General features: G+C 43.3%; 1 protein-coding gene, 1 long non-coding RNA gene and 1 pseudogene across 4 annotated transcripts; 1 reads left to right on the forward strand and 2 right to left on the reverse strand.

The window, feature by feature from the left end:
- LOC105478264 (argininosuccinate synthase pseudogene) overlaps positions 1 to 388 on the reverse strand; it is a 1292-nt pseudogene extending 904 nt beyond the window's left edge.
- Positions 389 to 8735: 8347 nt separating this feature from the next.
- On the reverse strand, positions 8736 to 21561 carry LOC105478072 (uncharacterized). Of its 3 annotated transcripts, none has more exons than XR_985140.2 (4): positions 21136 to 21561; positions 19801 to 19947; positions 13252 to 13446; positions 8736 to 8873 (listed from the first exon to the last, which is right to left on the reverse strand). It is a non-coding gene; the product is annotated as an uncharacterized lncRNA (long non-coding RNA). The 3 variants fall into 3 exon arrangements; XR_985139.2 differs by lacking the exon at positions 8736 to 8873 and adding an exon at positions 8894 to 10482; XR_985138.2 differs by lacking the exon at positions 8736 to 8873 and adding an exon at positions 8896 to 9351.
- Positions 21562 to 21731: 170 nt separating this feature from the next.
- LOC105478073 (matrix remodeling associated 5) lies at positions 21732 to 56641 on the forward strand. The gene is made up of 7 exons (XM_011735045.3): positions 21732 to 22289; positions 24972 to 25187; positions 38617 to 38746; positions 38980 to 39370; positions 43917 to 48887; positions 50979 to 51879; positions 53005 to 56641. Exons 1-7 carry the CDS (start codon positions 22243 to 22245, stop codon positions 54911 to 54913), a joined length of 8565 nt encoding a protein of 2854 aa, XP_011733347.2. The 5' UTR covers positions 21732 to 22242; the 3' UTR covers positions 54914 to 56641.
- The last annotated feature ends 12430 nt before the right edge of the window (positions 56642 to 69071 follow it).

Raw genomic sequence — 69071 nt, forward strand, 5'->3', positions numbered from 1 at the left:
GCTCAAACCGGACCTGATCATTCCCCTTTCCCATGATGCCATAGGATACATACTTGGCCCCCTCCTGCTGGGTGATTTCCGCTTGTTTGTGGGTGATGCAGAGCCTAGCCAGAGAGGTGCGCAGGAGGTAGTGGTCCTCATACAGGGTGCTGGACTGGATGGCCGGCCACATGAACTCCTCCACAAACTCTCTGCTGACATCATTAATGAACACCTTTATGGCCCCAAGCTTCCATGCCTTCTTCCTGTCTTCCTCGAAGTCTTCCTTCTGGCCGATGCTGGCCAGGTAGGCAATGACGTCATGGCCTTGTTCCTTCACCCATACGAGGATGCAGGAGGTGTCCAGGGCACCACGGTGGGCCAGAACCATGGAGCCGTTGCTGGACATAGCGTCTGGAATTGGAAGTGCGAGTTCCCTGCATCTGGAATCTGTCTTCACGGTGCAGTGAACCACTAGGACCCCAGGCAGTTGAGGCAGGTGACAGAGCAAGAGGAGGTAATTTTTTATAGCAACTGTACAAAACTAATACCATTCAGGTTAGAGGCAACACCAAAATCAATGAGAAATGTCAGGTGGGTTAGCACACTGACCAGGAGTTTGGGTCAACACGGGCCCCAGGCCCATGAGCCATGCTCAGACACTGGGTGGAGACTGTTGTGGTATATACTGAAGGAGCTTTGAACTCTCCTTTGGAGCACCAGCCTTGGTTTGGCTGTCAGATGTGTTTGGATTCAGTGCCTATCAACTGAGGAGCTGAGCCTATTGAGAACTCTGTGTGTCAAAATTGGTCAGCATTTGGGGCAGTTCTGGGCTATCAGGTGGAGACAAGATTCCATGGCAGATATGAACCAGAGTCGGAAAGAGAAAGGCATAGGAGGCAAGATAATGCCAATCTCCTGTGAATATGATACCCTGCAATGGAGAAAGGGAATAAAGGTTGCAGATGGAATTAAGGTGGCTAACTCACTCGACCTTAAAACTGGGAGATTGTTTTTGATTATTCAATCTAATTGCAAGAAGTCACGCTGGATTCAGGACCCTAAATGCAATGACAGGAGTCCTTGTAAGAGACAGAAGAGGAGACACAAACACAGAGGAGAAGGCCACGTGGAGACAGAGGCAGAGACTAGAGTGATATGGCCACAAGCCCAGGGATGCCTGGAGCCCCCAGGAGCTGGGAGAGGCAGGAAGGATCCTCCCCTAGAGCCTCCAGAGAGAACTAAGTACACCTGTAGTGGTTTAAACTGTCCTTAGAGTCCTTAAAAATAGACAAAATTCAAGGCCAGCCTGGGCATCATAGCAAGACATTGTCTCCACTTAAAAAAAAAAAAAAAAAAAAGCCAGATATGGAGACATGCACCTGTAACATGAGCTACTCTGGAGGCTGAGAAGAAAGAAATGCTTGATCCTAGGTGTTGGAGGCTGTAGTGAGCTATGACCGTGGCACTGCACTCCAGCCTGGGTGATACAGCGAGACCTTATCTCAAAAAAATTAAAAGGCTGGGTGCAGTGGCTCATGTCTGTAATCCCAGCACTTTGGGAGGCTGAGGCAGGAGGATCACTTGATCCCAGGAGGTCGAGGCTGCAGTAAGCTGTAAGGATACCACTGCACTCCAGCCTGAGGAACAGAGCAAGATCCTGTCTCAAAAACAAAACAGAACAGAACAAAACAAAACAAACAAACAAACAAAAAACAGCAGAAGACTCAGAGATGAGTATGGTGGTCTCTGGAAGCTGGAAATGATGTTCATTTTATAGCCAGCCAGAAAGGGAGACCTCAATTCTGCAATCACAAGAAACAATTCTGCCACCATCCCTGAAAAGCAAGGAAATGAATTCTGCACAACATCTTCTCTAATAGAATGCAGCCCTACTGACACCTTTTTGTTATTTTTTTTCACTTTTATAATTATAACCACTTTAATGAATGATTTAATGTAAAAATTAGGAAAAAAATCAACATTCGTATCAGATCAAAGATCAGGTTTAAGAAATGAATACACCATATATCTGTTCAAAAGAGATTCCAGAAGGAAATTCACAAGGATTTTTCATTCTTGGTGAATGAAAAATAAGGATTTTTCATTCTTATTTTATTTTTTAAAATAACATCAACTTGTACTTGTGATTAAGGACTACATGTACAGGTTTATGATGTTGTTACATTGCATGACGCTGAGCCTACCGACATCTTGATTTTAGCCCAATGAGGCTCTTGTTGAACTTCTCACTTCCAGAATTGCTGAACTGTAGAAGTGTAAGAAAATAAATTTGCATCATTTAAGCAACTAAGTTTATAGCAATTCGTGACAACAGCCATAGAAAATTAATAAGTTGGCGAATGGGTGAGGGCCTGTAAATTCTGTATCTTCCCAGGAGGCAGCCATTTACCCAGTAATAATGCACTATACACCAGGAATTATTGGGCCACAATGTGAGTCATTTCTAGTGGTGGGAATTGACTGCCGATCCCCTGTGCTGTACCTTGGTCTTCTCACCTGTGAGCCATTGGGCACCCTTGTGAGTAACTAGGAAGGTTAACATAAGAGCCAGTGTCCCTGAACTACTCTTTCTCAAGGTGAAATTGACCTGTCATGGGCCCAGTCAGGGTTATCACTCAAAAAGCCAATGAGCCAGTGTAAACAGGAGATTCCTTTGAACCAGAGTATCCTCCAGGAGATTCACGATCCACATTCTACTTGCTTCAGAAACAACTTGGGTGTTTGCCAAAAATGCGCAGTCCCAGGTCAAACACTCAGATTAGTTCAATGAAGGTTTCTGCAATGGGGCCTCGACTATCTCATTTTCTGGTTTTCCAATGGGTCCTTCCTGGTATCACCTCCCATAAACACCTTACCCTCAAATCCTGGTCTCTGCTTGTGCTTCTAGGGGGAACTCAGTTTCCTACATTTAATTCTGTTTAAACCTCTACCGCAATAACCCTGCCATAACCCTACCATTAACTCTTTCAAGCAATCCATGTAAGTCGTATGAGCCGTAGACAGATAAACTAAGTGTAAGAAATGTTGGAATAAACAGATCAAACATTTAGATTTCAACTCAAGTTTATTTATGTTTTTTCCAGTTGAAAAAGAAGGACAGCTTACACAGAATAATGAATTCCCTAAAGGCAAAGGGAAATTATGTTTGCATGCTTATCTAATTAATATTGAAATCTGCATAAGATATTCATACATATTTAAGTGCATAACTTAAATTTATACATGTTTGAGAAAATGTGAATTTATTGTATTGTAATACATAAATATTTCATAATACACAATATATTGATGTTGATACATTTACATGTATTGATATAATACTATAAAACATAAATATATAATTTATATAAATATAAATTTTATTTAGATGTTATAAGTTAGATAATTAGATAACTTGATTAGGTAAACATTAGATATTTTTAAATGAATTTACGATGTATAATATACAAATATATAAATACAATATATATGAATATATTATATAATAGAATGAATATATCATAATAACATAAATATTACATATTATAGAAAGATATTTATGTTATGATACAAGTTATATATTCATACGTAACTTTTTTTTTTTGAGATGGAGTCTCACTGTGTCACCCAGGCTGGAGTGCAGTGGCGAGATCTCAGCTCACTGCAACCTCCGCCTCCTGAGTTCAAGCGATTCTCTTGCCTCAGGCTCCTGAGTAGCCCCACCACGCCCGGCTAATTTTTGTATTTTTAGTAGAGATGGGGTTTCACCATGTTGGCCAGGATGGTTTCGATCTCCTGACCTTACGATCCACCTGCATTGGCCTCCCAAAGTGCTGGGATTACAGGCATGAGCTACCACGTGTAATTTATATGCAATATATTATATATAATATAATATAGTGTGTATTTTATGAATGTGATATAATTTTGTAATATATCTTATACAGCCATATAACTTGTAAAATATACCTAAAGACACATATTATATAATATATATTTGCATTATTAACAATAAATATTATAATAATTACTACATTAAATCATTTGTGATACAATTATTAACAAATATACACAAGGTAAAGTTGTTCTAATAAATTTTGAAGAAACCAATGATAGAACACGATGTGCCTGGAAATCAAGTGATCTCTTATAGGTGTTATGTTAAAAATGAAGGCTAGGCATGATGGCTCATGCCTGTAATCCCAGCACTTTATTAGGCTAATGCAGGAGGATCGCTTGAGTCCAGGAGTTTGAGACCAGCTTGGGCAATATAATGAGACCTTATCTCTACAAAAAATATAAATGTTAGCTGGGCATGGTGGTGCACACCTGTAGTCCCAGCTACTCAGGAGGCTGAGACAGGAAGATTACCTGAGCCCAGGAGGTCAAGGCTACAGTGAGTCATAATTTCACCACTGCACTCCAGCCTGGGTGACAGATTGAGACCCTGTCTCAAAAACAAAACAAAAACAAAACAAAATAACAACAAAAAGACTCTCACTTTCCTTCAAAGTTTCCATATTGCATAATTAGGAGATATTTACAAACAAATCTACTAGCTTTGTTTCAGCAAATAAACTGATGTAAATCTTTTTTTTCCCCAAAAAAACTGTTAGAAAAATCTTTAAAAATTGAACTAAGATATTCTGTGTTGGCCGGGCGCGGTGGCTCAAGCCTGTAATCCCAGCACTTTGGGAAGCCGAGACGGGCGGATCACGAGGTCAGAAGATCGAGACCATCCTGGCTAACACGGTGAAACCCCGTCTCTACTAAAAAATACAAAAAACTAGCCGGGCTCGGTGGCGGGCGCCTGTAGTCCCAGCTACTCGGGAGGCTGAGGCAGGAGAATGGCGTGAACCCCGGAGGAGGAGCTTGCAGTGAGCTGAGATCACGCCACTGCACTCCAGCCTGGGCGACAGCGCGAGACACCGTCTCAAAAAAAAAAAAAAAAAAAAAAAAAGATATCCTGTGTTAAAATTAGGTTTTAGTAGGCTGGAGAAGCACATTCCTAAAACTACACAGGCAAGTATGTTACCAATGTGATATGGTCTGGCTGTATCCCCACCCAAACCTCATCTTGAATGAATTCCCATGTGTTGTGGGAGGGACCCAGTGGGAGATAATTTGAATCACTGGGGCGGTTTCCCCCATACTATTCTCATGGTAGTGGGTGGGTCTCATGAGATCTGATGGTTTTATGAGGGGTTTCCGCTTTTGCATCTTCCTCATTTTCTCTTGCTGCCACCATGTAAGAAGTGCCTTTCACCTCCCACCATAATTCTGAGGCCTCCCCAGCAACGTGGAACTGTAAGTCCAGTGAAACCTCTTTTTCTTCCCAGTCTCAGGTATGTCTTTATCAGCAGCGTGAAACGGACTAAAACACAATGCAATAAAAGTTTGCACTGAAGTAGCATTTGGACTGATGAAGGCAGGTGTGCTAATTGAATGCCCCTGTGTCCTCCTTTCTCCCAGCCCTTGGCCGACATCAGTGATTTCTCGAAGTGATTTTCTCTGCTCAGCCCAGACACATCCCCAGACTGGTTCTCTATTTGCACTAGACAGGTTGCTACTGATCTGCAGGAGCAGACAGGCAAGACAGCACACGCTGCTCCCTGCTGAGATGTGGAGCGTAGCCACGAGTTCACATTCTAACCTCCCTGCCTGAGTAAAGAATTCAGCAAGTGGGATTAACACAGTTTAGGCCCGTGTGGAGTTCAATCTACATCAATACACTCGATATTGTGTGATTCATTAATTAGACAAATGATTAAATCAACAAATGCATTTTTTAATCACTTGACTTTTTAAATTATGACTGTTAGAAGCAGTGTAATTGGGTTTTTAAAAAATTTGTATTAATTTATGAGGCACAAGTGTGATTTTGTAACCTAGATTGTGCAGTGGTGAAGTCTTGGCTTCTGTAACCATCACTGGCATAATGAATATTGTGTCCATTAAGTAATTTCTTATCCCTCAGCCCCTCCTACCCTTCCCAGTCAGCAATGTCTGTTTTTCCACACTCTATGCCTATTTGGAAACATAATTGAGCTCCCACTTATTAGTGAGAACACGTAGTATTTGTCTTTTTGTTTCTGAGTTGTTTTACTTAAGAAAATGGCCACCGCTTCCATCCATGTTACTGCAAAAGACATGAGTGCATTCCTTTTTGTGGCTGAATAGTGTTCCCCTGTGTGCGTGTGCCACATTTTCTTCATCCCGTCATCCACTGATGGACACTTCGGTTGATTCCATATCTTTGCTATTGTAAACAGGGCTTCCAGCACAGGTATCTTTTCTTTTGATGTTGAGATGGAGTCTCCCTCTGTCTCCCAGGCCGCAGTGCAGAGGCACCATCTCGGCTCACTGCAACCTCTGCCTCCCGGGTTCAAGCAATTCTCCTGCCTCAGTCTCCCGAGTAGCTGGGGATACAGGCGTGCACCATCACAACTGGCTAATTTTTGTATTTTTATTAGAGACGGTGTTTCACCATGTTGACCAGGCTGGTCTCAAACTCCTGACCTCTAGTGATCCACCCGCCTCAGCCTCCCAAAGTGCTGGGATTACAGGCATGGGCCACCACGTCCAGCCAGTGCAAGTATCTTTTTGATATAATGATTTCTTTTTTTCTTTTCCTTTGGGTAGATTTCCAGTAGTGGGTTGCTGGATTGAATGATAGTTCTATTTTTGGTTCTTTGAGAAATCTCCACACCCTTTTTCATAGAGATTGCACTAATCTACATTCCCATGAACAGTGTATAAGTGTTCCATTTTCTCTGCATCTTCACCAACATCTGTTTTTTTCTTTCTTTTTTTTTTTAGTAATAGCCATTCTGAGTGGTGTAGGATGAAATCTCACGATATGTGAATAGCTTGCTAAAGGGTGTTTGAATGTACTTTGCTGTGTGGCTCACTTTACCATGAAACAAAATCACAGCCCATCATATCTTTTAGTGGCAATTAAAACGCTCACATGAGGCCAGGCGGGGTGGCTCACACCTGTAATCCCAGCACTTTGGGAGGCTGAGGCAGGCGGATCACTTGAGGTCAGGAGTTCAAGACCAGCCTGGTCAACATGGCAAAACCCCATAGCCAGGTGTGGTGGTGCACGCCTGTAATCCCAGGTACTTGGGAGCCTGAGGCAGAAGAACCACTTGAACCTGGGAGGCGGAGGTTGCTGTGAGCCGACATCATGCCACTGCACTCCAGCCTGGGCAACAGAGCAAGACTCTGTCTCAAAAACAAGCCAACAAAAAGTGCTTACATGTTAAGGATCCACCAGAAAATTTGGTATGCATACAGAGGTTACAGATAGGTCTAGGCTGAGTGTACTTGTGGCTCCATGAATCTACATAAAAATCAATCATCTACTTTGTCATTTACAGCACTGTTCATATGGAAGGGGGGCAGGGAAGTGCTGCGTAGAAGAAGGTGTGGTCCCTGGCTAGGGCTCCACCTGTGGGCCTGTGCCCATGGACCTAAGTGAGGACAGGCACTCCTGTTTTCCTGCCCAAATGTTGCATTTCCCAAGAGCACTCTGGCCTGCTATACTCCCAATCTGTGCTTATAAAAACCTCGAGACCGTAGCAGGCAGACACGCAAGGGCCTGGACATTGAGAGGAACACATCAGCGGAAGAAGATATAGCAGCCAGACCTCGAGGGGAGCACGTCAGCGGAAGAGTGCACTGGCAGACGCCGGCAGGCCGGCAGGCCATTGACCGGCAGAACCACACGGAGTTTCACGGGGAAGGTCAGAGGAAAGCCGGGGCTGCTGAGCGGCCGGCAACTCCGGGCGAAAACCATCTCCCTTCTGGCTCCCGCATCTGCTGAGAGCTACTTCTACTCAATAAAACCTTGCACTCATTCTCCAAGCCCACGTGTGGATCTGATGCTTCTGGTACACAAAGACAGGAACCCGGGGTACAGAAAGCCCTCTGTCCTTGTGATAAGGCAGGGGGTCTAACTGAGCTGAGTAACACAAGCTGCCTATGAACGGCTAAGCTAAAAGAGCACCCTGTAACACATGCCCACTGGGGCTTCAGGAGCTGTAAACATTCACCCGCAGATGCTGCCGAGGGCAGGAGCCCCGCAACCTCCCCAGCTGCCTGCACCTCCAAGCGGTTTGCGCAGCGGGGCACTGAAGAAGTGAGCCGCACCCCCATTGCACGCCCTGTGAGGGAGATGGGGGAACTTTCCCCATTTCGCGGTGGTTGAGATAGTCAGATTCCTACGTGATAGTCATTTTCCCTTACTTCTTTACTGAGTGTACCATGCTGCATACAGGTGCCCAAAGATGTCCACATCCTAATCCCTGGAACCCATGAATATGTTACTTTGTCTGGCAAAAACGACTTTGCAGATGTATGAGGTTGGTGCAAAGATAATGGCAAAAACCGCAATTACTTTTGCAGCAACCTTATAATTAAGTGAAACGTCCTGAGATGGGGAGATGAGCCTGGGTTGTCCAGGGGCACCCTGATGTAATCACAGGGTCCGTAGAAGAGGGAGCGAGGAGGGTCAGAAAGAGAAAGACTGGAAGACACTAGGCAGCTGGCTTTGAACATACAGAAAGGGACCACTAATTTCCCCACAAGAGCCTCCAGAAGGAACACAGTCCTGCCAGCACCTTAATTTTAGACTTCTGAGCTCCAGAACTATAAGATAATACATTTGTCTTGTTATAATCCACTAAATGCGTGGCAATTGGTTACAGCAGCTATAGGGAGAACCACTCACATACCCACACACTATGCAATATGCTCAACAGAAAAATTTATTCTTTTCTAAACACTCTTCCAGTTGACGCTGTGAAAGTTCAGTGGTGCTGGGAGCTCCTGGAGGGGGTCTTGTTTTGTTTGCTTTTCTTCCTTCCTCCTGTTCTCCTGATTTATGTCTGGAATACAGATGGGGTGGCTGAAGAGTCAGCAGCTTTTGTCTTTTTTTTTTTTTTTTTTTTTTGAGGTGGAGTCTGGCTCTGTCCAGGCTGGAGGCACGACCTAGGCTCACTGCAACCTCCGCCTCCTGGGTTCAAGCAATTCTCCCGCCTCAGCCTCCTGAGTAGCTGGGATTACAGGCGTGTGCCACCATGCCTGGTTAATTTTTGTATTTTTAGTAGACATGGAATTTCGCCATGTTGGCCAGGCTGGTCTTGAACTCCTGACCTCAAGTGATCTGCCTGCATTGGCCTCCTGAAGTGCTGGGATGACAGGTGGGAGCCACCACGCCTGGGCAACAGCTTTTGTTAAATGTGGGAGTTCACATGCTAAGGGAAGAGGGTGCTGGTATCCCAGAACTCCAGCCTTGGGTTTTCCATCTCCAGAATTCTTATCAGTGAGGCAGAAACAAATGGTACTCTTGTTAAAACACTATTTCTGCCAAACAAACACAGTATTTAAATTGTACAAGCATTTTCAAGTCAAGTTTTTTATTTTTCTTAACACCCTGACCCCTTAGGAAACAGAAGAATGTACGGACTTTGAAGGATTGACTAAAAGAAAGAACTAGAAATCACCCTTTTTTTTAGACACCTCCGATACATCACTCATCAATTAAGTCCCAAGAATTATATAAAGCCTGGATGATGAGAATAAAACAAATATTTTTGTTATTTGATTACCCACACTGTAGCACAAACAACAACAATAACAAAAACCAGACATACATACATGCAAAAAGTTTATATAGTGTTTTAGGAAAGTCTCACACATTTGCCAAGAGAAAAAAAGTAAATGAAAGTATTACAATAAAGTCACTTTCTAAAGAATTTAGACTGTATTTTATTACAACTGCATTTTATTCTATTGAAGAAAAAAATAATCACACATGATTCTAGCTAACCTTTGAAGAAGGCTATTTTTTATGAAATTAATAAAAAATGAATGTTCAAACTTATCTCAAGTATGGGTAGGTGGATATAAAGACAGATAGAAAATAGATAGAAAGATAGACCATAGAGATGATAGATGATGGATAGACCAGCAGTCCTCAACCTTTTTGGCATGAGGAACCGGTCTTATGGAAGACAATTTTTCCATGGACTTGATGGAGAGGTGGTTTTAGGATGACTCAAGGGCATTGCATTTATTGTATACTTTATTTGTATTGTGATTACATTATAATATATAATGAAATAATTCTACAACTCACCATCATGTAGAATCAGTGGAGCCCTGAGCTTGCTTTCCTGCAACTAGATGGTCCCATCTGGGGGTGGTGGGAGACAGTGACTGATCATCAGGCATTAGATTCTCATAAGGAGCATGTGGCAAACTCTAGATCCCTCACATGCACAGTTCACAATAGGGTTCTTGCTCCTGTGAGAATCTAATGCGGCCGCTAATCTGACAGGAAGTGGAGTTCAAGCAGTAATGCAAGCGATGGGGAGCAACTGTCAATACAGATGCAGCTTCACTCTCTCACCTGCTGCTCACTTCCTGCTGTGTGTGCCAGTTCCTATCAGGCCACCGACTGGTACCAGTCCATGGCCTGGGGGTTGGGGACCCCTGTGATAGAGGAGAAACAATCAGTAGGTGATAAATTAGACAACTGATAGAGATCAGATACATAGATATATATATAAGACAATTTATAGATTGATAGAAATATAGATGGATACATGGAGGATGGATAGATAAGTTTACCTGTTAAGAAAAAAATAGAGTATGCTGAGAGTTCGTAAATAAGAAGTCTGTGCTTGCTGTGCAAATATTGTTTATATTAAGGGTTCTATTATAACGCTCCTGGAGAAACATGGGAAGTGTGGTTTCACAGTGGCTTTCAGATGTTCTGTGCATCATATCCATGGGTGCTCATTTCATGATGTGCAGATTCTGTGCCTATTTCACTAGATTGAAAATGGATGCTAACATATTTGGTTCTTTACTAAAAAACATTATAGGCTGGGTATGGTGGCTCATGCCTGTAATCCCAGCACTTTGGGAGGCTGAGACAGAGGGATCACTTGAGGTTGTGAGTTAAGACCAGCCTGGCCAACATGGTGAAACCCCGTCTCTACTAAAAATACAAAAAATTAGCCGGAAGTGGTGGCACGTGCCTGTAGTCCCAGCTACTCAGGAGGCTAAGGCAGGAGAATCGCTTGAGCCTGGGAGGTAGAGGTTGCAGTGAGCCAAGATGGTGCCACTGCACTCCAGCCTGGGTGACAGTGAAACTCTGTCTCAAATAAAAAAAAAAAAAAGCGTGACATATAATTTTACCTATCCATCCAATGATCAAGAAATAAACAAAATATGTTCAATATGTTCAATTCCTACAGTCTAATATGATTCATTCATGAAATGGAATGAAGGTCTAATACAGGCTACTATATGTGTGAACCTTGAAAACACCATGCTCAGTAAAAGAAGCCAGTCACAAAAGACCACATATTATATCATTCCATTTACATTAAATTTCAAGAATAGCTAAATCTATGGACAGAAAACATAAAATAATTGGTTTCCAGGGACTAGGAGAAAAGGAGAATGGAGAGTGACTGCTTAATGGACATAGGGTTTCCTTTTGGGATGTTTAAAATGTTTAGGAACTAGATAGTGATGATAATTGCATAATATTGTGAATGCACTATAGCAGGGGTTTCTAACCCCTAGGCCATGGACTGACTCCTGTCCATGGCTTATTAGGAACCAGGCCACACAGCAGGAGGTGAGAGGCAGGTGAGTGAGCAAAGCTTCATGCCTATTTACAGCTGCTCCCCATGGCTCACATTACCACCTGAGCTCCACCTCCTGTCAGATCAGTGGTGGTATTAGATTCTCATAGGAGAGCAAACCCTACTGTGAACTGAGCATGTGAGGGATCTAGGTTGCATGCTCCTTATGAGAATCTAAGGCCTGATGATCTGTCACTGTCTCCCATCACCCCCGGATGGGACTGTCTTGTAGGAAAACAAGCTCAGTGCTCCCACCTATTCCACATTATGGTGAGTTGTAGAATTATTTCCTTATATATTACAATGGAATAATAATAGAAATAAAGTGCACAATAAATGTAACATACTCGAATTATCCTGGAACCAACCTCCTCAACCCCACCACTACCGTCCTTGGAACAATTGTCTTCCACTAAACCAGTCCCTGGTGCCAAAAAGGTTGGGGACCACTGCACTAAATGCCACTGAATCATACTTCGAAATGGTTAAAATAGTCCATTTTATGTTATATGAGTTTTACCCCAAAATAGAAAGTGAAACTCATGGAATTACTAAACTTCAGACACATTTTATTTAAACGAGTAGTATTTCTTTTTAAAAGATTATTTCGGCCAGGTGCGGTCACTCACGCCTGTAATCCTAGCACTTTGGGAGGCCGAGGCGGGCAGATCACGAGGTCAGGAGTTCAAGACCAGCCTGACCCATATGATGAAACCCCGTCTCTACTAAAAATACAAAAATTAGCCGGGCGTGGTGGTGCATGCGTATAGTCCCAACTGCTTGGGAGGCTGAGGCAGGAGAATAGCTTGAACTCGGGAGGTGGAAGTTGCAGTGAGCTGAGATCACGCCACTGCACTCCAGCCTGGGCAATAGAGCAAGACTCAATCTCCCCCTAAAAAAGATTATTTCAGAGTAAAAGAAAAAAAAAAAGAAAAACCAGGAGATGAAAAGCACAATGCGCCTTGGTCTTTTAGGAGTTTAACTAGGTTAACCTCATATTCCTTAATGGCTTTAAGTTTAAACGTCAAGGCAATAAAACATTCAGTGGTCCTTTTAAACATAAAAATCAGAAGACATTCTTTCTAAATCAGACAAATCCCCCTTTTGGGTATAAAACCAAAAATGCTTAGAGTAAAAAAAAAGGAAAAAAAATTCAGTACTAAGCCTTTTTGTCTATCGCCTCTCTCTTCTTCCAGTCTTAAACACAAAGTAGCCTTTAGGAATTTCTTTTAATTTCTCAGAATTTTTATATATAGCAAATCATTTATTAATACATATAGATGTGTGCCATTTAAAATATTTTAAATAATGAAAGAATAACACTCATACTTATGCCTATCTTTACAATGATTATGCCTGAGAAATAAATGAGGAAAGACTGATCATAAACAATTATCTTATAATAATTTAGTCTTATCTAATGTCATTAGATAAGATATTATAATATTATTAGATAAAACATTAATAATTATATTATCAGATAAGATAATATTAATAATCAATCATGTCTAATAATTTTCAAAATAAAAACCCATGGGTAAAATACTCTGCCTTATAATAAAAATACAATATGACATAATAATAAAAACAAAGCAAAACCTACCTTCATGTGTTGGTTCTTGGTTCTTTCCTCTAGTTCCTTACCAGAGGAGTAGTGGATTTGGTAATTTAAGAAGTGTCAAATTTTCCCTTCAGCAACCACATGCCTGTCCAGGGAGTCAGCTCACAAATCACGTGTCAATTATCAGGAGAGATGGTAGACCCTGTGCAAGAGCTCTGTATGAGTTTCCTGTGGCTGCTAAAACAAATACCAAAAACACTGGTTGAAAACAATGCACATTTATTCACGTGCAGTTCTAGAAATCAGAAGTCCTAAATGAGTCTCCTGGGGCTGAAATCAAAGTGTCAGCCAGGTTGGTTCCTTCTGGAGGATGCAGGAAAGAATCCATTTCCTTGCAGTTTGTACCTCCTAGAGGCTGCCTGCATTCCTTGGAATGTGGTTTCTTCCTTCATCTTCAAAACCAGCAACAACCAGCAGAGACCGTTTCACATCTCATCATTCTAACCTCCATTTCTGCCTCCCTCTTCTACTTTTAAGAGCCCTTGCAATTACATGGGGTCCACTTGGATAACCCAGAATAATCTCCTCATTTTAGGATCAGCTGATGAGCAAACTTCATTTTCCCTCCAACTTTGATTCCCCTATTGACATACAAGGTAACATTTTCATAGGCTCTGGGAAAGAGGATGTAAAAATATTTAGTTAAGGATCTTGGGATGAGATCATCCTGGAATCGACCCTAAATGCAATGACAGGTGTCCTTCTAAGAGACAGAAGAGGAGATGGTGCAGACACAAAGGAGAAGGCCGCGTGGAGACAGAGGCAGAGACTGGAGTGATGCGGCCACAAGCTCAGGAGTGCCTGGAGCCCCCAGGAGCTGGGAGAGGGAGGAAGGATCCTCCCTTAGAGCCTCCAGAGAGGGTGCAGCCCTGCCCACACCTTGACCTCAGTCTTCTGGCCTCCAGAACTGGGAGAGCATACATTTCTGTTGTCCTAAGACACTCAGTGGCGGTTTGTGTGGCAGTCCTGGGAAATGCATACAGATTGTGCCCACGTTTGAAGGTTAATTAAGAATAATTACCAAACCACACAGTTTCTGTTTAAGCTAAATACTATTTTGCCTTTTTCTTTGTAATGTATTCAGGGCAACATTTACAAGCTGAATTTTCTCATCCAGGCTTTCTAACGGCTTTGAGTTATTTCTTTTACTTTATTCATAAGAGAGTTATATTTATATCTTTAAAGTGCATGTTCCAAAGTGTTTTGATACTTCTTTAAAATACATTAGTGCTCCTTTGAATTTAGTTTGAGTTTTAGTGAATCTCTAAGCTTGTCCACTTACAACACACACCTGTATTTAAAATCGAGTAAATCTCAGTATGTTTCAATCTCATGATTAGGCACACGTGAAGGTCACTGTGTATAAGAACTAATTTCCTCTTCTGTATTTTAAGAATAACTTCAAGCTTGCTCCGTGAGTCCCCCTCGGTCTGTTAACTAAGGCCGCTTCTTCTAATTCATGAAAGATACTTCTTACCAAAACGGAAAGCACTTCACGCGGTGTCCTATAGAATTCTGAGTGTTCATTATTTATAGGACATCTTTCTGAATTAATAGTTTCATGCCGAAGGAGAGACCATTTGCCATTTTTATTTCGAAAAGTGAGATGGGTCTTGGAATCCATCCACATGTAAGAAGAATGTCATAGGACAGGGGTTTGCAACCCCATAGGCCATAGACTGCTACCAGCCTGTTAGAAACCAGGTTGCACAGCAGGAGGCGAGCAGCAGGCCAGTGAGCGAGGCTTCGTCTGTGTTTACAGCTGCTTCCCATCCTGAGCTCCACCTCCTGTCAGATCAGCAGCAGCATCAGATTCTTACTGGAGCAGAAACCCTATTGTGAACTGCACGTATGAAGGATCTAGGTTGCAGGCTCCTTATGAGAATCTAATGCCTGATGATTTGTCACTGTCTATCCCATCACCCCCAGATGGGACTGTCTAGCTGCAGCAGAACAAGCACAGGGCTCCCATGGATTTTACGTGATAGTGAGTTGTAGAATTATTTCATTGTATATTACAGTGGAATAATAATATAAATAAAGTGCACAATAAATGTAATGTGCTTGAACCATCCCAAAACCATATGTCCCACCCCCATCCTGCTCCACAGAAAAGCTGTCTTCCATGAAATTGGTCCCGGTGCCAAAAACATTAGGGACCGCTGCCCTAGGAGATTTCTAGACCATGCCACTCGAGGGCAAGGTCTCCACCAGCCATTAGTGCTCGGACTAGTTTCAGTGACATTCTTTCCTTCTTCCTCACAAGCTTCTAGGGCAGCTTCCATGTGGAATCCCCTAGAAGCCATTTGGTTTGTATTCCAAGAGGCAGCTTGTCTGAAAGAAGACGAATCAGCAAAAACGTAAGCCAAAACAGAACACGGGAAAGAAAGAGTCTCAACTCTTTAAATATAGACTTTTAAAAACTAGACTTTATTTTTAGAGCAGTCTGAGCTGCAAAATTGAGCAGAAGGCACAGAAATTTTTATATATCCCTTTCCTACACACACACCCGCTCTTCCATGATCAATATCTCTCAGCAGGGTGAGACGTCTGTTACAACAGATGAATCCACATGGAGACATTGAAGTCACCCAAAGTCCGTAGTTTTCATTAGGGCTCCCTCCTGGTGTGAACTCCAGAATTGTGAGTGTTCATCATTTATAGAACATCTTTCTGAAATGAAGAGTTTCACGTTGGAAAAGAGACCCTGTGCCATTTTTATTTTGAAAAGTGAGATGGGCCGAGTGTGGTGGTTCACGCCTGTAATCCCAGCACTTTGGGAGAGCAAGACAGATGGATGACCTGAGGTCAGGAATTCGAGACCAGCCTGGCCAACATGGTGAAACCCCGTCTCTACTAAAAATACAAAAAACTAGCCGGGCGTGGTGGCGGGCGCCTGTAGTCTCAGCTACTTGGGAGGCTGAGGCGGGAGAATGGCGTGAACCCGGGAGGCGGAGCTTGCAGTGAGCCGAGATCACGCCACTGCACTCCAGCCTGGGAGACACAGCGAGACTCCGTCTCAAAAAAAAAAAAAAAAAAAAAAAAAAAAGTGAGCTAGGTCTTGATTTCTGCTGAATTACCCATCTAGGATTGAGGTCTTTGAAGGGATTCATTAATAATTGCTGACATTTCCTTGCCTTTCCCTGTCTGCAATTCACTGGCCTGTGTGGTCTGGGTTGGGGAGGAATGGGACAGCCTTCTGTGATCTCATCTTCTGCAGCTGGTTTTCTACCAGTTGAAATTTTAGGGATCCAGAGCGGAGAAGCTTGTGTCTGTTCTAGGTGCTGCCGGTCACGGTAAGAGACAGTAGTAGATAAACAGCTTTCATTTTGCCCAGATATCCCCATCAGCACGTCCGCCCAAGCTGGGTCAGGCAAGTTCACTTCTCCACGACGTGTTTTCTCTGTAGGCTGATGTGCACCATGCTAAGCAGAATTTTCTCCAGCCTAATTTGCAGAGATAACTCAACTGTGTTCAGGAGATCTAGAGGGTTTCTCTGACACGTTCTTTGTATTTATTTACTTATTTTCCACGCTGCTGTTCTATTTTAAAGTATGCTGTTGAGAAAATCTGGGAACATTTTGGTACATGCAACAGCACAGGGTATTCCTCCTGGCTGTGCTAAGAGGATAAGAAGGAAAACAAAAATACCCCCTCCTTTTCATCGAGGTGGCCAGTAGCCCGTATTTTCATTTAAGGTTTACCCTAGACGGATGAGGGCAAGTTCCCATGGAAAATTCCTGAAAGTCTGTTTCTGCTCAAATAAAGATACAACCCCACTAGCTATTAGTCTGCCCCCGGGATTTCTGAGCTATGCAAGCCCATGAGTTTGAAGTAGAGATTTCCTGTGTAGACTATTTTTTTTTCCCTCCAGTCATCCAAGGGTATTCACTAGGTCAGCCCTTCTCCTGATTACAGAGTTTGGGAAGCAGTGGGGTTTGCAGGCATGTGACTAAGAAAGTTACTTTTACAACCCCTGTTTAGAAAATTACATAGTGATCCACAGAGTCCTTTAGAATATTAGATTTTCACATTGAAATCAGAATCGCCAGGAACTGCAGTTCATACACAAAACAGCCAGTGCACCTCCAGAGACTGCATTGGGGTAAAACCTGGATAGGAAGATGAAAGACACAGCAATAAAGTTGAAAAAATGACTGTAGGTTCACCGGATCCTCTATATAAATATTAACTACACATGTGGTGCAGGTAGTATGTTCAGTTCTCTCTATACAGCATTGCATTCTGTCTTTACGACACCTCCAAGAGGTAAAATTACCCTTATTGTACCCCTGAGAAATCTAGTTTTAGGAAGGGAGAATAGTGTGTTCTAGGCCCTCTGGCCAAGAAATAGCGAGTAGTAGGAGGAGGTGGTTTGAGCTCTACTATCTGTCTGACTTAACCACCTATGGCTCTGCTGTTGGTTAAAGCCTTGCAAGAAAAGTGGATTTTGAAGATCTTATGGCGGAGGCAGAGGGATGGTGGCTTCCCCATGGTAAGGGCCTCCTGGGCCTCCTGGGCTGCAAGTTTCCCCATCTCCACATTTCTAGAGGAGAGAGGGCCTCTGTGGAGGGTCAGGGCTGGGTAATGGGAAGTGAACTAGCAAACCTGTTTGGATTTCCTTCTGAATGCATCAGTCTAGCGGGTTGAATTTAAAGGGCAGGCACTTCTCAATCATGTCTTTTCCACACATCGCTTTTTAAAACTGGCATGCCACCAGCCTGCTTCAGGGGCATCTCAGCAAACAGGATTGGTTACACAAGGAAATGGTACCATTAGGCTTGTCAAAAAAAAAAGCTTTTTTTTTTTTTTTTTTTTTTTTTATACTCGCAGATGTCTTTTGTAGATCAAAGACAAAACAGGCAAACGCTGATGATAAGGACACGTTGTCAAAATGCTGGCTCAGGAAGAGAAATGCTGCTAACCAGAGGAACAGTGAAAAGCAGTGGCTGGTAAAAGTCACTTTCACTGGTGCATCCTGCAACAAACTGCAATCCATCAGGTTCCATGGCATTTGGCGATTAGGAAGGTTCTGACCTTTTGTTAATCACTGAGCTCAGTATCATTCTTTTGCTTGAAGTACATTCTGTAGCTACAAGGACTGACCTGCCCGTCATTTGATCATCCCTCCTCATCCTCCACATGGTGGAATTATTAGCAAACAGATGAATTTAATTTAGCCAACATGTACTCCAAACCTCCTGTATTTAAGGAACTCTCTTGGCACTTCAAGGGATTCGACAATTAATAAAACATGGTCCCTGCTCTAGGAACACATAACCAAGCAAGCAGGCAACATTAGCAGGACAAACATCAAAACAAAAAAAGACTAAATGCAGCAAAATATGCATTTTATTTTAAGAAAGGACGGAATGACGAGATTCCATAATGCTTTATTTGTGGATTTATTGTGCAAGTTATGCCCTGGGACTTTTCTAGTCTAGGCATTTATTTTTATTAGTATGTGTGTTATTAAAAAATAATTTATTGAGATGAAATTCACATCATAAAGTAAACCATGCTAAAGTAACAATGTAATGGCATTTTGTACATCCTCAATGTTGTGCAACCATCACCAACATGTAGTTCCGAAATATTTCTGTCACCCCAAGCTAAAACCCTGCACCCATTCAGCCGTCTCTTTCCACTGCTTACTCCCCCTCATCCCATGCATGAAATTTTCAAAGCAGAATTTAATTAGTTGACTTGGCATTTTATTTACTTCACACTTGTAAGGAATTAAAACCGCTATGTTTGAGTTAACCATCTCATTTCCGTAAACCTACGCCTTTAACTAGACTTCGATAAACCACTTTTGGGGTGCAGACTGTACAGGTAGCACAAGTATTTAGAGGTATTAATAGATACTATCTATTAAATGTGCCAATAATAATCCCCCTGGATAAGGTAGTATAAACAGATTTCCTTACTGCAGGGAAATTCGGACTTTTTTTTTTTTTTTTTTTTTTTTTAAGGCAGGGTCTTACTCTGTCACCCTGACTGGAATGCGATGGTGTGAACTTGGCTCACTGCAAACTCTGCCTCTCAGGCTCAAGCAATTCTCCCTTGTCAGCCCCCAGTATGTAGCTGGAACTACAGGCATATGCCGCCATGCCTGGCTATTTTTTTTTTTTTTTTTTGTAGAGATAGAGCTTTGCCATGTTGCCTAGGCTGGTCTCAAACTCCTGGACTCAAGCAATCCTCCCACCTTGGCCTCCCAAAGTGCTGGGATTACAGGCGTGAGCCACTGTGCCTGGCCAAATCTAGACATTTCTTAATAGAATTCAACCTCAGTCATGCACACATTCATTCATTCCATTGAACACCTAGTGTATGCCAAGCTCTGTGCTATACTCCAGGTGTCAAGAAGCTATGATGGCATAAAAAGAAGGTGAGTGATTGTCCACAATGCAGGAAAAAGCCCACATTAGCAATGGGCACGGAGGTAAGGAAATACTATACAATGGAGACTGAGGAGAACTTTGTCAAAACAGTGGCATGAACCGACAACAAAAATCAGGGATGTGCTACCTGATCTTGACGAGCCAGTCCTATCACCAAAAGGAAGATCCCAGGGACAGGCAGGCTGGGAAGCACAGGGCATGGCACCGGCCACCCATGGAAAACTTCAGCCTTGGGTGTGAGGATGATGGCACCCCTCTAAGTTTCAGTGATGGCCTGGAAGGGATGAATGAGAAGGAGTTGGTGGAGGAAGAAGTTGTCAAAATCTAAGACATATCTATGCAACTGCAGTGAGAGAGGTGGAGAGAAGAGCACGTTGGGCCCAGAGATTCTTAGGCATCAGGATCTAAACTTGGCAACCGGTTGACTGTGACGAAGACATGAAAGAGAGGCAGAAGGCAACGATGGCTTGAGTTTCTAGTTTAGCTGATGAGATGGGTGGCAACATCATTAACAGAGGTAAAGACGTGTTCAAGAGACAGTTGTTTTCTGTTTTGTTTTGTAATTTAATCAGTGGATTTGGGGCATGCCCAGAAAGAGGCTACCTAAGGGTATTATTTGACTATTCCCTGGAACTATGTCAACACACACTGAAAACGAAAGCTAGAGAAGGAATGAATTCCCATTTATGAACCAGTGTTTCCTGACTCTCAACTCTGTCTGACTCTCAACTCTGTGGAAGCCACCCTAGGCATGGGAGGCAGGTGGTGAGGAATTCCCAGACGTTGTGTTTCTTTGGAGGAGCTAAGATGGTCCAGGCTCCATGCAGGGGAAGCAACTTATTTCTTAGGCTTAGTCCTTCCTTCCTCCTGAAAGACCCCTGACAGAGTGCTAGATGTAGGGCAGGACTTCTGAACCTAAAGAGCAGACACTTCTCAATTATACTTTTTCCATGCATTGCCTTCAAAAAACTGCATGCCTGCTGGGCTCGGTGGCTCACGCCTGTAATCCCAGCACTTTGGGAGGCGGAGGTGGGTGGATCACTTGAGGCTAGAAATTCGAGTCCAACCTGAGCGACGCAGTGAGACCCTGTCTGTACAAAAAAAAAAAAAAGTACAAAAATTAGCCCAGCGTGGTGGCGTAAGCCTCCAGTCCCAGCTACATGGGGGGACTGAGGTAGGAGAATCGCTTGCACCTCGAAGGCAGAAGTTACAGTGAGCCGAGATCACACCACTGGCACTCCAGCCTGGGCAACAGAGCGAGACTCCGTCTCAAATAAATAAATAAATAAATAAATAAATACCGCATGCTATCAGCCTGCTTCAGGGGCATCTCAGCAGACAGGATGTGTTGGACAAGTACATGGTACCACTGGGCTTGTAAAAAAAAAATAATTTTTTTTTTTTTTTTTTATGCTCACAGATGTCTTTTGTAGATCAAAGAACACAAGAGGTAAACACTCACCCTAAGGACGTGTTGTCAAAATGCTGGTTCAGGGAGAGGAATGCGGCTAACCGGAGGAACAAGGAAAAGCAGTCGCTGGTGCACCCTGCGACAAGCTGGTGCAATGGTGCCTTTCCGGGCCCTGCACGCCTGTCTGAGCTCCATGTTTTTACCCCAGGTGGGCTCTGCTGACTGAAGATCCTCGCCTGACCTCTCCCCACCATTCCAGGTCTGACTTATCCAGGAAGCCAGACAACCGCCTCCTCCTCCTCCTCTGCCTCCTGGAATAGGGACCTACCCTCTGCACCCTCTACTTTTTGCCTTGTCGCCAGGTCGCTCCCCCCATCCCTCCGCCCCCTCCCCGGACAATACCATCAGACTCTCCGAACGTCCCAGCCCTCGCCCTGCCCCTCGAAGGCTCCCCACGCCGGAAGGGAGCCGTTCCACCTTTCAGGCTAGAAGACTGGCAGGGGGAAGGAGGCGGGCGCCGGGGAGTCCCGGAGAGGCGGGAGGGCGTGGCGGCGGCTCTCACGTTGCAGCCCTGCCTGCAGCTAGCTGGATGCCGGCGGGGCCAGCCCGCTCCTGCCTGCACACGGGCCGGGAAGAGCTGCCAGAGAAAACGCCGTCTGGCCGGGAGAAGCGCAAACCCTGCTCCTTCTCTCTCTCCTGAAAGGAACGGAAACGTTCCCAGCGCTGCTTAGGCGCTCTCCAAGCGCGGACTCAACTGCGGCTCTCACCGCGCTCCCTGCATCTCACCCTTCTCTCCTGGGTCTCCAGACTTCTCTCTGACAAAGAGCCCTCCTTCCCCGAGCCGCCTGCGGTTCTTGCAGCGGGAGTGGGCGAGGCATGCCCACCCGGGCCCAGGCGCAATGAAGACGCAAGAAGAAGGCTGAGCGCAGAGCGGCGCGGCCAGGGTCCCTTGGCTCGGGCCCGCGCCCCGTCTCCCCGGGGTGGGGCAGGGTGGGGGTGTGCCGAGGCGTGGACTTGGGGAAGCCTTGCAGTGCCGGGAATAAAAGGGCGCCGGCTCGCTGTGCCGCGCTGGGAAGCCGAGCTGCCTCACCCCTGGCCCCGGGAAGGGCATGACCCGGGCAGACTCCCGGCCGTGACTCGCGCGCCCCAGCTCGGTGGATGCTCTCGGCGCACCGCTCCCGTGTGCGGCGGCTTCTCAAGGACAGGTGAGGACCCAGGGTGGCCAGGGCGCCCCAGGGCTGCCGTTTCTGCCCGCAGGGGGTGAAGGGATTTGAGACACCCAAGGGAAAACTGGGGGTAAAGGACCTGCATGCAGGTAGGTTGCACCGTTCCCCAGCACTGTTTGAAGTTGCTAAGAAATCAGGATACCTGAATTCCTGCAAATTTAAGTAACTAAAGATCAGTTAGGGAGGAGAGCCGGATCTTGAAGGAGGATGCACTGAATAGGTCTAATTAAGCCCAGACATCCCATGCCTCCTTTCCTCCCTCTCCCCAACGCGCTCCCCATCCCTCGCTCTCTCTGGAGACCTTCAACCCGGCCATCCCGCGTTTCTGGGAAGCTGCCAACGGAATTCCTAAGTGAAGCCCACTCTGCTCTCGCAATCGGTGGGGGAAAGGGCACTTGAGGAGCCTCTTTCCAAGTTGCTCAGGCTGTGGCTACTTCAAGTCTCCTCTCCCTCTTCTCTTCCCCCACTCCTTCCCCGCCTCTTTCCTCCTACCCTTACCCAGGCTTTCCCTGGAAAGGGGACAACCCAACGCCTAGAGTGAGCTGAGCCATGCAAAAAAACCGGGACAGTCATCACGCAGATAGAAGGGGTTTGATGTCCGAGTCCCGGGCGGCGGGGACTCGCAGGGCCACCCCAGCCGCATTCCGGGAAAGCGCGTAATTCACCCCGCAGCCAGCTCGACGCGACTCAGCGGACTCTGGAAGCTGGCCAGGGGCTCAGGGCTGCCCGCCCGGCCACTCCAGGTTGTCCGCCCCGGGCCAAAAAGAAAGTAGACGGCCTCACGCCCCCACCCCTGCTTCCCGACGGGATTCGCAGACCGTCTCTGGCGGCCTAACTGGCGCGTGGCCGCTTTCTCCCCGGCGGAGAGACCCGACCCCGCGTCCCTGGGATTAGGGTTGTCTGGGGGCGAGTTTCCTGGGTCTCCCGAGAGGTTGGTGCCGGGGAGGGGGCGGAGGGAGGCCGGACAGGGAGTTGGGGCTGAAGAGTCCTCTGGAACGCCCGGGCCAAGTCCGCCCGCCGGCACAGGACGCTGGGGACTGGCGCGGCTGCCCTTGGAACCAGCCCACCGCCGAGGTCAGGCGCGCAGGCAGGGGCGGGGAAAGCCCGGGCTCTGGCGAGAGAGGAAACTCCGAGGACTTTTGCAGAGCTGCAGGAGCCGGTTTGTTCCAGCGCTCAGAGGCGGAGCCCGGAGTTGTTTTTTTGCAAAGCTACCTGTGTGCAATCAGTTCTTTATGGGCAGCTGAAGGGAGACGCGCCCCCGGGCTTAAGAGGATAACCTTTTCTAGGCCACTTAAAGGCAGGGAAAGCTGCAGGTTTGGGATGCTCCTCTCTTATAGGAAGGGTTTTAGATTTTTATTTTTATTTTTCGAGACGGAGTTTCGCTCTTGTTGCCCAGGCTGGGGTGCAATGGCTCGATCTCGGTTCACCGTAACCTTCGCCTCCCGGCTTCAAGCGAATCTCCTGCCTCAGCTTCCCGGGCAGCTGAGATTTCAGGCATGCGCCACCACGCCCGGCTGATTTTGTTTTGTTTGTTTGTATTTTTTTTTTAGTAGAGACGGGGTTTCTTCATGTTGGTCAGACTGGTCTCGAACTCCCGACCTCAGGTGATCCGCCCGCCTTGGCCTCCGAAAGTGCTGAATGACAGACGTGAGCCACTAAGCCTGGCCTGGATTTTAGAATTTTTAATCAGCAGTTCGCGCTCGTTCAGAACCCGGGCGAATGGGCAGGCGCGTGTTTGTTGTGTATCCCTATTTACTTTCCATGTGTGCCACTATTTTTAAGTGAACGCCATTCAAGAGATGACAAAAGGTTAGATGACATAGGCATTGCCAGGGCACGAAGAAAATGATCACCGCCATTCTAAATGAAGTAGCTGATGCAATCTAGCATTTACCCGAGCTTTTCCATTTTTTAGTGACTCCATTTTTTTTTTCTGTTTGCCTGAATATATTTCATAAGCAGTCCCTTCCTGTTTATTGAATGATCAGAGGTTCCCCCAAACTTCCTCCCCAATTAACAGCAACTCTAAATCATCACAAAAGCTCGCTGGCTTTTCCAAGAAAAATAAATAAATAAATAAATAAAATAAAATAAAGATAGTAAATAAACCCAGAAATAACAGGATGAATATCCTCCTAGCAAATGCCTCTTTAAGCTCTTCAAGAAGCTAGAATTAAAGGTTTGAGAAATATCATTAAAGGAAAGAATACGAATACACTTTTCTTGGGATGTTTTAAATTCAAATATATGCAATATATAATAGCTCAGTCGTTGTTGGTGGCAGAAACATAATATTTTATTATTTCTTTTATTATAGAAACATAAATATAAACCTCTCTTTTTCTTGTTTCTCTCTCTTGCTCTCTCCTCTCTCTATTTCATACCCACAATTACAGAGTGCAAGATAGATTTCCAAATCATAGTATCCAAGCCAAGAATCAGGACTATATTCTATAGTCATGATTAAAGTGAATGGGGAAAAGTTTAGAAAAAAACATGTTTCATCTTTCTCAATTCCCATGGTTTAAGCATCACTACAACACATCGTGTGAAGTCCTGGGAAGCTTGAAACCCTGATGCACAATTCAAATTTAAAAATTGCCCACAGGAAATCGGTGCTACCTGTGAATAAGCGCATCTCTTTTCCTTGTTCTACCTCAGGTATCCGAGAATCAGGCACCCCGACAAGATGCCCAAGCGCGCGCACTGGGGGGCCCTCTCCGTGGTGCTGATCCTGCTTTGGGGCCATCCGCGAATGGCGCTGGCCTGCCCGCATCCTTGTGCCTGCTACGTCCCCAGCGAGGTCCACTGCACGTTCCGATCCCTGGCTTCCGTGCCTGCTGGCATTGCTAAACACGTGGAAAGAATCAATTTGGGGTTTGTACCACCTTCTTCCCGAACCATTCCACTGTTAGTGCGTGCGTCTTGATCTGGTTTTGCATGTTTGTGTGTGCATTTACTTAACTTCATATGTGCATTTCCTCTGTGTAGCTCTGTCGAGAATTATGGAGCTGCAGATGGGCAGAATAGAGAGGAAACCTTTTAGTTATGCTAAACGCAGCTTTTTCGATGATTATCTGAATATATCCATCAGCTGCCACTGCTGTGAGGTCTATCAACGAGCAGCATGAACAACTTTAGAGTTTGTTGAAAAATTCCCTTGATACCATTTCTTTAATACATTGTTAAGGTGAATGAATGAGACACACACTTAAACATATGAAGATGATTTAAACAGACTTCAGCAACGATTTAAGAATAATAAAAATAAGTAGAACTTCTGTGCCATTTTATAAGTCATGTAGATGATAGAATTGTGACTTTGAGGCAGTAAAAGAATTCCTGCAGATTTTGGCTATTAAAAATATCAACATCTTTTTTAAAACATATTTTGATGTGGGGTGCCAGGTAAAATTTTAATATATTGGTTTCATTTTATACACACGAATGTTTCGTGGACCTAACTGTTAGTCGCTATGATCTACAGGTACTCAACTGCAATTTTAATAGTCAACAATCATTTGGAGTTCTTCAACAAAATGTATTAGCTACTTTCTAGCGTCTATCCCCAGAACAACCGATTAAATTAGTGTTTGAGAAATATCCACCATGGAGATGTTTTAATAAAAATAAAATGGTCAGATTTGAGCCAATGCAAAATAACTGTAAATGTACCTGGACATCTTATAGAACAAAGTTAAAAAAAAAAAAAAACTCTCCTCTATTGACAGTGGTAGAAGAAGAGAATGAAACATTGACATAATAAGATGGAAATTTCTCTATTGACAGTGGTAGAGTCAGAATGAAACATTGAGGGAGTAAAATGGAAACTTCCCTATTGACAGTGGTAGAACAAGAGAACAAAATGTTAAGGGAATAAGATAATAATCTCCCTAACCCATGGCAACAGACGATTAAATAGGTTTCTCAATGAAATGCTGTTAGACTCTAGGAGTTGACCATCTGAACATCCAACCACAATGATGATAGCTCATTGGGGAAAACAGCCTGGTGTTGCCAGAGGAGGGAATAGTAACATGTAAGCCAGCTTCCCTTTTCACAATCTTGTAATTTATCAGGACACATTTCTTGTGTAATGGAAGTAAGAAAAAGGGAAGAGGTGCTAAAGCCCATTTGATTGATTTATTTATTTATTTAACTTTAAGTTCCAAGATACATGTGCAGAGTGTACAGGTTTGTTACACAGGTATATGTGTGCCCTGGTGGTTTGCTGCACCTATTGACCCATCCTCTATGTTCCCTCCCTTCACCCCCCACCCCCCAGCAGGCCCCAGTGTGTGTTGTTCCCCTCCCTGTGCCCATGTGTTCTCAGTGTTCAACTCCCATTTATGAGTGAGAACATGCAGCATTTGGTTTTCTCTTCCCCTTGTTAGTTTGCTGAGGATGATGGCTTACAGCTTCATCTACATCCCTGGAAAGGACAAGATTTCATTCCTTTTTATGGCTGCATAGTATTCCATGGTGTCTATGTACCACATTTTCTTTATCCAGTCTATCATTGGTGGGCATTTGTGTTGGTTCCATGTCTGCTAAAGCCTGTTTGAATCCTGGGGGATGGTGCATGTGATATTTGCAGAACAGAAAGTGGAGCTTTAACTGTAACTTCTTTTTCTTCCGCCCTTGGGGTGCAAAATGGCTCTGTCTAGGAATTGTTTTTTATACATGAACCATTTTAACACATGGTCCCACTTGCTGGGATTAGCCACCTCGTCTCTCAAATCCGGCACCTTGGCAGGTCCCATGCTGGGGGCACCATCAGCCAGGACTTGGTGGAACCCTCTAAAAAGCATGGGGCTGATGCAGAAATATATATATATATTGAGGTACTTCCTGCACAGCAGGTTTGTGTGTTTGTGTTGGGTGTTGGGAAGGAGGCTATCAGGCTGGAAATGAGGGTGGGGACAGTCCCTGCATGCACCCTCCCCAAAGAGGTGATTTGTTTAATGGCTTGAGACTCATAGCACCAATAAGACTATTACCTCTGAAGTTGTTTGCATCTCATTTACAGTTTCTGGGATGCTTTTCTTCCCATTCATTTTTAAACTGAAGTACTTTGTGAGAGCAAAACATAACTAACCTCTAAATCACAACACCGTTTCTGATGGTTTCATTTTAAACAACTCACAATAAAGATTGACTTTAACATGGGAATAAAACAGACAAACCAACATGTTAATGTTTCTTTTTCCTATTGATGCCAGTAATATCTAGAGACAGTTTTCTGTAATATTAAAAAGAAAAGAAAAATATAAAAAACCCTAGAGAATCACTTCACTGTATCAACATCTATTACCTCCATCTAGTTTAATTTGTAACATGAATTAATATACTACTTGAAAAAATCACTAATAATATCATAGTAGCATTGTTTTAGAAAAATCCACCTCAAATTAGGGAATGAGTCTGGCATCTTGCATCTTTTTGGGGAAAAAACTGAAGCAAGAGCAATGTCTAACAGATAAAACTCGGAGACTGATCTGTGTTTTAGCAGTCTGGAGAAAATATAAGACTCTCAAGGAATAAGGAATTGTTGGCCAAGTGTTCATGAATCCTTCTATTCCCACACAGCTGTTTTTAGGGTTCTTTGTCAGCATTGCTGTTTCCTGCTTGGACAAACTAAAAGCATTTCTGAAAATTGCTTTCCAAATATTTTTTCCAGGAGCCAACAATATAGCATCCACTTAGAGATGGATTTACAGACTCTTAAATATTTTTTTTCTCTTGATTAAAAGACTGGTTTTGATGATGCCTTTCTGCAGCTTTGACAAGGGCCATACTTGCCTATTTTATTTTAAGTTCTGCCTTGTGATATTAACCGGAACCTTTGACATAATTTTGCAAATATTGTCTGCCATAAACATTTCACAGAATTGGTTATACATTCAGTGATTGCCAATCAATAGTGATGAAGGTAGTCTGGAATGTAAGCCAAAGGGCTAATGAGCCACCGAACTGCACTTCATGCAGGGTCATCCCAGTCTCCAGTTAGATTCTGTTCCCTGAGTGTGGTGCTCATTTCCCAGACTCTCTGCTGATTTTTAGAAGGATGCAAAAAGGGGACATGTATACCCTCGGGTTCTGAAAGGGGGTACTCAGGTGATTCCCCAGGCTTCTGTCTATTCCAGAATATCTACCCCATTCTCACGTCTGGCATCCTTGGCATCTGCATCTACAAGCTCTCTAATGCCCCTTAAAAACAAGCAGGGGGGCCCGGCGCGGTGGCTCACACCTGTAATCCCAGCACTTTGGGGGGGCCAAGGAGGGCGGATCACGAGGTCAAGAGATCGAGACCATCCTGGGTAACACGGTGAAACCCCGTCTCTACTAAAAAATACAAAAAATTAGCTGGGCATGGTGGCGGGCGCCTGTAGTACCAGCTATTCCGGAGGCTGAGGCAGGAGAATGGCGTGAACCCGGGAGGTGGAGCTTGCAGTGAGCCGAGATCGCGCCACTGCACTCCAGCCTGAGCGACAGAGCGAGACTCCGTCTCAAACAAAACAAACAACAACAACAACAACAAACAAGCAGGGGGAAGATGACAGGGTCAGACAGGTTTACTGAGCTGATGTGGAGCCCGTTCCAGACTTTGGGTGCCTTCCCGAACAGGGGGATTTATTCAGATGTGAAGGGAAATGAACCAGTATTGATCCTTTGTTCCTATCTTCCCTTCTTCTCCACCTTGATAGTTGTCATCAAATTTCTCAGGTTAAATTTGACATTCAGCTATCCATGGCTTTAGTATGAGCCATTATGTTTTTCTCAATATCTCTCTCTCTCTCTCTCTCTCTCTCTCTATTATCTATCTATCATTTGCCTATTACCTGTCTACCTACCTATCATCTGTCTCTATCGTCAATCAACCAATCTATTTCTCTACCTATATCTATATCTATCTATCTATCTGTCATGCATCTGCCTCTCACCTATCTACCTACCTATGATCTATCTCTATCATCAGTCAATCTATCTCTCTACATACCTATCATCTATCTATCAATCTATTGATCTATGTATCATCTGTCTGCCTATCACCTACTTATCATGTATCTCTATCATCTATCTATTGATGTACTTATTCTATCTATCCATCTATCTATCTGTCTATCTATCATCTATTAATCTACCTATCTATTCTCTATCATCAATTTATCAATAATCTGTCTACCTACCTATCATCTCTATTAATCAATCTATCTCTGTCTATCATGTATTCTATTTATCTATCTATCTATCTACCTACCTATCATCTATCACGTGTCTATCATCTATGTACCTGTCATCTATCTCTATCATCTATCAATCTGTCTGCCCATATATTATCTATGTATCTATGTACTTATCTATCATCTGTCTGCCTATCTACCTATCTATCTGTCATCTGTCTGCCTATCTATCTATCTATTATCTATCTATTGTATCTATCATCTGTCTGCCTGCCTATCTATCTATCTATCTATCTTTCTATCTATCTATCTATCTATGTATCTATCTATCATCTATCTATGACAGTAGTTAGCAACAATGGATGAGTTTGCCCCTGGAGAACATTTGGCAACATCTGGAGACCTTTTTGATGACCACAACTATGGAAGGAAAACATATCACACCCTTGAAGTAAAATGTGCTGAGGAACATCCAGCTGCTTCTGACCCACTTCAGAGACTGAGCCTCAGAACCCTATCTCCTCTCTCTGAAGATCTGCCTCCTTCTTCTGGGCTCTGTTCAGGTGATATTATTTACTCCCGGAGCTCTATTCCATTGGTCGGTTGGCCAGTCTTGCCTGAACGTGTATCTTGGGTCTCCATCTTGGTCTTGAGCCCTATTATCCCCTTAGATTCTTACAAAATTCTCAAACATCCCATGGCAAATACAGCTTTGAATTCTTTCCCCAACACCTGTCTCTTCCAGCCTTTGCTGTCCAGCAAATGGTAGAATCCACCCACTTGCTCCCCTCCAAGCAGAAGTCCTTCCCCCAAGTTTGTCCTCATTCTCACTCCCACCACTCAGCAATGCCTGCTGGCTCTTCCTTTAAGTACATTTGGAAATGTTCTGTGTGCCTTCATGTTTACTGCCACACCTGGTCATGAATCCAACATCCCTCAATATCTCTGCAGGATTCACCACATTTCTGCCTCCTTCTCTTGCCCAGCTCTGACACGTTCTCCAGGTAGTGGCCAACATTGCTGTTTTAACACATACTTCAGTTCATGTCACTCCCTTACTTAAACCCTCCAATCACTCCCTTTTGCACTTGGTGTGAAGAAAACATAGTCCTTCCCATGTTTTCTCAGCTCTTAGTTAACCTGGTCCCTGACGTTCTCACCTACTCATCTGATACCATTATTTCCCCTGCTTGCTGTATCTAGTGAAATGTCAGCATCCAAGAAATGGAAAAGGATTTTGATGCTGACATCAGTTCCCCTCTGTGTGTTCAAAATTCCAGATAGATTACTAAATCTAGAATCCTAAATAACAATAAAGAAAGCACATCTGCCCAAAGATTATCTATGATTAGAGCAGGGTTTCTTCACCTCAGCATAACTGACATTTGGGGCACTATTACCATTTTGGATAGGATCATTACTTTATGTGGTTGTCCTGTGCATTGTAAGACTTTGAGCAGCTTCCCTGACCTTCACCCATTAGATGCCAGTAGCACCCCCTTCCGTAGTTGTGATCACCAAAAATGTCTACACATGATGACAAACGTTCCCTAGAAGCAAATTTACCCCTGTTTGAGAACTACTGCCATAGATAGAAAATAGACAGACAGACAGACAGATAGATGATAGAATGATAGAGTGATAGATTGATAGATAGGATGATAGACTGATAGATGACAGAGATAGATGATAGGTAGGTTGTTGATAGATAGATAATAGGATAATAGATAGATGATAGATATGATAGAATGATAGCTAGATAAGATGATAGACTGATAGACTGACAGATGATAGAGATAGATGAAAGCTAGGTATGTTGATAGGTAAGTGATTGGATGATAGATAGATAGAATAGCTATACATATATAGAAAGATGATACATAGATGATAGATGTCTTGGATGGATAGATAATAGATGATAGATAGATGTGATGGATACATAGATATTAGATAGATAGATGCCATGAATGGAACAATAATAGATGATAGATAAATAGATAGATATATGTGACGGATGAACAGACATATGATAGATGCATAGAGAGATAATAGATGATAGGATAATAGGTAGATGATAGAATAATAGCTAGATAGGATGATAGACTGATAGATGATAGGGATAGATGAAAAGTAGGTATGTTGGTAGGTAGATGATATGATGATAGATAGATAGATGGAATAGATAGAGATACATAGATAGATGATAGATAGGTGGATAGATAGATACAGAGATACATAGATACATAGATAGATGCGATGGATAGATAATAGATGATAGATGTGATGGATGATAGATACATGATTGATAGATAGAAAGATGGATGTGATGGATGGATAGATAATAGAAGATAAATAGATATGATGGATGAATAGATATATAATTGATATACAAATGATAATAGATAGATGCTTGATAGATGATAGGATGATGATAGATGGATTGATAGAGAGATAGAGAGGATTATAGATAGATTGATAGATGATAGGTAGGTAGGTAGATAGATAGATAGATAGATAGATAGATACAGACAGAGAGACAGATAGACAAATTTGCACATGCTAAGGTAAGGTTACCAAATTTCTGCAATCTTGATGTTTAGGACTCAATCAATCTGGGTTGTAGGGGCCATCATGTGCACTACAGGATGTTGAGCAGCATCTCTATAGAGAACAAATCAATGGCTGTGCCATAAAGCGGGCAAGTTTGGTGAGTCTAAGGAACAGAAAGATGGCCAATAACTCTGAACTTTATGGCAAACAGCAAAAACCAGAGAGCTAACTAATTGTCCACTATGGAATATTCTTCTAAAATGATGAGGCCATGCCCAAGTGGACCAAGAATGAATCACTGGAAATAGAAGGAGGCATCTTGGAGCTGAGAGTTAAGAAAGTGAATGAACTACAAGTCAACCCATAATGGAGTGAAACACTGAGGCAGCACCCAAACCAAGTTCCTAATCAGGGTCAACAAACCAAACAGTGGGCTTTTGTATAAAGCAATGAAAATCTCTGGGTGTCTTCCTCCATTGGGAATGCCTTGCCCCAAGAGAGGTGTACACGGTCACATCCCTTTGTTTCTTAAGCCCTATTTCAAATCTCAGCTCCCCAGAGAGCACTGCCCTAGACATTGGCCCACCAAACCCCTTCTACTCTCCTTCCTGTGCTTTAATTATTTTCTTATGAAATTTACAACTACCGGAAATGATCTTTTTCATTATTTTTACCCTTCTAGTCATCCTTCTTGCTAAGAGAGCTGAGCCCTTGCCTATTTGGTTGACCCACCCAGAATAGTAAGTTGCAGACACACAAAGCTCAAATTATAGCTGTGATTGCGTTGCAGAATGATTCCATGCATGTAGAATCTCTAGCAGACATTGTTTCATATTGAGGGAAGTTCAAACAGCATCTGCCTTATTTTTCCTTTTATTTCTCCATCTCTAAAAGCATTAAAGCTTGTTTTCAGAGCCCACTATATCCTGAAGGCACATACAAAGCTGACCTGTACAATGTTTTTGCAATTTTTTAAAGTAAAATTCAAATGATATGGCATTCACCCTTGTAGACTCTACAACTCAGTGCCATTTAGTACATTCAAACTATTGTGTACTCATCATCTCTATCTCGTTCAAAACATTTTCACCACCCCGAAAGGAGACCTCATATCCATTAAGCAGTCATTCTCTACTGCGTGTCCTCCTCCAGCCTTTGGGAACCACTGCTTTGTTTTCTGTCTCTATGAATTTGACTATTCTGAACATTTCATATACACGGAATCATACAATAGATCAGCGGTCCCCAGCGTTTTTGGCACCAGGGACCAGTTTCATGGAAGACAATTTTTCCACAGACAGGGTTGGGGAGGGGGTGGTTTTGGGATGACTCAAGTGCATTACATTTTTGTGCACTTTATTTCTATTATTATTACATTGTAATATACAATGAAATAATTCTACAATTCACCATAATGTAGAATCAGTGGGAGCCCTGAGCTTATTTTCCTTCAACTAGACAGTTCCCTCTGGGGGTGACAGGAGACAGTGACAGATCATCAGACATTAGATTCTCATAAGGAGTGCGCAACCTAGATCCCTCGCATGCGCTGTTCAGAATAGGATTTGTGCTTCTCTGAGAATCTAATGCCGTCGCTGATCTGACAGGAAATGGAGCTCAGGCAGTAATGCCAGCAACGGGGAATGGCTGTAAATACAGATGAAGCTTTGCTGGCTCACCCACTGCTCACCTCCTGCTGTGCAGCCTGGTTCCTAACCGGTCCGGTACTGCTCTGTGGCCCGGGGTTCGAGGACCACTGCAACAGGTGACCTGTAACGGCTTCTTTCAGTGAACAACAGGTTTCAAGGGTCACCCACATGGTAGCCTGTGTCAGAGCTTCACTCCTCTTTGTAGTGTGCATCTTGAGCAATGAATATTGCCACTGCATAGTGATTTTGCAGAAAGTCAATTTAAAGAGTGAATGAGAAAATGTGTCAGGTAGACTTCTACTCTGTAGTCGGTGACTCTGAAACATACATTTAGACTCTCTTTGCTTCTCACTCACGTGCATTGCATTTTTCCTCATAGTTGGTATTTCAGTCAAACAAAAACCTGTGAACAATTCTGAGGATGCCATCGGCAAACCCATCCTGTAAGACTTTCTTGGCCCCCTCTTGTGTGCTGGATCATTTTTGCTTGTGTCTAAATAAGAAGAAATAAGGTCTTCTTTTAAAAATAAAAATGGCGGCCAGGTGCGGTGGCTCATGCCTGTAACTCCAGCACTTTTGGAGGCTGAGGCAGGCAGATCACCTGAGGTCAGGAGTTTGAGACCAGCCTGGCCAACATGGTGAAACCATGTGTCTACTAGAAATACAAAATTAGCCAGGGGTGGAGGCACACGCCTGTAGTCCCAGCTACTCGGGAGGCTGAGGCCAGAGAACTGCTTGAACCCGGGAGGCAGAGGTTGTAGTGAGCCGAGATGGCACCACTGCACTTCAGCCTGGGTGACAGAGGGAGACTCCATCTCAAATGAATAAATAAATAAAATAAAACAAAAATAATAAAAAATAAAAAATGGCAACTTAGTATGGTCATTATGCATGATTGGCACTTCATTTACCCACAAGATGGGAACAAAAAAACCCTGCAAACACAGCAACAGCAACAATAATGTCCCATTATAGAGGAAGGGAGACTCATAGAAGACACTGAATACATCCAAGAATACACAGTCACTATGGTAAAATACAGGTATCTTGAGACCAAAGCTTCACCTTGCATTCAGAGACTGAGGCGGGAGAGGCTATCAATATCTACTTGACACTTTATTTTATTTAGTGAGTTGAAACATATGTAATCAGGCTGCAAAGTTCCTTGAAACATAACATGGCAAAGAATGAATTAGAAATGTATCAGGTAGATTTCTACTCTGGAGTCAGCTGAAATCAGGTCTGAAATTGGTCACTTGAGTGTCTCTGAGAAGAATCATTGAATGGACGTGTTTACGAATAGTATGATTCCTGTATGATTTTTACATTATTCATATTATATATAAATTTTTGAACATCTGAATATGTTTTCATTGAATGTCTTTATTCATATAATATATTGCTCATTATTCCCCTGCCTAACTACATTTTAGTTGCCATTTTTAACTCACAGATTTTTATCATGTCTCTTTTTGTGTCTTGCTTGGCTGTGACTTTCCCTTTGATCTCCCTGGTGTCAGCTTTGTTGTACCTATTCCCTCCAGAAACTCTTTAGCAGCCCTTGACACAGAGCAATGTCTGAGTGGCTGCAGACATTATGTCCTTTAACCCACACATGGCTCTCTGAAAAAAGAATCCTCAGCAACACTACTAATGAAGAATTTGAGCTTCCAAAAAGCTTGGTAACTTCTCTGGGATAACCAGCAGGCAACGTGAAGTGTGCCTGACCTCAAAACATGAGGCCTGGCCAGGTGTGGTGGCTGACACCTGTAATCCCAGCACTTTGGGAGACCGAGGCGGGTAGATCACTTGAGCTCAGAAGTTCAAGACCAGCTCGGGCAACATGGTGAAACCCCATCTCTACTAAAAATACAAAAATTAGCCAGGTGTGGTGGTGTGTGCTTGTAGTCCCAGCTATTCAGAAGGCTGAAGTGGGAGGATGGCTTGAGCCCAGGACACAGAGGTTGCAGTGAGCCGAGACTGTGCCACCACACTCTGGCCTGGACACCAGAGCCAGACCCTGTCTTGAGAGAGAGCGAGAGAGCAGGAGAGAGTTTTCTATGCTTCTATCTCAGCTCTACACACTGGGACCCCCATTCCCCACGCAGCTTGCGGGAGTCCACACCTTCCCTCCCCTTTATTACACTCCGCAGGAAACTGCTGAGCTCATGATTGGAAAAATGCACCTCTTTCTTCTCTTACGTGGAATTTTACCCACTAAGGAGGTTCATGGTCCTTAACATGAAATGAAACTTCATGCCCTTGAATTTCACTTATCTCTGCAGCATTATATTTCGGGGAGTTTTGCACCATGATTCTGTACATTTGAACTCACTAAATAAAATACAACGTCATGTAGATATTGACAGTTTTTCCCACCTCAGTTCACAGTGTCTGAATGCAGGTTGAAGCTTTGGTCTCAAGATGCCTGGATTTCACTCTCACTGACTGTATTCTTGAATGCATTCAATGTCTTCTGGGAGTCTCCTCTTCAGTAATGGGGACATTATTGTTGTTACTGTGTTTGTTTGTGGAATATTTAAGTTCCCATCTTGTTTTAATAAGACCAAAATACCACTAGGTAGTAGCAAAAGAACTTTGGAATGGAACATTGCATGGTTTTACCTCCCTTTTTTCCTATTCCTTGAAAAATTTTGGAAAGTTTCTTTTTTTCTTTCTTTCTCACTTTTTTTTTTTTTTTGAGATGGGGTTTTGCTCTGTTTCCCAGGCTGGAGTGCAGTGGCACAATCACAGCTCTCTGCAGCCTCGATCTCCTAGGTTCAAGTGGTCTTCTCTGCTTAGCCTCACCAGTAGCTGAGACCACAGGCATGCACCATCACACCCAACTCATTTTTGTATTTTTTGTAGAGATTAGGTCTCACTATGATGCCCAGGCTTGAACTCCTGGACTCAAGTGATCCTCTTACCTCAGCTTCCCAAAGTGCTGGGATTATAGGCATGAGCCGCCATGCCCAGCCTGGAAACTTTCTTGAATCTCAGTTTCTGCTGTGGAAAATTAGCCTGCTTCATGGGGTTTAGGTGATAAAGGGCAAAAAGCAATACAAAGAGGACAAGACTCACTTCCAGCTAAGTTTCCCACCTTCTATGGAATCCAAAGCATGTTCATAAGGTACACAAATAGCTATGAGCCCAATTCTTTTAATATTTTACCTCTCAGCAGTGTTAAATAAAGCAGAGCTTAGCTGACAACACACTGGAGTAATGCACTAAAAAGAAGAGTGGAAATGTCATCTAATGAAGAAGAGAGAACCACTATATATGATTGTTCATTGACTACATGAGTCAAAATGATGAACAGGAAATAGGATCATCTTCTACTATATTTTCCTCATGCGCCATATTGAATCTATACATTATTTCAATAAGATGGGATGCATTTCATTCCATCTGATGTTTTCTTTGCATAAATTGTTCTTAAAGAGAAGAACGCAATTATGAAAGGAGGTCTTTGAAAAGTTTGATGCAATCAAGGTGAATGCTTTTTGAAAATAGAGTTTATAAATTTCCTGCACTCAAAAATTTGTAGCTGAAAGGAGCTTCCTAAGGCTGGGTCTTAGGGGAGTCACAGCTAACCTGGTGTTTCTGTTGACTTTGGAATTGTAGTCCAGGTTTGGGCACATATGAGTATGAGAAAGTTGGACCATGCTAGCCTCTGCTGCATTTAGCTATGAGCTATTCACTTATGTTCTCTGCTAATTGATTTCCTTTTATTTAAGTGACAAGGAGAAGCAATGGATGATATCAGGCTAGATGTGTTATATCTCAGCAGAAACAGTGATTTATGGTAACAGCATGCAGGCTTCTCTATTCGTTTTTCAAATTGCTTATGCAGGGATCAAGTTTAAGCATTGTTGTATGCTATTACCAATATGGCAATGAGACATTTCTGAATTCGTCAAGAAAGCATCTTGACAATTATATACACAACAACAAAAAGCCAAACATTTCAAACAAAAAGAACTCCTCTTGAGGACAGGTTACAGGAAAAAACAAAACAAAAACAGAAACCTAGCATGTCTACAAGTAACTTTGATCATCCGTCAGACATGGCAACCTGTCCATGGGAAATAAGAGTGTCGGTGTCTGTGGTCAACGTTTCTATTTGGCCCTTAGCATGAAGCTCTCTCCTTTCTTGCCATATGCAAAGCAAATTCCAATGCTGTGGATTTTCCCGTCCCTGCTAGCCATGTGTCCCTTCTTATTACTGTCACTTCAGCACAGAGTTTCCAAGAAAGAGACATGTGGAACAGCCTCATGTTGAATTCTAAATCCTACTGATGGACACCAAATAGCCTCCTGATCACATTAGCATATTCCAAGTCGAAGTTCTCCGTGAATGTTCCTTAACAGAACGAAGACAAATAAATATGTGTCACTTTTTTCTTGACCCCAGAGATAGGGACACAAAGGGATAAACATCTTTCGGAATGGCACCCCTATAACCTCAGAATCACTATTTCATGACCAGGTGCAGTGACCAGGCGCATGTTTGTAATCCCAGCACTTTGGGAGCCCAAGCAGGAGGATCACATGAGGCCAGGAGTTCCAGACCAGGCTGGGCACATATCAAGACCCTGTTTCTACAAAAATAAAAAATAAAAAATTAGCCAGGGATAGTGGCCTGTGCCTGTACTTCCAGCTACTTGGGAGGCTAAGGTGGGAGGATTGCTGGAGCCTGGGAGGTGGAGGTTGCAGTGAGCTACGATTGCACCACTGCACTCCAGCCTGGGTGACGGAGTAAGATTGTCATAAATAAATAAATAAATAAATAAATAAATAAATAAATAAACTCACCATTGTACTAATTTGCTCTTGGGCAGGCTAGAGAATGTTTCCCATGTGGGAGTTAAGCATTTGCTATTTATTTTCTTAATAATAATAATTATTATTACTATTCCTTAGGTTTAATAGCATACAGGCCCTGTCAGAAACTTCATTTGCAGGACTGACCAAGTTGGAGTTACTTATGATTCACGGCAATGAGATCCCAAGCATCCCCGACGGAGCTTTAAGAGACCTCAGCTCTCTTCAGGTAAACCCGCGGCATTTGTAAGTGTCACTAATTGCATCCTCTAAGACCAGTAATAAAGAATGGAAACTATGTCATTCTCCTTAATGATCAATAAAACGGCTATTTTTTGACATGAAAGACAAGTTCCATGTTATTATTCTCCAGCCCTTTGTACTGGTTTCTATTTGGGGCTGTGACTTTTAAACTATAAACAGGAGCCTTTTGTTTTGTTTTGTTTTCCCCTGCCCTTGTAGGTTTTCAAGTTCAGCTACAACAAGCTGAGAGTGATCACAGGACAGACCCTCCAGGGTCTCTCTAACTTAATGAGGCTGCACATTGACCACAACAAGATCGAGTTTATCCACCCACAGGCTTTCAATGGCTTAACATCCCTGAGACTACTCCATTTGGAAGGAAATCTGCTCCACCAGCTGCACCCCAGCACCTTCTCCACGTTCACATTTCTGGATTATTTCAGACTCTCCACCATAAGGCACCTCTACTTAGCGGAGAACATGATTAGAACTCTTCCTGCCAGCATGCTTCAGAACATGCCGCTTCTGGAGAATCTTTACTTGCAGGGAAATCCGTGGACCTGTGATTGTGAGATGAGATGGTTTTTGGAATGGGATGCAAAATCCAGAGGTAAGAAGAGAGGAGAGTAGACCACTCCTAGCTGCACATTTTTTTATCTTTTTGGAGACGTTCCTTTCTCCAAGGTTCTTATATTGACTTATTCATCTTGCCTTGGATGAAATCTGAGCACCCAATCAGTAAGATAGGAACCCACACTTTAAACGTTACCACTTAAATGTTAAGCCACCTTCATTCCCCAATGCAAATGCAGTTATCCCTTAGTGAAATGTAGTGGTCAATGTAATCAGTTACATACAGGTGATGTGGGTTGCCATGGAATGGGTATCTGGAGAATCATGCCAGCCTTGAACTGCAGCTTAATGTGGGAAACTGGGACTGGGGAGGGGCTGTGAATGCATGTTCCATGAGAAAGTTACAAAGGATGCTTAGAAAAGAGCAGGCTGGTGAGGAGTGGCTACAAGGTCGTTATTTTATGGACAGGGAAGCGATGCTCAGTATTGATCCAGAGAGCTATGGCAACAACCAGGACTTATGTGTAGCAGTTGCAACAAAGTAGATTGTGATTCCTTTCTCCCCTTCTTTCCTTCCTTCCTTCTTTCTCGCCTTCCTTCCTTCCTTCCCTCTTTCCTTCCTTCTTTCTCTCCTTCCTTCCTTCCTTCTTTCCTTCCCTCCTTCCTTCCTTCTCTCCTTCCTTCCCTCCTTCTCTCCTTCCTTCCTTCCTTCTTTCCTTCTTTCTCTCTTTCTCTCCTTCCTTCCCTGGTTCCCACTTTCCCTCCTTTACTCCTTCCTTCTCTCCTTCCTTCATTCCCTCCTTCTCTCCTTCCTTCCTTCTTTCCTTCCATCATTCTTTCCTTCCCTTCCTGCTTCCCACCTTCCCCCGCTCGCTTCTTCCTTCCTCCCTCCCTTTTTTCCTTCCTTCCTCCTGACTTCTCTCCTGCCTTCCTTTCTTCCTTCTGTCCTTTCTTTCATCCCTCCCTTTCTCCCTCCCTCCCTCCATCCTTTTCTTCCCTTTCTTCCTTCCTTCTTTTCTCCCCCTTCTCTAAGCCCTACCTTGCAACCTATCCCCATCCTCAGATTGCATTGTGTTTACCATATCCTGGATCTATTTCCTCAACTCCATTCTCACAGCCGCTGGCCTGGATCAGGCTCCTTTCCTTCTCTCTCTGGTAGGAAAGGGGAGCATTCTAAACAAGTGTCCCCATGGCCTTGTCAGCCCTGTTTTCCATCCACTCTCTACAAAGCAGTGAGAACATTTTTGCAGAATGTGCATCCAGCCAGGCCACACCTCTGCGTAACTGATTTTCATTGCTCTTAGGATAAGATGCACATTTGCACATTCCCTCCAAGAAGTCTCCACACAATGGTCGCTCCACCTGTCCCCACTATCCTCTAGCATGGTGGTCCCATTGTTCTACTTATTCATCTATTTCTAGCCACACTGTCTTCCCGTCTGTTCCTTGCAGCTTCTAAACTTATTTCCAACTCAACATCATTAGATTTGCTCAATTGCCTGCTTGGGAGTCTTTACTGCTAGACGTTCAAGAGGCTTGCTTTTTCTTAGCTTTTAGAGTTTCCTTCCAAGAGACCATCAAGCAATGGATGGAGGAAAGACAGAGGTATACCCACTTGTGAATGGTATTAACCAGAAAAGACACACACCTCCTCCACTCATATTCCATTCGTGAGAACCAGTCCTCACACCCCAGTGAATGCAAGGGAGCCTGAAAATGCATTTGGATGGCTATTTTGTAGCATTAGCACTACATTATGGATGTGGACCCATAAAACTTTGCTGGGCAAAGAACCATCTCTGCTACTGTCTGGAGATGCTCATGCATGTCTTTGTGTGTGCATGTCTATGCATCTATGTGTCTGTGTGCATGTGTGTACATCTGCATATGTGTAGATTTGCATGTATGTGAAATAAACCCAAGATTTTAAAGTATTAAAGTTAGTCTTATATAGTGAGCCTTTCTGAAGATTGCAATCCCAGAATCTTTCAGAGAGTTTCTGTTAGACTGTTCCATAGCAGTGTTTCAGCCCACAGCTTATACACAGGTGGTGGAGCTTCTGCAGGTGCTCAGAAGTCACATCAAATGTGGTCAGAATTCACATCAGATGTGCTCAGAGGTTACATTAGAGCTGATTCTCATCAAAGTTTGGGTGCCAGGGGACATCTGCTTACAGGTTACAGAGGCATAGTCATTAATCCTGCCAGACATTATCTTATGTGCAGAAAGAGGCAGGGGCTAGGAGCATTGAACTCATCTTTTCTAAAAGTGCAGTGATTCAGGCAAGTGACATGCGGACCTGTGCTCCATCCTGCTCATCATCTTCAGGGCATTCATTTATAGGCTGTGCTCATTCCCTGAACCCTGAAATTGAGCTGGCCAAGGGATTTTGTGAAATGCTGCTGATGTTTGCTGGTTTGTCTCACAGCATGTATGTGTGTGGGTATGAGTGTGAGTGTGTGTATGTGCGTTGGGGGGAGACGTGCGAAACAATCCTATTTGCATGTTGAGGTGTTTACTTTGAAAGTCACACAGAAAACCATGGTCAGGAGGGCAAAAGGAAAGATGGCAAAGCCAGTTAGGAGTTTTATAATTCTCCAAGTCGTAGATGAAGCAGTATGACTGGCTTCTTCCCAATGTGAATGGGCAGAAGTAGGCAGAGGACTATTAAGAAAAACTCCTAGTCTTCCAGTTTCCCAAGCTGAGAGAGTATGCCATCACTTACTGAGATAGAACAGGCACGAGACTCTACATTTAGGTCAGGGAGAGAATATAAGTTTGTTTCGTAGATGTCAGTTCGAGGAGCCTTCATGCTATCTAAAAAGACATATAAAGAGGCAATGGGGTGTGGAACTCAGAGAATGTGTTTGGACTAGAGAAGCTCATAAGATAGTCATCACTGGCAGGTGGATGGTAATTGGAACCACACATGTGGGAGAGACCATTGATGCTGAAGCAGACCAGGAAAGAAAGGGGCTTAGGACCAAGTCAAGGAGGACCCAGTCAGCAAAGATTCAGGCAGAGGAGGAAGAGCAAGCAGTGACTGAGACTGAGTTGTGGCCAGAAAGGATGAAGAAAATTCCAGAGGATTTCATATCCAGGAGACTAAGAGGACAATGTGAACTCAAAAGCAAACCCTCTGCGAAGTATTTACTATAGAGAGAGTTATAAATATAGATATAGTTACCTAGATACATACATATTGATTATACATACATTATATTTATATTGTATATATTATATATTATATATACATTATATATTATAAATGTATACATATAGTTATAAATACAAATATAGTTACCTATATACATACATAATGATTACATATAAATTATATATTATGAATTTATAAATATACAGAGCTATAAATATAGATACAGTTCCTAGATACATACATATAGATTATATATAAATTATATATTATAAATTTATACATATATAGATATAAATATATAGTTCTTACATAGATACACATTGATTATATATAAATTATATGTTATAAATTTATATAGAGTTATATATAGTTACCTAGATACATACATATTGATTATATATACATTATATATTATAAATTTATAAATATATAGAGAGTTATAAATATAGACATAGCTACCTAGATACACATTGATTATATATATTTATATATAAACATATAAATTATGTATTATTATATGTTTATAAATTATTTATAATATAAATATGCTGATTATCTATTTATAAATATATATACATCTATACATTTATATATTTTTATGTAACAATTTAAAAAAGTAAATATGATGTGATACATGCCAAAGATTCTTCCTTTTATCTGAAAATGCTTTCACAGGTTTATATATTTATATCCATATATATTTATATATTATTTATATATATTTAGACATACATAAACATTGATTATATGTCTATATATCTACATATTAATACATATTTATTGATATATCAATATATGTTTATATATTATGATAGATATATATCTATGTATTATATAAAAATATATCTATTATTTATGTATATATTATATAAATATATATCTATTAAGATAGATGCATATTTGTATATATTGAGATAGATATATTTCAAGATTTTTAAATATATGTTGGTATATATATATATATATATATATCAAGATGAAAAAACAACAAAAAGTAGATATGATGTGATACATGCAAAATTCATCTTTTTACCTAGAAATGTTTCCCCACTTTGCAGTTATTTATATAGATTCTCCTAAACTTTCACAGAAGGTACATTGTATAATGTATGTGAGTGAAGTTGCTTTCTTTAACTTAGAAACACTTTTTAAATACCCGTTAGTAAGTATTTTAAGGTATTTTTAAGTAAAAATTATTATTACTGGTTAAGCAGTTATAAAGCACCCGTTAGTTACCACGCAGTGTGCTAAAACTGTGGTTGAACATGAAGCCTCAAAGGCAACTCATGTATAGGATTCCTTGGTTATGGGATTACAGCTGGGTGATAAAGACACAAACATAGGCTTTATCCTCTGGCCATGTGTAAGGCGTGCCTTTTCTTTGGCTCCTTACGCTATTGAGTGTCTATTTGCTTATTTGTTTTAGGAATTCTGAAGTGTAAAAAGGACAAAGCTTATGAAGGTGGTCAGTTGTGTGCAATGTGCTTCAGTCCAAAGAAGTTGTACAAACATGAGATTCACAAGCTGAAGGACATGACTTGTCTGAAGCCTTCCATAGAGTCTCCTCTGAGACAGAACAGGAGCAGCAGTATTGAGGAGGAGCAAGAACAAGAAGAGGATGGTGACAGCCAGCTCATCATGGAGAAATTCCAACTCTCCCAGTGGAATGTCTCTTTGAACATGACTGACGAGCACGGGAACATGGTGAACTTGGTCTGTGACATCAAGAAACCAATGGATGTGTACAAAATTCACTTGAACCAAACGGATCCTCCAGATATTGACATAAATGCAACAGTTGCCTTGGACTTTGAGTGTCCAATGACCCGGGAAAACTATGAAAAGCTATGGAAATTGATAGCATACTACAGTGAAGTTCCCGTGAAGCTACACAGAGAACTCATGCTCAGCAAAGACCCCAGAGTCAGCTACCAGTACAGGCAGAATGCTGATGAGGAAGCTCTTTACTACACAGGCGTGAGAGCCCAGATTCTTGCAGAACCAGAATGGGTCATGCAGCCATCCATAGATATCCAGCTGAACCGACGTCAGAGTACGGCCAAGAAGGTGCTACTTTCCTACTACACCCAGTATTCTCAAACAATATCCCCCAAAGATACAAGGCAGGCTCGGGGCAGAAGCTGGGTAATGATTGAGCCTAGTGGAGCTGTGCAAAGAGATCAGACTGTCCTGGAAGGGGGTCCATGCCAGTTGAGCTGCAATGTGAAAGCTTCTGAGAGTCCGTCTATCTTCTGGGTGCTTCCAGATGGCTCCATCCTGAAAGCGCCCATGGATGACCCAGACAGCAAGTTCTCCATTCTCAGCAGTGGCTGGCTAAGGATCAAGTCCATGGAGCCATCTGACTCGGGCTTGTACCAGTGCATTGCTCAAGTGAGGGATGAAATGGACCGCATGGTGTATAGGGTACTTGTGCAGTCTCCCTCCACTCAGCCAGCCGAGAAAGACACAGTGACAATTGGCAAGAACCCAGGAGAGCCGGTGATGTTGCCTTGCAATGCTTTAGCAATACCCGAAGCCCACCTTAGCTGGATTCTTCCAAACAGAAGGATAATTAATGATTTGACTAACACATCACATGTATACATGCTGCCAAATGGAACTCTTTCCATCCCAAAGGTCCAAGTCAGCGATAGTGGTTACTACAGATGTGTGGCTGTCAACCAGCAAGGGGCAGACCATTTTACCGTGGGAATCACAGTGACCAAGAAAGGGTCTGGCTCGCCATCCAAAAGAGGCCGACGCCCAGGTGCAAAGGCTCTTTCCAGAGTGAGAGAAGACATCGTGGAGGATGAAGGGGGCTCAGGCATGGGAGATGAAGAGAACACTTCAAGGAGACTTCTGCATCCAAAGGACCAAGAGGTGTTCCTCAAAACAAAGGATGATGCCATCAATGGAGATAAGAAAGCCAAGAAAGGGAGAAGAAAGCTGAAACTCTGGAAGCATTCGGAAAAAGAACCAGAGACCAATGTTGCAGAAGGTCGCAGAGTGTTTGAATCCAGACGAAGGATAAACATGGCAAACAAACAGATTAATCCAGAGCACTGGGCTGACATTTTAGCTAAAGTCCGTGGGAAAAATCTCCCTAAGGGCACAGAAGTACCCCCAGTGATTAAAACCACAAGTCTTCCATCCTTGAGTCTAGAAATCACACCACCTTTGCCTGCTGTTTCTCCCCCGTCAGCATCTCCTGTGCAGACAGCGACCAGTGCTGAAGAATCCTCAGCAGATGTACCTCTACTTGGTGAAGAAAAGCACGTTTTGAGTACCATTTCCTCAGCCAGCATGGGACTAGAACACAACCACAATGGAGTTATTCTTGTTGAACCTGAAGTAACAAGCACACCTCTGGAAGAAGTTGTTTATGAGTTTTCCGAGAAGACTGAGGAGATAACTTCCACTGAAGGCCACCTGAAGTGGACTGCAGCCCCTACACTTATATCTGAGCCTTATGAACCATCTCCTACTCTGCACACCTTAGACACAGTCTATGAAGAGCCCACCCATGAAGAGACGGCAACAGAGGGTTGGTCTGCAGCAGATGTTGGATCCTCACCAGAGCCCACATCCAGTGAGTATGAGCCTCCATTGGATGCTGTCTCCTTGGCTGAGTCTGAGCCTGCGCAATACTTTGACCCAGATTTGGAGACTAATTCACAAACACATGAGGATAACATGAAAGAATACACCTTTGCACACATTACTCCAATCCCCACCACCTGGGTTAATGACTCTAGTACATCAAAGTCATTTGAGGATTCTACTATAGGTGAACAAGGTGTCCCAGGCAAATCACATTTACAAGGACCGACAGAGAACATCCAGCTTGTGAAAAGTAGTTTAAGCACTCAAGACACCTTACTGATTAAAACAGGTATGAAAGAGAAGTCTCAGACACTACAGGGAGGAGATATGCTAGCGGGAGACCCCACACACTCCAGAAGTTCTGAGAGTGAAGGCCAACAGAGCAAATCCATCACTTTGCCTGACTCCACACTGGGTATAATGAGCAGTGTGTCTCCAGTTAAGAAGCCTGCAGAAACCACAGTTGGCACCCTGCTAGACAAAGACACCACAACAGCAACAACAACTCCAAGGCAAAAAGTTGCTTCGTCATCCACCATGACCACTCACCCTCCTCGAAGGAGACCCAATGGGAGAAAGAGATTACGCCCCCACAAATTCCGCCACCGACACAAGCAAACCCCACCCACAACTTTTGCCCCATCAGATACTTTTTCTATTCAACCAACTCAAGCACTTGAAATTAAGATTTCAAATCAAGTGGAGAGTTCTCCGGTTCCTACAGCTTGGGTGGATAACACAGTTAATACCCCCAAACAGTTGGAAATGGAGAAGAATGCAGAACCCATATCCAAGGGAACGCCACGGAGAAAACACGGGAAGAGGCCAAACAAACATCGATATACCCCTTCTACAGTGAGCTCAAGAGCTTCCGGATCTAAGCCCAGCCCTTCTCCAGAAAATAAACATAGAAACATTGTTACTCCCAGTTCAGAAACTATACTTTTGCCTACAACTGTTTCTCTGAAAACTGAGGGCCCTTATGATTCCTTAGATTACATGACAACCACCAGAAAAATATATTCATCTTACCATAAAATCCAAGAGACACTTCCAGTCACATATAAACCCACAACAGATGGAAAAGAAATTAAGGATGATGATGCCACAAATGTCGACAAACATAAAAGTGACACTTTAGTCACTGGTGACTCAATTACTAATGTCATACCAACTTCTTGCTCCTTGGTCTCCACTACGGGAGAATTTAAGGAAGAATCCTCTCCTGTAGGCTTTCCAGGAACTCCAACCTGGAATCCCTCAAGGACAGCCCAGCCTGGGAGGCTACAGACAGACATACCTGTTACTACTTCTGGGGAAAACCTTACAGACCCTCCCCTTCTTAAAGAGCTCGAGGATGTGGATTTTACTTCTGAGTTTTCATCCTCTGTGACAGTCTCCACACCATTTCAACAGGAAGAATTTGGTTCTTCCACAACTCTCTCAAGCATAAAAGTGCAGGTGTCTTCAAGTCAGGCAGAAACCACCACTCTTGATCAAGATCATCATGAAACCACTGTAGCTATTCTACTCTCTGAAACTAGACCACAGAATCACACCCCTACTGCCGCCCAGATGAAAGAGCTAGCATCCTCGTCCCCACGCACGATTCTCATGTCTTTGGGAGAAACCACCACCACTAAGCCAGCACTTCTCAGTCCAAGAACATCTCAAACATCTAGAGATTCCAAGGAAAATGTTTTCTTGAATTATGTGAGGAATCCAGAAACCAAAGCAGCCCCAGTGAACAATGAAGGGACACAGCATATGTCAGGGCCAAATGAATTATCAACACCCTCTTCCGACCAGGATGCATTTAACTTGTCTATAAAGCTGGAATTGGAGAAGCAAGTATTTGATAATAGGAGTCTACCACATGGCCCAGATGGCCACCACCAGGATGGAAGAGTTCATGCTTCTCATCAACTAACCAGAGTCCCTGCCAAACCCAAACTGTTCCTACCAACAGGAGCAGTGAGGCTGCCTGAAATGTCCACACAAAGTGCTTCCAGATACTTTGTAACTTTCCAGCCACCTCATCACTGGACCAACAAACCAGAAATAACTACATATCCTTCTAGGTCTTTACCAGAGAACAAGCAGTTTACAACTCCAAGATTATCAAGTACAACTCCTCTCCCATTGCACATGTCCAAACCCAGCATTCCTAGTAAGTTTGCTGACCGAAGAACTGACCAATTCAATGGCTACTCCAAAGTGTTTGGAAATAACAACATCCCTGAGGCAAGAAACCCAGTTGGAAAGCCTCCCAGTCCAAGAATTCCTCATTATTCCAATGGAAGATTCCCTTTCTTTACCAACAGGACTCTTTCTTTTCCACAGCTGGGAGTCACCCTGAGACCCCAGATACCCACTTCTCCTGCCCCAGTAATGAGAGAGAGAAAAGTTAATCCAGGTTCCTACAACAGGATACATTCCCATAGCACCTTCCATCTGGACTTTGGCCCTCCAGCACCTCCGTTGTTGCACACTCCGCGGACCACGGGGTCACCCTCAACTAACTTACAGAATACCCCTCTGGTCTCCTCCACCCAGAGTTCTGTCTCCTTTGTAACATCTTCTGTCCAGTCCTCAGGAAACTTCCACCAGAGCAGCTCAAAGTTCTTTGCAGGAGGACCGCCTGCATCCAAATTCTGGTCTCTTGGGGAAAAGCCCCAGATCCTCACCAAGTCCCCACAGACTGTGTCCATCACTGCCGAGACAGATGCTGTGTTCCCCTGTGAGGCAACAGGAAAACCAAAGCCTTTCATTACTTGGACAAAGGTTTCCACAGGTAAAGATGTTTAAGCATCTACTTTTTTTTTTTTTTTTTTTGGTCAATTTTTATTTTATTGGCTAGCAATATAATACATTAAAACAGCATGTGTTGAACAACATAAGCACATTAGGAGAAATTTTTATAACACATTTGGGGAATTGTTTTTACTTGAATAAGCGTTTATTGTTATTTTTATAATTTCAGCTTTTGTTTTAGATGCAGGGGGAGCATGTGCAAGTTTGTCGCACGGGTAGATTGCATGATGCTGAGGTTTGGGGCACAGATGATCCCATTACCCAGGTAGCTAGCACAGCACCCGATAGGTGGATTTTTCAGCCCTTGCCACCCCTCCCTCTCTCCTCTAGTAGTCCCAAGGGTCTATTTGTCCTATCTTAATGTCCATATGTACCCAATCTACACTTTAACCAGAGTTTGTGTAGGAGAGAGTTACTGGAGTCTTACTTTAGGATTAATTCACCTTTCTTATGGACTCAAGGGCCTCTCTGGGCAGGGGTGGCTGGCCACTGCAAGCCTGGCATGCCCATGCAGCCAGCTAGCCCGAGGAGTTCAGGAGAACAGCATTAGCATAAATAAAGGGGAGGCTGTGTCTCTAGTAATTGAGCTTGTGCCATCTTAGCTCACCTTGGAAGTGGCTGGGACTCATGCCTGCTTCTAGAATTCTCTATTAAACCCACGTTTGCCCTCCTTTGCCTGAAGATGGCCCTGTTTCTGGGACTAGTGTAAAAATGAAAAAGAGAAACAAAACATTCTTTTTCTCTATCCTTTTTTTTATAGCATACTTATTTCGTATGTGTGTGATGACAACACAAAATCTACTCTCAACAATTTTCAAGTATAAGCTAAATTGTTATTAACTATAGTTGCCATGAGTATAATACCACTTAAGCATATTCCTCCTAACTGAACTTCATACTCTTTAATTAATATCTTCCCTTTACTCCCATCCCCAGCCCCTGGTAAACACCATACCACTATCTGCTTCAGCTTCAGTGAGTTCAACTTTCTTACATTGCACATATAAATGAGATCATGCAGTATTTGTCTTTCTGTGCCTGGTTTATTTCACTTAACCTAATGTCCTTCAGGTTCATTTATGTTGTGGCAAATGACAGAATTTCCTTTTTTTTTTTTTTTTTTTTTTTTGAGACGGAGTCTTGCTCTGTCGCCCAGGCTGGAGTGCAGTGGCGCTTCTTTTTTTAAAAAAAAGAAAGAAAGAAAGAAAAACAAAAGACAGAATGGTATTTCATTGTGCATATATGCCACATTCTCTTTATCAATTCATTCATTGATGGACACTTAGCTGAATTCCATATCTTGGCTGTTGTGAATAGCACTGTAGTAAATACGGGAGTGCAGATGTCTTGTCAACACACTGACGTTATTTCCTTTGTCTAAATACCCAGTAGTGGGATTGCTAGACTATAGGCAGCTCTATTGTTAGTTTTATGAGGAACTTCCATACTGTTTTCCATAGTGGTTGTACCAAATTACATTCCCACCAACAGTGTACGAGGGTGCCCTTTTCTCCACATCTTCACCAGTGTCTGTTGTTTTTGGTCTTTTTGATAATAGACATTCCAGCAGGCATGAGATGATATCTCAGTTTTTCATTTCTTTAACGGTTAGCACCAAAACAGGCTGGGTGTGGTGGCTCACACTTGTAATCCCAGCATTCTGGGTAGCCAAGACAAGAGAATCACTTGAGGTCAGGAGTTTAAGACCAACCTGGGCAACACAGCAAGACCATGTCTCTACAAAAAAAAAAAAAAAAATTAAATTATCCAGGAGTGGTGGCCTGCACCTATAGTCCCAGCTACTTAGAAGGCCGAGTCCAGGAGGTTGAGCCTACAGTGAGCTATGATTGTACCACTGCACCCTCACCTGGGAGACAGAGCAATACCCTATCTCTAACAAATAAAATAAACATAAAAAAACCTTTAAAAAACACTAAAACATTCTACCTTCTACATTTGCTTTTGCTGTCTGAGTGATAAAGTGGAGAATTAGATTAACTAATACTGCTCGTTTGAGCATTATCAGAAGGGCACAGTTTATGCCAAAGCTGACTGTGTTACTTTTCTCCAGGAGCTCTTATGACTCCGAATACCAGGATACAACGGTTTGAGGTTCTCAAGAACGGTACCTTAGTGATACGGCAGGTTCAAGTGCAAGATCGAGGCCAGTATATGTGCACCGCCAGCAACCTGCACGGCCTGGACCGGATGGTGGTCTTGCTCTCGGTCACCGTGCAGCAACCTCAAATCCTAGCCTCCCACTACCAGGACGTCACCGTCTACCTGGGAGACACCATTGCAATGGAGTGTCTGGCCAAAGGGACCCCAGCCCCCCAAATTTCCTGGATCTTCCCAGACAGGAGGGTGTGGCAAACTGTATCCCCCGTGGAGGGCCGCATCACCCTGCACGAAAACCGAACCCTTTCCATCAAGGAGGCGTCCTTCTCAGACAGAGGCGTCTATAAGTGCGTGGCCAGCAATGCAGCCGGGGCGGACAGCCTGGCTATCCGCCTGCATGTGGCGGCACTGCCCCCGGTTATCCACCAGGAGAAGCTGGAGAACATCTCGCTGCCCCCTGGGCTCAGCATTCACATTCACTGCACTGCCAAGGCTGCGCCCCTGCCCAGCGTGCGCTGGGTGCTCGGGGACGGTACCCAGATCCGCCCCTCGCAGTTCCTCCACGGGAACTTGTTCGTTTTCCCCAACGGGACGCTCTACATCCGCAACCTCGCGCCCAAGGACAGCGGGCGCTATGAGTGCGTGGCCGCCAACCTGGTGGGCTCCGCGCGCAGGACGGTGCAGCTGAACGTGCAGCGTGCAGCAGCCAACGCGCGCATCACGGGCACCTCTCCGCGGAGGACGGACGTCAGGTACGGAGGGACCCTCAAGCTGGACTGCAGCGCCTCGGGGGACCCCTGGCCGCGCATCCTTTGGAGGCTGCCCTCCAAGAGGATGATCGACGCGCTCTTCAGGTAGGCGGCTCTGCGTGGCTTCCTGTAAATCGCTGGGCTGGTGGCCCCAACGAATATGAGTCCATTTTCAGGATGAATATGCACACACCCTGCTCCCTGCGTCCGATAAAATTAAATGAAATTAATTAGCAGGGCACGGTGGCTCACGCCTGTAATCCCAGCACTTTGGGAGGCCAAGGTGGGCAGATCACTTGAGGTCAGGAGTTTGAGACCAGCCCGGCCAACATGGTGAAACACTGTCTCTAATAAACATACAAAAATTTGCCGGGCGTGGTGGCAAGTGTCTGTAGTTCCAGCTACTCGGGAGGCTGAGGCAGGAGAATTGCTTGAACCCGGGAGGTGGAGGTTGCAGTAAATCAAGATCACACCACTTCACTCCACCCTGTACGACAGAGTGACAGTCCATCTCAACTAATAATAATAATAAATTCATTAGAGACAGGGTGTCACTCTGTTGCCCAGGCTGGAGTGCAGTGGTGTGATTATAGCTCACTGCAGCCTCAAACTTCTGTGTTCAAGCGATCGTCCAGCCTCAGCCTCCTGAGTAGCTGAAACTACTGGTGCACACCACGAGGCACGGCTTGTTATTATTATTATTATTTACTTTTTGTAGAGATGGGATCTGCTATGTTCCCAAGGGTGATCTCGAACACTTCACCTCAAGCAATCCTCCCACCCTGACCTCCCAAAGTGCTGGGATGACAGGCCTGAGCCCCTGTTCCTGGCCCAGTGTGTGATTTTTATGCAATGAAATGTTGTCCCTCTAAACTCGGATCCAGAAGAAATACCTAACTTCTTAACAAATACTTAACTTCCTCCTCTCTTGCCCAATGGTTTTTACAGCCTGGAGAAGGTTGTGGAAAGTGATTGACTGCAAATAAGAACTCCCTGTTGAATCTGATGTTAGGTTGGCCTGACCATGGGTTCAAGGGCATGAAACGTAGTTGAAGATGTCAATCCTATTCCTGCAAGTGTGTGTGGATCAAACCATTGGGCATTTTGCAATAGTAGCCATCTGGGCTGATGCATCACAGAACCAACTATTTTTGTGTTATTCCAGTGACCTAATGCCACAGTAGAGCATTTGGGAAACTGACATCTACTCCTTTTTCTTTTTTTCTGTAGTTTTGATAGTAGAATCAAGGTGTTTGCCAACGGGACCCTGGTGGTAAAATCAGTGACGGACAAAGACGCTGGAGATTACCTGTGCGTAGCTCGAAATAAGGTTGGTGACGACTACGTGGTGCTCAAGGTGAATGTGGTGATGAAACCGGCCAAGATTGAGCACAAGGAGGAGAACGACCACAAAGTCTTCTATGGGGGTGACCTGAAAGTGGACTGTGTGGCCACCGGGCTTCCCAATCCTGAGATCTCCTGGAGCCTCCCGGATGGGAGTCTGGTGAACTCCTTCATGCAGTCAGATGACAGCGGTGGACGCACCAAGCGCTATGTCGTCTTCAACAATGGGACGCTCTACTTTAACGAAGTGGGGATGAGGGAGGAAGGAGACTACACCTGCTTTGCCGAAAATCAGGTCGGGAAGGACGAGATGAGAGTCAGAGTCAAGGTGGTGACAGCGCCTGCCACCATCCGGAACAAGACTTACTTGGCGGTTCAGGTGCCCTATGGAGACGTGGCCACTGTAGCCTGTGAGGCCAAAGGAGAACCCATGCCCAAGGTGACTTGGTTGTCCCCAACCAACCGGGTGATCCCCACCGCCTCTGAGAAGTATCAGATATACCAAGATGGCACTCTCCTTATTCAGAAAGCCCAGCGCTCTGACAGTGGCAACTACACCTGCCTGGTCAGGAACAGCGCCGGAGAGGATAGGAAGACGGTGTGGATTCACGTCAATGTCCAGCCACCCAAAATCAACGGTAGCCCCAACCCCATCACCACTGTGCGGGAGATAGCAGCCGGGGGCAGTCGGAAACTGATTGACTGCAGAGCTGAAGGCATCCCCACCCCGAGGGTGTTATGGGCTTTTCCCGAGGGTGTGGTTCTGCCAGCTCCATACTATGGAAATCGGGTCACTGTCCATGGCAACGGTTCCCTAGACATCAGGAGTCTGAGGAAGAGCGACTCCGTTCAGCTAGTATGCATGGCGCGCAACGAGGGAGGGGAGGCCAGGTTGATCGTGCAGCTCACTGTCCTGGAGCCCATGGAGAAACCCATCTTCCACGACCCGATCAGCGAGAAGATCACGGCCATGGCGGGCCACACCATCAGCCTCAACTGCTCTGCCGCGGGGAGCCCGACACCCAGCCTGGTGTGGGTCCTTCCCAATGGCACCGATCTGCAGAGCGGACAGCAGCTGCAGCGCTTCTACCACAAGGCTGACGGCATGCTCCACATCAGCGGTCTCTCCTCGGTGGATGCCGGGGCCTACCGCTGCGTGGCCCGCAACGCCGCTGGCCACACGGAGAGGCTGGTCTCCCTGAAGGTGGGGCTGAAACCAGAAGCAAACAAGCAGTATCATAACCTGGTCAGCATCATCAACGGTGAGACCCTGAAGCTCCCCTGCACCCCTCCCGGGGCTGGGCAGGGACGTTTCTCCTGGACGCTCCCCAACGGCATGCGTCTGGAGGGCCCCCAAGCCCTGGGGCGCATTTCCCTTCTGGACAATGGCACCCTCGCGGTTCGTGAGGCCTCGGTGTTTGACAGGGGTACCTATGTATGCAGGATGGAGACGGAGTACGGCCCTTCGGTCACCAGCATCCCCGTGATTGTGATCGCCTATCCTCCCCGGATCACCAGCGAGCCCACCCCCGTCATCTACACCCGGCCCGGGAACACCGTGAAACTGAACTGCATGGCTATGGGGATTCCCAAAGCTGACATCACGTGGGAGTTGCCGGATAAGTCGCATCTGAAGGCAGGGGTTCAGGCTCGTCTGTATGGAAACAGATTTCTTCACCCCCAGGGATCACTGACCATCCAGCATGCCACACAGAGAGACGCCGGCTTCTACAAGTGCATGGCAAAAAACATTCTCGGCAGTGACTCCAAAACAACTTACATCCATGTCTTCTGAAATGTGGATTCCAGAATGATTGCTTAGGAACTGACAACAAAGCGCGGTTTGTACGGGAAGTCAGGCTGGGGAATCGGAGCTCTTAAATAATGTGTCATAGTGCATGGTGGCCCCCTGTGGGTTTCAAGTTGAGGTTGAACTTGATCTACGATTGTTGGGAAAAGGAAGCAATACAGACACCAGAAGGAGGGCTCAGCCTCGCTGGGAGCTTTCTTTTGTGTTTACATCATTCCAGAGGCTTCATTCGCTGTATCTGTGCTCTGACTGCAATTTTTCTTTTTTTGCAAATGCCACTCAACTGCCTTCATAAGCGTCCATAGGATATCTGCAGAACATTCACCAAAAATAAACCATAGACACGAACAATCCCCCACTACCCCATTAAAGACGCATCACCTAGTTAACCTGCTGCAGTTTTTACATGGTAGACTTTGTTCCAGATTGACAAGTCATCTTTCAGTTATTTCCTCTGTCACTTCAAAACTCCAGCTTGCCCAATAAGGATTTAGAACCAGAGTGATTGATATATATATATATTTTTAATTCAGAGTTACATACATACAGCTACCATTTTATATGAAAAAATCCATTTCTTCCTGGAACTCACCTTTTATATAATGTTTTATATATATTTTTCCTCTCAAATCAGACGATGAGACTAGAAGGAGAAATACTTTCTGTCTCATTAAAATTAATAAATTATTGGTCTTTACAAGACTTGGATACATTACAGCAGACATGGAAATACAATTTTAAAAAATTCCTCTCCAACCTCCTTCAAATTCAGTAACCACTGTTATATCACCTTCTCCAGGAACCCTGCAGTGGGGAAGGCTGCGATGTTAGATTTCTTTGTATGCAAAGTTTTTGTTGAAAGCTGTGCTCAGAGGAGGTGAGAGGAAAGGAAAGAGAAAACTGCATCATAGCTTTACAGAATTGAATCTAGAGTCTTCTCCTAAAAGTTCAGACATTTCTCTGCAGTATCTGAGCTGTCCATCCAGTCTAAGGTGGCTGCTTCTTCCCCAGCCATGAGTCAGTCTGTGCCCATGAATAATACAAGACTTGTTATTTCCATGACTGCTGTACTGTATTTTTAAGGTCAATATACTGTACATTTGATAATAAAATAATATTCTCCCAAAAACCAGGCAGTGATGACAATGCTATTTTCAAACAAAAGAGAGTCACATGAATTTGGGTTTCCATCAGCGTGGTTGAAAAAACTGCTTTCATTCACCTTCTCTCAATGATTATCTTCTCTACACATTTTTAACAGGCAAGGAAACTGAGTCAAAGGTAATGCTTCTGATGACAGATTTGGCAGGCAGGAAGGCAGAGTTTGAGTGTCACTTGCATGTAGTGACAATTTCAGTATGCAGCAAGACAGTGTGGGGACTGAGAAGCAGTGTTCTAGGAAATCCTTCAGGATTTTTCTTTTTTAATTTTTTGTCAAAGAGACATCTGGAAATACATGTACTGGTGTTCCACAAATATGCAAAACTGTCCTTCTTTTGCTTCCCCTGAGAGGAAGGAAAAAGGCAGACAAGATAAACATTTGGGAAAAATATGACTGTCAGCATTTCAAGAAATGCACTGTCGCCAATTGTTAAAGAATGTCGGTCATGGAAACTAAAGAATGCATTTTTTTTTAAACTCTGTGGGAGGCAAAGAGCCTGTCTCTCATTCATCAATCCACTTATCTGCTTAAATATATCTGCACAGCCCTTACTGTGTGTTGGATATCAAGAGAGGCCTGAGGAGGCAGAGAGGTGGAGGAGGAGGTGGTGCTTGGAGTGTTTATCCTCAATAGACAGGCTCTTCAGATGATGCAAGGTCTCTCAAAATGCACATGAATGACATTTGGGGCTGGATGATTCTCTGGGCTGGGGTGTCCTTTGTAGGGTGTTGAGCAGCATCCCTGGGCTCTACCCACCAGATACTAGTACCCCTCCAACCCCCAAAATTGTGATGACCAAAAATGTCTCTGGACATTGCCAAATGCCCCTTTAGGGGGTGCAAACTTGCTCCTAGCTGAGAGCCACTGACATAAAGAACAGATTAGATTGGTAGATAGATAACTGACAGAAGATTGATATAGATAGATAAGTGATAGATAGATGGTAGATAGATGACAGATAGATAATATATATGGATAGGAGACATAAAGATTGATACAGATAGATGATTTATAGATATAAATAGATAATAAATATAGAAAGGAGTAAGATAGGTCGATAGATAATAGATGGTTGGATGGATGATTGATTGATAGATAAACGGTGGATGGTTGGATGGATGACAGATACACAGATGGATAAATGATGGATGGTTGGGTGAATGTTAGATAGATAGGTATATAGATAAATAGATGATGGATGTTTGGATGAATTATAGATAGATGATAGGTAATAAATCATTGAATGGATGATCAATAGATGGGTAGATACATACATAGACTGATGAGAGATGGTTGGGTGGATTAGATAGGTAGTTGGGTAGATGATAGATGGGTAGATAGAAAAATAGACGATGGATGGTTGGATGGGTGATGGATGGATGGAAAATAGATAGATAGATAGATAGATAGATAGATAGATAGATAGATAATAGATTGAGTTGCTCATGCTAAGGATTTCTCAGCCTCAGCACTATGGACATCTGGGGCTGGAGGATTCTCTGTGGTGGGACTGTCCTGTGCACTGTAGGGTGTTGAGCAGCGTCCCTGGGCTCCACCCACCAGATGCCAGGAGCATCCACCACCCCAGTGTGACAACCAAAACTGTCTCTGGACATGGCCACATTCTCCCCATGAGGCTGTACCATCCCTGGTTAGAAAACACTGTGCTAGATAAATACACGCAGCAGAGGGTTTTAGAAACACATTCATCTGGACTCCCTGCTTCAGTGAATGATGCGGAAACTGTGATCTGGGGAGGTAAATTCTCCTAGGTGTAGAGAATGTTTCTGCAGGACATACCTTGGTGAAATTTTACCTGGAAAAAAATGGTAAAAACATCCTATCAACCCAAATTTCTGCATTCACATGAGGTGATGGGCTGAAGAGGCATTTGGAAACATTCAAAGTGGTTCAGAGAGCATTCAGATTCTAGGGGATGAAAAAACAGGTGGGATTGTAGTCCCATTAAGAAAGAGCTATATTTTGATGGCTGACGTAGCATTTTCATGGAGCCAAGAATAGAAGAATGGCTGGGCAGAATGATATGGACAAATCGGGGGACGTGTTCTCCTGGCAGCAAAAACATCATGAAAAAAGTTCGAGCCTCAAGCAAGGAGACCTTGGGCCTAGTGATAGATAAAATGTAATAGTGGTGCAGGCCCATAGTCACAGCTACTCAGGAGGCTGAGGTAGGAGGATCACTTGAGCCCAAGAGTTTGAGGCTGCAGTGAGCTATGATCACACCACTGCACTACAGCCTGGGTGATAAAGTGAGACCCTGTCTCTGAATATTAAAAAGTAATAATTAATTTTTTAAAAATAATAGACATATTTGGACTACAGTCTAATGTGTTTCATTTGGGGTTGAACATGGTAGGATATTGTAATCGGTTGAACAACATTCTGCAAAAAAAATTATCTCTACCTGGAACCTGTCAGTGCAACCTTATTTGGAAAAAGAGTCTGCAGATGTGATCATGTGAATGATCTGGAAATGAGATTATTCTGGATAAGGATGGGTCCTAAATGCAATAAGTGTCACTATAAGAGACAGATGAGGGGACACAGACACAGAGGAGGAGGTCACATGGAGACAGAGGCAGAGACTGGAGTGACATGGCCACAAGCCCAGGGATTCTTGGAGCCCCCAGGAGCTGGAAGAGGCAGGAAGGATCCTACCCTAGAACATCCAGAGGGAACTGCATACAATTGTAGTGTATTGAGCAGTGGCCCCCAAAATATATGCCCATATTCTGACTCTCAGAAGCGGGGAATGAGACCTTATTTGGAAATAGGGTCTTTGCAGGTGTAATTAAGGTAAAGATCTTGAGATGCGATCATCCTGGATTAGATGGGCCCTAAATCCAATTACAGGTGTCTGTTTAAGAGACAAAAGAGGAGGCACAGACACAGGAGAAGGCCACGTGGAGATGGAGGCACAGACTGGAGTGATGCCCAGGGATGCCTGGAGCCACCAGGAGCTGGGAGAGGCAGGAAGGAGCCTCCCCTAGAGCCTCCAGAGGGAGCATGGCTCTGAGATACCTTGATCTCAGACTTCTCATCTCCAGAGCTGGGAGAGAGTTCATTACTGTTGTTTTAAGCCCCTATTTTGAGGTGATTGGTTACAGACGTCCTAAGAAATAAATGCAAATATTTTAAATTTTCTTGTAGGAATGGTCATGATGAGAGATACTTAGCACCCCATGACTTAGGTAAAATAAGAGCCATTTAAACCAGTGTGTCCAGAACACGAAGGTGTGTGATTTGAGCAGATCATTAATCAGAATCACATATGGCTGTATCATTATTTGTAAATAATACACTAACTGGAAGATAGTTGTTTTTTCTCCCTAAATGGCTAAGTTCTGCCATCTGGTATATGTGCTTGTAAACCTGTGGACACAAGCAAAATCCCTAGCTAACAGTCCACTGTTACCAATTAATTACTCTCAGGACCTCACAGAAAAACAAAACTTCAACCAGGTTCTAGTCCTTGAAGTCTGGTTTGTAATTGCAAAGGCAGCTCTTGTTTCAATGAAGCTTGGCCGAATGTGGGACAAGATGAGGAAGACCCCAACCCTGCTGTTGAATTCAGTCTGCAAGACGCTGAACCCCACAAGATCCTTTTCTGCACTTTTGTCATTAAAGACCCAAGTCTCACCTGTAATCCCAGAACTTTGGGAGACCAAGGCCTGCAGATCGCTTGAGCCCAGGAGTTCAAGACCAGCCTGGGCAACATAGCAAGATCCCATCTCTACAGAAAATACAAAAATTAGCTGGGTGTGGTGGTGCACGCCTGTAGTCCCAACTACTCTGGAGACTGAGGTAGGAGGATCACTTGAGCCCGAGAGGTTGAGGCTGCAGTGAGCCGAGATCGCACCACCGCACTCTAGCCTGGGTGACAGCGTAAGACGGTCTCCAAAAATAAGAAAAGGACCCAAGTCTTTTGGAGGTGGAAGTTCAGTAACAGATTAATTACGAAACTAAGAGGGGTAGTGTTAGTGAGTTTCTGGATGGCCAGCATGAACTGACTCTGTTTTGGAAAAAAAAAAAAAAAAAAAAACGTTGGTTTACCTTCATCCAGAGAGGCTGTTTGGCTTCCTTTTTAGCAGTATTTTTTAACCTTTGGTTCTTGTTGGCTTTATGTTATCATCTCCTGGATTGATTTAAACATCCTCATGTCCAAGTGTCTTCATTTCCTGGGACTGCGATTGCAAATGACCACAGAACTGGTGGCTTAAAACAACAGGAATTGATTATCTCACAGTTCTGGAGACCAGCAGTCTGAGGTCAAAGTGTGGCCAGAGCTGCGCTCCTTCTGGAGGTTCTAGGGGAGGATCCTTCCTGCCTCTCCCAGCTCCTGGAGGCTCCAGGAATCCCTGGGCTTGAGGCGGCATCAATTCAGTGTCTGCCTTGGTCTCCATGTGGCCTACTCCTCTCCATCTGTGTCTCCTCTTCTGTATCTTAGAAGGACACCTGTCATTTGCTCTAGGGCCACACTAATCCAGGATGATCTCATCTTGAGATCCTTGATTTAAGTATATCTGCAAAGCCCTTATTTCCAAATAAGGTTCCATTTATAGGTTCTGGGGTTAGGATGTGGACATATCTTTTTGGGAGACCATGGTTCAATCCATTACAATTGTATCCCGTTCCTTCTGGAGGCTCTAGGGGAGGCTCCTTCCTGCCTCTCCCAGCTCCCGTGGGTTCCAAGCATCCTTGGGCTTGTAGCCTCATCACTCCAGTCTCTGCCTCCATCTCCATGTAGCCTTCTCCTCTGTGTCTCCTTTTCTGTCGCTCTCTCTCTCCCATTTTTTTTTTTTTTAGACGGAGTTCCGCTCTTGTTGCCCAGGCTGCGTGCAATGGCGTGATTTCTGCTCACTGCAACTTCCACCTCCCAGGTTCAGGCGATTCTCCTGCCTCAGTCTCCCAGTCCTCTGTCTACTATAAGGACATTTGTCCATAGATTTAGGGCTCATCTAATCCAGGATGATCTCATTTTGAGATACTTAAGACAATTATATCTTATGTAAATAAGTTCACATTTATAAGTTCCAGAGGTTATGACATAGATAGACACATCTTTGGGAGCCACCATTCCACCTGTTACACCAGACTCTGACCTACAAATCAGAATCTCTGAGAGAGAAGCTTGGGTGAGTACAAAGTGCAGCAAGAATGTGATGAGGAAGTGGCATCTTTAGCGCTGGAATTCATTTGTTCCTGAAGTGGTTTGGCAAAACTATACTGTGATCCATCACATATTTCTTATTATTTAACCCTCTATGGGGCAACCTATTGTGCTAATTTGTACCATATTGTGTGATACCTCCCCCCATGAAGACATTAGAACCTTGGTGTGGTGTTGAAATTCTGCATGCTTCTGTTTTCAGATTTGTGGGAAAGAGGAAATTTATAGGACACTCACCTCATAAGGCCATTGTGAAAATAGAAGATGAGGTTCTTAGAACAAAACCTGTCCAATCACAAGTACTCAGTATATGTTGGTTATTTTCATATTTATTGCTATTATTTCTCCAGTATTTTGAGGAGCAATGGTTTTCAAAGTGTGTTCAAGTTAAGAATCACAACCACTCTTGGGAGAGTTGAATTCTGAAGAAGGGTGCTTAGATATGACCACTATAATGGTGTAAGATTGGAGCATTGGTGTAGGTCCAATCCTACACCATCCAACTTCAGCTGCAGCTTATGCATCCTAAGCCATGTAGCATAACCAGAACTAGAAACCAAAACTAGAACCAACGTGTGTGCTGTGCTGTGTTGTGCCTAACCATGGAGCTTTGGGAAAACATGGCCGATCAAACAAGGTTTTGAGTGGATGGGACACTTGGGAAAACATGGCCAATTAAGGCTTTGAGTGGATGAGGAGTCTTGGAAAAGCATGGCTGATCCACAAGGTTTTGGGTGGATGGAAAGCCTTGGGAAAACATGGCTGATCAAACAAGGTTTTGGGTGAATGGGAGCCTTGGGAAAACATGGTTAATCAAACAAGGCTTTGAGAGGATGAAAAGCCTTGGGAAAACATGGCTGATCAAACAAGGTTTTGAGTCGATTAGGAGCCTTGGAAAAACATGGTCCATGAAACAAAGCTTTGAGTGAGTGAAGAGCCTTGGGAAAACATGGCCAATCAAACAAGGTTTTGGGTGAATGGGGAGCTTTGGGAAAACATGGCTGACCAAATAAGACTTCAAGTGAATGAGACACAAGCTTGAATTTAGGTCCTGTTCTTGAATAGTTGTGGGAATGTAGATGTCATCTACTTAAACTTCTGTTTCTTTGTGTGTGTCAAATGGGGATGACACCACTCACTTTACTGGGTCATTGGGAAAACCACTGCATATAGCTGGTGGGACAAAACTTGAAAGTTCCATTAAAAAAAGAAGAAAAACACTGAAGCTGTGTCCACTCCCTGGTAGGGTAGTATAAATTATCTGAAAGAAAAAGTACCTTTTTTGTTTTAGAAAACACTCTATGATGCTTTCTGATTATGTAAATAGAAAAAGCTTCAGGGGCTAGTCAGTGTTTTCAGTCAAGGGAAATTACTATATGGTGTTGTCTGCAGAGAGAAAGGAAGGGCTGAGGAGCCCAACTAGAGCAGTAGGCATCCCAGAGAGTGAGTTGCAGAGTGACGATGTATCACTTGTGGCTGCAACGTTGCTGCCCAAGGCTGAAACAGAGGAGATGCACCCACCTTCCATTCCTCCCACTTCTCCTCCAAACTCCTGCTAACCGGTCCCACTGCTGACTTCAGTAACAAGCCAGCTGATAGAAGCTCTGTTGGGAACGTCCTCCTTGCCATGCAGAGCTGAAGATATATAGGAAGTAGACCAGGGAAACGGGTGACAGGAAAACTGGTATAGAAGAGAACCACTACTCACAATGTCTGGTTGAAGATGTGTCTAGTTTCTTCAGTGCTGTGTGCGCATTGACCTGGCCAGTGCGTGGAACATGGTAGATACTAAAAAATGTCTTGAGTGGCTATGATAAAGGTATTTGAATTTTCTCTTTGGCTGGGAGATGATTCTGAAGTTGACTCATTTTGTCTTCCTCTGGGGAAAGCCTTGAATTCTGAGCTTTATGGCAGTAATAAGGATCACATGAACTGTTATATTTATAATTACTTCTTAATTTGTTCCCACTTATGCACAATTTTCATTCTCCAATATTTGCAAAACTTTAGTAAAGTTCTGTGACACAAAGCAACCTTGGGTTGGTGGTGTGTTGGGGCATGAAGAAAGATGGCTGCTTTCTCTTCTGTTGATGAAGACTTTGAGAGGGAAAAGCAGCAACCTGAATAAACATAATATAAAGATCTGAGAGATTATCAAAATCCAGATGAAGAAAGTAAACAGAGCCTGTGGACTATTTGAAGTACTAGGAAAGACCGCAAATCTGCTTGACACTCAACTTGACTCAATGTATGCCGTCATTTAATTAAGGATAGCCCCTGGAAGGCTGGCGAAACGGAAAATCCTTAGATTGGGGTATAAAACCTTTATCTCATGTCTGCCTCATCATGGATTCTCATAAATAAGGATGCTCCTTTCCCACTATCATCTTTTCTTTGATTCCAGGAAAGCATCCACTGCCATTTAACCCAATGTAATGCTTTATCTGCTGGGTATCTTCAGGGATACAATTTTTTTTAGGTTTTTGTGATGCTTGTAGAATGCCATAAGGATAGGAAATGATTCCTGCCCTTATTATCTCTCCTTTCCCACCTGAAACCCACTCAAATGAACTACAGCATGTAAGAAAAGCAAGGGTGATCTTCATACGAGCTTTTCACAGTAGCCCAGTTCTGTGCATGTGTGGGCAAGTGAGTATAACCATGATGCAAGCATCCATGATATTGTCTAAGCTTTTTATGACCGAGGGACCTTTGAGAACAATCTGGAAATTCTACATATTCCTTTACTCTTTATATCTGTTCTAGGGTAGGGTCCCACCATAACTGCCACTGCTGATTTTCTTTGTACTGCAATATCTTTTTTCTTCCTCAACTTTTATTTACCCAATTTTATTCTTTTCTATCTTCAATCCATTCTTTTCTCTCCTCACTCATAAATTCCACTAGCTTCAACCATAACTTTTATATATTAAGGGATTTTACTTATGTTTCTTTTTCCTGAGTTCCATTTCTTCTTGTTTTTCTGCAACTTTCTGCCACTCTCTCTCTCTCACTCTGTACTCACTAGAATATTCCACTGTGTTCCAAACTGCATTCACCATCTGGGACAAATTAGATCATGTTTCCAATGAGCTGCTTCCTCAGACAAGAAGGAAATTATACAGATTCTCTCATGATCATATGACATGTTTAGACCAGTGAAATGTAAGTGGATATGATGTAAATTTTATCCAAGCAGAGGACTCAAGACATTCCTTAACCCTGTACCTCCAGCCCTCCACCATGAGGGCAGAAGGAAATGTTTCTTTTGGCTCCAAAATAGGAACCCAGCCCGGCTGAACCCAGCAGAGCCCAACTGAGCTGTAGCTGACCTGCAACCTTCCTATCACACAAGCACATTTATTTTTGAATTGGAGTATTTGTTACTGCAGCAGAAGCTGACGTATACACCATCTTTCTTCCAAATTTAGCTTTTCCTCCTTTGCTATTTCTGTTAATGCCACCACCTCTTTCAGTTTATAAAGCTAGAACGTTTTATGATACTTACTCTTCCTTGCTTTCCTTTCAATCACTCACCAAACTATGTTGAGACACCTTTGTAACACTGATCTTATCCTTCTATTTCTCCCTATTCCTGGTCTATCACTGCTCTGGAGCTGATGCCAAATTTGAGATCTCACTTGGATTATTGCTGATGTTGCCTACTAAAGTCTTCAACTTAATGCATTCAACACACAATACTGCTAAGCTAGTCTTATGCTCTAGAGTTCCAGTCATGCTGCTTCAGTCAAAAAGCCTCAGATTGGATCTTCAAATTTACATAATAAACTCCACCACTCTGGATTAGTAAACAAGGGCTTCAGCTACCTTTCAAGTCTTCCATTTCATTTTTTACTCCATCTTTTAACACAAGAAGGATTCTTATTGTCACCCAAACATTTATGACCCTCTATCAAAGACTTTTCTCACCATCACTATCATTATCATCATCATCATCATCATCATCACAACAATCACCATGATCACCATCATTATTGATATCATCATCATCATCCTGTTTATCAACTGCAAGGTCACTCCTCTTACTCCTCGCTCCCTTTCACCATCACACTTTCACACCATGCAGTCTTAGACTGGACATCAGCAGAGGTAAAATTGTGTAAAAGCTTCCCTTTGGAAATAAAGCTTTGCCTCTTTGAAACATACTTGGTAAACTAGAAATGAAAATCATAGACCTTGTAAAAGATTTCTTTGTCTTTCTTACTCTCACCATTCTCTCAGAATTTGGTCAACATTTACTAAGATGTAGCATGGGATAAGCACTGAGTCAGACAGTGGAATGAAAAGTGAATTGCATGGGATTCCTGTATCCCGGTTAACTTATAATACAAGTTGTAGATTCAGACGTTAATTGTAACATGATAAGATAAGCATCTAATGATGTATGTACAAAGGACAAAGATTATGAAAACAATTAGATGAGAATTATCAGTTGTTGATAAATGTAAAAAAAAAATGGTACTGGTTTATTTTCTGTTTTTTGAAAGTTTATTTTATTATTACACTTTTTTCAGAAGCTGGGTATGGGGAGGGCCTTCCAGGCTCGGTGAGCAGCTATGTGTATAACACTCAGGTGCATCATTTTCTATCTCCTGTCTTTATCCCTTCACATATTTATGGCCTTTGACTTTTCTATGATGGTGATTTAAAAACGAATATTCCCTGTTATACCACTTTCCCCTACATTCCTGACTTTTACTGCCTCTAGAATTCCCAAAAACTGCCTTTGCTTATTATATATGTCACCCAAATGACAAGTTCTCCCTCTGCCCTTCACTTAAACATGCCGGTAGAATGATTTAGGTACTCTCCCGAAGACTACGGAAAGCCCATAGCTACTTCCTATTCTGAGGTGCTTCGGTGGGAGAAAGGCGAATAATTGTTCTCATAGCCACTGAGTTGCAATGTGCCTCCTCTTGCTTCAGTCTCCAGCTTCTGGTAAAATTCTCCATCAATTCTACCTGCCAACGTATGACCACGGAAGGCTTCTGTCTCAATGACTGGGTAAATTTGTCCCAATCTCGTATTCAACTTCTCTCCTTCATCTTCCAAAATTCAATACTGATGATAATAATTGGTATCTATGTAGAGTCTTGACAGTCTTGGCCAGTTTCCATATATTACTCATTTGATTATCACAACCACCCTGCAAGTTGGTGCCGATACCACTGCTCCCATTTTACCTAGTAGGAAGTTGAGGCACAGTGAGTTTGAACAGCTTGCCTTTGGTCATTCAGTTCGAAAATGGTACAATTACTATTCCACCTTCCTACCTTCTTAATGAGAACTTTAAATCTAGAAAGACTGTGCTTTATATTCATGTTCCTCTTCTGTTCTATGAGAACTTCAGAACCTAGGAAGTTTCTGCGCTACATTCCATTATCTTAACCTCTGTACAACCTTGTCACATGAACGTGGGTTAGAAGATAGTGAAAGGCAATATCATATAGGATGGGGCATATGGGGACAATAAAACTTCAAATATCACCACTCTTTAAGGCAATGGAAATGTCAAACCCTGATAAATCTCCTCATCAGTGGTTCTTAATTTTGGATGCACTTTGAAATCATTGTAAGAGTTTAATAAATCTGATGTCTGATAACATCTCTCTCTTTCCCTTACCCCACTGTTAGCAATTCAGATTTGATTAGTTTGGGGAATGTTTTGGGTGTCGGTATTTGTGCAAGCTCCCTGGTGATTCTAATGATCAGCCAAGATTGAGAACTTCTGTTCTAGCTTGCATCTCTGTAGACTTCACTCTACCTCCTTACTTTCATTCTAAGAACTTTACATCCAATCTTGCTTGAAGCTCCAACCTTTTGTTCCCCCAACTGGTAGCAGTAAACCTTCAAATGCCAATCACTATGCGGAGCTGAGCCATCAACATCCTTACTTTGCCTGAACCTGTTCCGTACACACCAGCCCTGGGACACACTCCACCCTTTGCAAAGTCAAAAAGGCTCATTGACATTTTAGTTTACTCTCCCAAAAGAACAAGTTTCTTTCCAAATAGAATTATTTAGCACTTTAGTGCACTGACTTAAATAGTATTTTTTCCTTCTAAAGAGAAACTACCCTCAGAATATATGTTATTTGAGCCATTTTAAAAATAATTATTAGTCTGGGATAAGTAGATAGATAGAATATATAATATATAATATAAAACACATAAATATAAAATATAAGCATAAAATTACATATATGAGTATGTGTGTGTATCAATAGATTCAAGATTGAGGGACTCATTTTTGAGACTGCTATTAAATCCATTTTAAAATAACCTGCTAAATCCTTCATTACACAAACACTTACCCAAATCTCACACTGTAATTACTGCTGACTGTTTTAGTCCACACCATAAAAATAGCATACCTTGCACCTTTAGGATTCATTAAACCCAGTTAAAGAATTTCATTTGAGCATGTCTGTCATCTGTTTATAAAAAGCTTCCTATGTGTAAAAGAGAATACCACACTCATGAATATTACCCAAGTTCTCGGACACATCTTAATGTAGCCTAAATTGTTCATTCTTATTTTAAAAGTCTTTTTCTATTTCTCTTTGGAAGTTATGGAATAACAGATGGAGAAATGAAGAGATGGGATTCCAAGTGGAGAGATGGATAATCCAAACAGTCACATGTAGGAGGGAAAACATAATTTGGGGGACATTTTCAAGTACAAATAATAAATTAAAAAGAAATCTTGGTTATTTTTTGTTTGACACATTCCTCCTTTTTGAGTGCAAAAGAAAACATGTGTTAAAGAAGCAGTTCTGCCATAATGTTAGCCTGGACCTACATCTGACTCCGTTATTGAGTTGCCCAGTTCCTTGACTGGCAACATTGATGGTGATGTGACTGCCCTGAGGTAGAGGTGGCTACCTGTCCACCAAGCGCCACGCACTTCCTGCGATATTGAACGTAGATCCCTAGGCAAAGACTACATTTCCCATGCTCCCTTGCTCTGAGGTGGAGTCATGTGATGGATTCCCGCCAATGGGGTGATGTGATGAATTCTGTCAATGGTGTGTGTCCTTTCTTGGCTCAGGAGTAAAGAAGCAAGGACGCTTTTCTACCTCTCTGTTCTCATTCCCCACTCAATAAAGGGATTATAAGGCACTAGGGGATGGGGAAGGCAAGGTGGGAAGAACTTGAGTTCTTGAATGAATTCAGAGCACTTTCAATGGGTGTCCACAAAGTCTCTCTATTATCGTACTATACCTTACCTTCTTACCCTTACTGCTGCCATACCTCTTGAGAAACACTCTTGCTCTTGACATCAGAGAGCAATACTTATCAAGGTATGCCTTTGTTAGACTGAGGTTTATTTTAGCCATAGTGTATTTCCACAGAGCCACAAAATGTTGTCATGTTTGAATGAAATAATATTTGTGAAAGCCTCCCCTAGAAATGATATGTAAATACCATCTATTATTGTTATGATGATGATGATTATTATTTCTTTGATGCAATGGTATTAATGGCATAACTCCAATTTACACAATGAACGGTAATTTTTTAAAAGCATTCCCTTATACTGCCATTTAAAGGGTATAACAATACTGGAGGTGGAACATTATTTCTTTATTCCAGATTAGAGGACTAAGGTTCATGGGATTATGTACCAATTTAAGTTCTCCCCACAAGTAAGTGATAGAGAAATGTTGTCTGCAGCCCAGGCAAGTGTCCCTGATACAATTTAGTTGAATTATTAATCACAGCATACATTACAATTTTCTACAAGTCCCCATTCACAATCTTAAGACT

This window comes from Macaca nemestrina, chromosome X, assembly GCF_043159975.1.
Source record: "Macaca nemestrina isolate mMacNem1 chromosome X, mMacNem.hap1, whole genome shotgun sequence".
Lineage (NCBI taxonomy): Eukaryota > Metazoa > Chordata > Mammalia > Primates > Cercopithecidae > Macaca > Macaca nemestrina.

What these genes read in the sequence shown, in the direction of transcription:
- LOC105478073 (XM_011735045.3), top strand. Translation starts at nt 22,243, where the DNA reads ATGCTCTCGGCGCACCGCTCCCGTGTGCGGCGGCTTCTCAAGGACAG. An exon ending in CGGCGGCTTCTCAAGGACAG is followed by an intron (nt 22,290 to 24,971) that starts GTGAGGACCCAG and finishes GTTCTACCTCAG; the next exon opens with GTATCCGAGAATCAGGCACC. An exon ending in GTGGAAAGAATCAATTTGGG is followed by an intron (nt 25,188 to 38,616) that starts GTTTGTACCACC and finishes ACTATTCCTTAG; the next exon opens with GTTTAATAGCATACAGGCCC.